Source organism: Pinus tabuliformis, chromosome Q (genome assembly GCF_031772625.1).
Source record: "Pinus tabuliformis cultivar Carrire ecotype Pingquan chromosome Q, CPIR1, whole genome shotgun sequence".
Lineage (NCBI taxonomy): Eukaryota > Viridiplantae > Streptophyta > Pinopsida > Pinales > Pinaceae > Pinus > Pinus tabuliformis.
Window position 1 is genome coordinate 1023348253 of NC_142296.1, and position 72089 is coordinate 1023420341.

Below are 72089 nucleotides of genomic sequence, written 5' to 3' on the forward strand. Positions count from 1 at the left end.
AGAGGCTACCTGGCCCGATTACAGACTCTGCCTAAAGAAATAAAATGTAAACACTTTCTGAATAATGGATCTGATGATCAATCCTCGCTTGATATCCTGTAAAAATCTCTTCTACAAATCAAGCAGCTCCGATACCATGTAGAAATTTTGAATAATATTACACATATTCACAGAGATTATCCTGATTATACACTTATAAGTGGAACATGCATAATACATAACCTCCTCTACATTGATCATCAATTTACAGAAACAGAAACATTCACAGGCGCACATAGAAGCATCAATCAAACTCATTAACACAGTATGTATCCCGGGGAAAGCATCTCGCTAAAAACCCCAACTATCTGTATATTATATTGATTGAATCATGTAACATTACAAAGTACAATGATTATCACAAGAAATCTAGTACCAACTCCACCTGTTACACACAATACAGCTCAGATCTGACCTCCAAATCTCCCCCGCTGCTTGTCTGCCTCCACAGCTCAATACCTGCTCAAGAATTGATGAGAATGGTTTACCAAACTCGTATTTGACCTACAAATAATCACTCACACTATGTTGGACGTGAGCACAGGCTATAATTCATGGTATTAGCCAATTCATTGGCATACTCAATCCCTCTGATTGTGCAAATCATCATGCACAGCTATAGTCACAACTGATAGCAATCTGATCCTCTAACCCCTGTCCCTGCTGAACGGAACATGCACTGACATGCAACTGAGTTAACTGATGTATTCTATAGTTGCATTATGAGTTAATAACTTGTGAATTAATTAATAACTAATTCACCCAACTCATCTTTAGTCTATTGATCAGTTAGACTAAATACAACTAGTTTAACAAAGCTAAACTGAACGTAACTCCATCAACTGCACCTCCAGTCCACTAAACTCAACTCACTTGAGTTCTAACTGAAGTCCTACATGCAAATATTAGTCATCCCATAGGTAACCACGTATTTCCTTCTGGGATCTACATGTACCACATCTGTAGCTCATCCTGAAGTGCTCCAAGAGAATAAGACAAAGTTTATAGTCTAAATATTATTATGAGACAATAATATTTGACTTTTCTATTTTTGACAGCTAGTCTAAAAATAGACTTTGATCACTCATACTGTGATCACCCATACTGTGATCACCCATACTGTGATCACCCATACTGTGATCACCCATACTGTGATCATCCCTGCTGGGATCAAAAAAATAGAACTTGCGCCATAATTTTCCTGCGGGCCCACTTAGTGAAGGCGACTCTTTTCACTAAGCTCCATCATCTTGTTGCATTCTCAACAAGCATTTCTTGTTGCACACTTTTCAACAATGAACACATTATCCAGTACCTTATTCGTAATCTCCTTGACACCAAAGCGTGTTATGCCCATGTCATTAAGTTGGTTTTGGTTGTAGTAGAGGTTGTTCAACGCTTTCGGCACTACATCGTCTTACGCACTACTAATATGATTTCTGAAGGCAACCCCATGACCTACATATTGACTCGTCAATTACTAGGGGGCAAGTATCTTAAATGGATCATCATCCTACAAGAATTCGATTTGGTGTTTACCACTGCCAAATCTAAGAGGTCACTAGTTTTTGCTGAGTTGATTTGTTCCCTTCCTTCTATGTCTCTCCCCACTGGTGAAAATGAATAGTTTCCGGATGAGACTCTTTTCCTTATCAGCACCCTTGACCCGTGGTACGGTCATATCATCGTGTATCTCCAAAGGTCCACATTCTAGTCCGCATTGACTAAGGATGATCACCGATGGATTGGGCATTACTCCCAACCCTACCGTATTATTGGTGATACTTTATATCGTGTTGGTGTCGATTCAGTTCTTCGTTGATGCCTTACTATCGAGGAGGCTGAGAGAGTTCTCAATGACTACCATTTTTGGGCATGTGGCGGTCATATGTCTGGCTATGCTACTGCTCAAAAAATCCTTCCGCTGGCTATTTCTAGCCGTCCATATTCAAGGACTGCATCCTTGTTGTTCACAAGTGCCATGAATGCCAAATTTACCAATGCAAGATGCGTGCCCCACTCACCTACACCTTGTTATTATCGTTGGTCCTTTTTCCAAATGGAGCATTGACTATATGACATGTAACCCTCGTTTAACCGGGGGGTACGGTTATATTATCATTGCTATGGATTATTTCATTAAATGGGCCGAAGCGATGCCTACATTCTCTGTAGACAGTAAAACGGTGGCTCAATTTCTTTTCAATCATGTTATTTCTAGGTTTGGAGTACCTCAAGCCATTGTCACAGACCATGGCTCCCATTTCCAAGATTACATGATGGTTGAGCTAACCTCTAAGTTGGGTTTGTGCCATGATGGCTCAACCCTGTATTAACCTCAGGCCAATGGTCAAGTTAAAGTTGTGAACAAGGTTTTGGTTACAATGCTTTAGTGCACTATTGGGATGCATAAGTCAAATTGGCATCTCATTCCCTTCTCGACTTTGTGGGCTTACCAAACCTCGACCAATGACGCAATTGGTTTCACACCATTCCAGCTTGTCTACGGTCTGGAAGCAATGTTACTGATTGAATGCAAAATTCCTTCACTCAAGCTAGTTGTCGAACTTCTCCACTAAACATCACCTCAAGAAGAGCGCCTCTTATATTTAGAATAGCTAGATGAGACTCATCATCTTGCTGCTTTGGTCATTGAAGCACAAAAGAAGGGATTCAAGTCCCATTTTGATCGGTCAGTCTCCCCCCACGTGTTCTATGAGGGTGATTTGGTTTTACTATACAATAAAGATAATGATAAGCTGGGGGTAGGCGAGTTCGAGCCCATGTGGCATGGACCCTACATTGTAAAATGCATTTTGAAAAAAGGGCCTATGAGCTTATTGATTATGAAGGAAACCCTTTGGATAAGCCCCGAAATGGGCTTTATCTCAAGAAGTACTATGCTTAGGTCATCCTTCATGGTTACTTGTGTACATTAGTGTGTCATTCATTTTTGTGCAATGTGGTTTGGTGTGTTAGTTTTCAAACAACTTTCATGTTTACTATGTTTTCCCTACTTGGAAGATGTTTGTGACTCCTCACATCGGTTTCGCTGATGGTGCTTGTCATAGCACCCAAAATCTATCCTCCGCGGCATGGGCTATTTATGACCCTCACAGTTATTTGATTGATTTTCAAGGTATTTGTTTAGGTAACACAACTAATAACATTGCTAAATACCACACAGTCATCGAATTATTGTCAGAAGCCATTGCTCTTGACATTCGGGAGTTGGTTGTCAAATTAGATTCACAACTTGTTGTCCTTCAACTTAACGGACAATATTCCGTCAGAAACCCTCAGATATTGAACCCGTATTCATCTACTAGAAAGGCATTTTGATTACATTACGTATCGTCATATTCCTAGATGCATGAATACATTGATAGATGCATTAGCTAATTATGTGTTGGATAGGCATTTACGAAACATGTGAAAATACAAAACAAATCATTTGTACCATAGTAAGCAAGAAAATACAGCACACACACACACACACACACACACACACACACACACACACACACACACATATATATATCTGGTGATAATTTTTGATACATCAAAAACCAAAAAAATAATATGTGTGTTCATATAACAATGGCGGCTCGCAAGCCTCATATATCCGTGGCACGCCGGCCTCAAAAATGTAAAATGTTGGACCTAGTAACCAATCAGCATGGTGATCGTGGTAGCATGAAACTACTTGTGCAACACGAGTTAGCAATCGGTGGATCTGATCCGATACTCCCACCATGTGTCTGGTACTGCCGAGGAATGTCTCCCACCCGAGCATACTTTGGGATACCACGAGTCAACCCCTCAAGGTTCCTTGCGATCTCCTCCTCATTGTCACTCCCCTCCTAATAAGGAGCGACATCAAACTGGTGGATGACTCGCCTAGCTATTAGGGACATCTCGGCATGATGCTCTAGTCATCTGCATTGACAAAACGAAATGTTATAAACACATATATATAAAAAACAACTAAAAAATCACAAGATTAAAAAATTGGTTTTTTACCTTTGTTGTCGAAATCCTCTCCATCTGGCAGCGGCATGTCTGGATCTCCACGGAAGTCGATCCTACAGTATGGCCAGTCCTCCATGATGATCAATTGTCATCATAGCCATGAAAAGGAGGTGGGCCTCTAAGACATATGTTGGCCCCCAGTGATCATAGGCATCAAACTACTCTAGTAGGCCATCCGTGGGTCTCGTGGCATCAGAGGATATACCTCAGTCAACTGGTACTAGAACAGTGACACTTGATCCAAGAAAAATGTCACTAGTATGGATCCAAAACAAAATTGCTTCAAATTCCCCGCCTTAGCTTTTGTTAGCTGATGTTTTATGTTGATCTTCATGGCTTCTGCCCAATTGAAGATCGTCGACATTGTACAACTGATGGCATATAGAAATTTCAACTTGTTAGTCTCTTGCACTGCTTGGGACCTTGCCACTTTGTTGATAGTTATTAGTAGAACTCTCAGTGTCAGATCTCGCACGGTGGCAATCTCAATATTTCCGCTCTTGGATTTGAGGTATTCAAGGCAATGTTCGGAAATCAGCATGGATATGCTTGCCCCAATTGGTCGTGACCCATATAGGTTGACTAGTTCCCCTCTTTGGGATAGTCCAGTGATAAAATATATGTCTGAAGTTTCTAACTCCAGCTCCTGGTCACCAATCATGAATATTTCTAGATTTATGTCCCAGAGACTAATCAGGTATCGAAGTAGCTCAGGTTGAGCCCGCAACCCTAGTGTAAGAAATAACTAGAGGAGCCCAGAGTTCCTCAAAGCGTTCAGCCAATTTGGATCATTCAGTGCCTAGGTGTCCACATCTTCGTGCTTACATTCTTTCCAGTCTACCATTTTCGATGATTCTTTCCTGCAAAAACCATGTATTCAAGTCAATAATCATTTTTGGCCAGTAAAATAAGGATTCCAATGGTGGTTTTGAAGGGAAACTGATTTTTTCCTTATTCATTGTGCCGATGTGCCTGTTTTAAAAATAGTTGCACTGACAACGTGATATGACATTTTAATCACCCTCGGTTGGCATGATTCCGTGCCCAAAAATCGCACCGACCAGGGGCAAATTTTTTTGACAAAACCTCCCTCAAAAATCTAGAAATGCATGCATGAATAAATGGTATGGAAATGGAACTTAGGGTTTTGGCTCTTACCTACAACTGGAGGCTTGGCGAATGACCTCCCGAATCTCCCGCAATCTGCTCTGGAATGATTAGGGAAAAAGTGGGTGAAATTTTTTTCACAAAAAGGTAAAATGGTAAATGGTAAAAAATATTTACTATTCCTCCCTTTTATTCAATTTTTCATGAAATATTAGGTTTTGTAAATGTTTTGACTAATTTTTCCTCAAGAATTGGATAATTCACTTTACCTTTTTGTGCAGTGACAGGTGATGGATGTTCAATGACGATGCCGAGTAACATTTCAACTCTTTCCTCGACTCGTAAAACTCATATGAAAATATTACTGAGTATTTTTTCCCTTTTGACTCATAAAAGAGAATAAAATGCGAGGTTTGATTTCAAGCTCTTTTCCAACCCTTTAAACATGAAAAGATAACCAAGCCCTTGTCGTTTCGAACTCATTAATGGATGTGAAGTGTCATGCACCCAATATACGTTTACCCCTTTTTCAGGTTTGGCTGCACTATTTACGAAAAAGGTACTCCTTGACTGAAATGGTCAAGCGATTCTCTCAAGTATTTCTTTCCACATTTTCGGGCTCGAGAGACACAAATGTACAAAAATGGACCATGTGGAGTTTTCTTTTCCGTGTCTTTTTCAAGCTCTCTAAACATGAAAAAGATACCAATTTTCACTTTTGTCAATCTCGTTGAAATATTAAACGACATCAGATTCATCACCATGATGAACTCATTAAAATATTAAACGCCATTGGATTTGTCACCATGACGGACATGAGCTTCTCCTTCCTAGGGCTCGTTAAACTTACTAGGTCGAATTCATCCAAAGGATGAACTTACAATGCAAGCATATGCTATCCCCTTCAGGCTTGCAATTAAAAAATAACTGGGGTACCTTCCAAAAATGGTGGGGGGGAAATTTGGAAATCTAATCAGTTGCGTCAGTAGCTCACTCTTGAACATGACACTTTCTACTTTGTGTCAGGATGGGATATCCTCATTTGTATCATTGACCTCCCTATTTTGGGCCGTTCATTTCTACCTTCCATTTTATCTCCGCCACGTCATCATGACCATCGATCCTATGGATCCAAAAGCTGTCAAACCTCTAGTTGTGTTGCCGATATGTTCAAGAGTTTTCCTTCTACAGTTACAATTACCTCTGATTCTCTGTATCATCCAAAATCATTTTGCATTCCTTTGTCTCATGTCGTCGATGTGGGATACATTATGGCCCTCCTTTGACATGGTCGCTTCCTATCAACTTCAGCGCATTATCCAACAATTTGATCAAGAGACTCCCTTCCAGTACCTTAGAGCTTGCATGCCCTAATGGAAAGTTCTTCGCACTCGAAGACAAGTTTACATCATTGGCTTTCGATCAGGTGATCTAACAGGTGTTCGACTTCAGTTCCTCTATTCACATTCTGTGAATTGTGTTGATAGCACACTGAGGACCATTTTCATTATTGCTGGTTTCTCTCGCACTTGTTAACATTTTACATCATTGACTAGTAATCAAGCAATTTTCTAGCATATTCAACGTCAATACATCTATTCACATGTTAGAATCATGTTGGAGTGAAAGACCCTATGCTCAAATTACAAAACTCCGGGTTGCAAGGTGATGTGACATGATTATGCTAATTTTCATGTCTCTCTCAAGTGGATGGCTATGACCATACCATTAGTTATCATACATGATCCTTCTCATTATTGGATGGCTGCGACCATACCTTGATTTCGATATGATCCTTTCTATCGGATGGCTATGCCCATGCCTAGATCCATTTACATTATCATTATTTGGATGGTTGCGTCCATGCCATGATGCATGTATCATTTGACAGAGTTTTCAGTTATGTATATGTATATGTACTTTCTTGTAGGTTTTCTGACGACAGACTCAGACAGTGACTGCTGAAGGGATTTGTGGAAGGATCAGAAGGTGAGGCACTGGCCTCACAGTTCAAGTTGGATTTCACACTTTTTGCATGCATGGTTTCATCCATGGTGGGAAGTGGTTGGTTTCTTGACAGTGGAGCTTCTTTCCACATGACCGACGATAAGAGTTTGTTTAGTACCTTGGAGGAGAAGGATCTCTAGATGCAGATCGTGATGGGTAATGATGAAAAGTATAGTGTCTCAGGTGTAGGCACAGTTGTTTTTCAGAGGGAGCATGGAGCTCGCATTACCTTGACCGATGTCAAGTATGTACCAAGATTGAAGAAAAACTTGGTGTCAATCGCGATGCTGGAAGACAGAGGCTATGATGTAGTCTTCAGTAAGGGAAAGGTTTTCCTTAAACACATCATCACTAGACAGGTGAAGTGAATCGGTTCAGGAGTCAAGAACCTGTATGCTCTTGAAGTTCAAGATGCATGCAAAGCCTTGAGGAGCAAGGCAACTGATGGAGACTTGGTGGTTGAGAGGGAGAGTACATTACCTCTCAACATGCAATGCCAGAAGAAGTCTCAGAGAATTGTGGAGGAGCCACAATTGGTGAAGCAGCTTCAGGAGGTTGTGGAGCAACCGCAACTAGAGAAGCCGAGAGGAGATCGAGTAGAGACCTCCAGTAGGAGTAAATTTCGAGCCAGGTGGGCAGAGGGATCACATGCATCCATACCTCCAGGTAGGAGGTGGGGCGATGTGGAGTGATTGTTCCAAGAAGGTTGGAATAGGGGCAGATCCTTGTGGTACCCAACCTCTTTAATTCGACTTTGCTACAGGAGCCCCGACGAGGAGTAGCAGGACTGGCTGATTGGGTAGAGACAAATGCGAATGGAGCGATAGAGAGAGCTACAGTGTAGGAGTCCCAGGACTGTGTAGAGCTAGCAAGATGCAACAATGCGAGAGGCACAGGAGTGTTGAGAGAGGTGCAACGGTGCGAGATGTATGGAGTGTTGTACCAGCTCAGAGGTCAGCAGAGGGAGCACTTGTCAATAGCAGGTAGAGCTTCAACATTAGAGTATGTTTCTAGCCCAACAGAGAGGTCAGTGGGGAGTTTTTTTTATTTCTAGAGTTACTGGAGCAACCACACCTGGGAGAAGTGTTGCATGCAGAACATTCCAAATGTACAGGATCAGATTTGAGTTGAATGCTTTTCTTGTTGAGAGGGAGTGTTGAAAATAGCAACAAGAAATGCTAAAAATAGAAGTGCTAAAAATAGCACTAGTATAAATGGCAGTTTGGGTATCAGCGCTGGATTGAGCAACAGGGAATGAAAAATGGAAGTGTTAAAAATAACATTGCTATTTTTAGCAGTTCGGGATGGATTCCAATTTTAGTTAGTCCCTGGACTAAAATAGGAAGTAAAATTCGAATTTGAACTTAACAACTGTTTGAAAATAAATTAATTAATTCACCAAGAGTTAATTAGTTGTGAAAAAATCAAACATGAAGTGTATGTGAGGACATGCAACAATTTCTCCATTAATTGAGGAATTTATCCATCAGTTAAAGAGATAAGGGTGAGTTCTAATTTGAGTTGTAATTAGTCGGTTCAGTTAACTGAGTCAAGTCCAGTTAGATTGATTTAAACAGTTTGTTTAAATTAATGTGAGTTCAGTTAGTTAATGCATGCTTGCATATAACTGCTGCACTTCAGATAACTGAATATTCTCTCATGAATAACTCATGCATTTCAGTGCAGACAGAGACCCAGTTGAGATCAGAGGAGGGATAGTGTACTATCAGTTGGATGGATTTTTCCTATAAAGGAAGCTCATCCATGGAGAAGGATTTATCTCCTTCAGGATTGTGCAACTAGATCAGAGGTTAGTGAGTGTGTGAAGGGGCCAATTCACACATGTGGCTTCACTAGACCCCAAGAAAAATTACACAAAGAAATAGGAGGCTCGGAGGGTAGAGGAGAAGGTTTGAGAGAGGCCTTTGACTGTCTATGAGCAGCATAGGGATTGCAGAGACAGCAGGATAGCTTGTGAGCTGATTATTTTTGTAATCCGGACTATATTTCCACTTGTATGATAATACAAATTTGGGGTTTTAGGCTGAGGCTTTCCTCGGGTTATTTCTTCTGTGTTATGTGTGATTGATTTCTCATTCTTAGTTATATGTGTTCTCTTGATCTTGCTCAATTCGATTAAGCTTTTGCAGTGTTGTAGAAGTAGATCTTGTATTATGTTTTAGTATATTGCATAATCTATTGATCTACATTGGGAATTTCTACACTATGTGCCTAGTGAAAGAGATGTTGAAGTAAGCCATGATATCACCTTCGATGAAGATATTGCCCTTGGGAAAGCGAGAGATATCCCCATTCCAAGGAAGGACAATGATGATGTTGCGGAAAAACAGGATGAACCTCCAACATATGAGCCTATGCCTGATGTTAATGGTCCGATGGATCCTATTGATCCAGCTCTTGGTGATTCCTCTGCCTCAAGGAATCAACCCCTATGGCTCAAAGATACTCTTGAAGATGCTAAAAGACATATTGCTCCAAGAGGGACATTTAGTGAAAGTAAGAAGCCAGACATGTATCAAGTTTATTTGGCTAATATGAGTACTATTGTTCAAGCTGAACCATGAACGTTCAAGGAAGCCATAAAACATAAAGTATGGAAGGATGCGATGAATGAGGAATATGAATCAATCATGAAGAATGATGTCTGGGAAGTGGTGCCTAGAACTAAAGACAAGTCGGTGGTCACCTCAAAATGGCTTTACAAAATTAAACATGGAGCTGATGGGAGTGCTGAAAAATATAAGGCCGGGTTTGTTGCTCGTGGCTTCTCTCAAAAGGAGGGAGTGGACTATGACGAGATATTTGCACCGGTTTCCCGATATACCACTATTTGATTTATTATTGCTCTTGCTACCTCTCAAGGATGGAGCCTACATCAAATGGGAATTTGCCATTAAGACTGCTTTCTTGCATGGCTTTCTTAAGGAGGAAGTCTACTTGGAACAACCTTAGGGGTTTGAAGTTCAAGATCAAAGGACATATGTATGGAAATTAAATAAGGCCCTCTATGGGTTGAAGCAAGCCCCTAGGGCTTGTTATGAGAGGATTGATAGCTATCTTATGAAGCTAGGATTTACATGGAGCGATGTTGATCCTAACCTATACTCCAAGTTTGAAAAGGGCATGCCTCTCATTTTGGTTCTTTATGTAGATGATCTCTTTCTGACAGGTGCAAACCCTCTCATTTATCAATGCAAGAGGGAGTTGGCTTCCGAGTTCGAGATGAAGGACCTAGTCTGATGCACTACTTCCTAGGCCTAGAGGTCTGGCAAAAGCTAGGTGAGATTTTCCTTCTCAAAGAAAATACATTGTGACGCTGCTAGAGAGATGTGGGATGGTGGATTGTAAGTCTGTATCTACTTTGATGGAACTCAACTTCAAGAAGCTATGTGTAAGTGCTGCTGGGCTTGAACTGACAAACCCTTCTGAGTATCGACAACTTGCTGGAGCCCTGATGTTCTTTGTATAATCCCATCCAGATATATGCTTCACTACAAATACTTTGAGTCAATTTATGGCTGACCCTCATCACATACATTGGATAGCTGCTAAGAATCTCTTGAGATATTTTCGTGCTACATGGATATTTTGATGCTGACTACGTTGGCAATGTGGTAGATAGTGTTAGTGTCGGTCTTGAAGCCCTCCATCAGTGATCAAAGCTCTTTGCATTTTCATAGGTAGGTGTCTCATCAGTGTTAAGTTTTGCATCCCGTTAGGCATGCCATAACCCTCATGGAGGAGATGGTTTATTTATACCCCTCTTGGTTTTGCTGGATCAGGTCATATCAGTCATTAAGCTCTTTCAAGCTTGTATTGTTTTGTCTTAAGGTCAAAGGTCCTAGGTCTAGGGTTTTGGTCATTTATCTCTGCAAGGTCATGTCTTTGAAAGTCCTTGAGTGCCCAGCAAGCCAGAGGGAGGTTTGTAAACATGTTTCTTTGATATTTTCATCATGTACAGTTCATTTTTAACCTTGGATTTAAAAACTCTGTTTTTAAAGCCAAGGTCATGTTAAATTTTTGTAAAAAGAATGAAATTCCAAAAAGTCTTCAAAAGGGCATCAGTAACCCTGGCCCCCTTGCCAAAGTCCCTCAGATGATCTACCTACAAAAAGAATCAAGTCAAAGCACTCAATGAGTCAAATTCAGGATAAAGGAAACCAAAAATCAGTGTTATAAAGTGTCAAAAGAAAAAACATTAGAAAGTGGGTTTGTAAATGAAATTTTTTCAAATGAGACTTATAAAAGCCCAAATTCCCTCCTTTCACTCTCATTGTGCATTCTAATGCTTGCAAGAGAGATTGAGAGAGTGATTGAGAGAAAGGAGTGAAAGAGGAGCAATTTCGGGCAGCAGAGAGGGGCGCGACCCGTCGAACCAGGTGCGCGACCCATTGGGTGGTGCGCGACCCGTTGAGAGCTCTTCCGCAGTTCAAAAAAGAAACGTGCGCGACCCGTTGGGAGGGGCGCGACCCGTTGGGCGGCCTGCGCGACCCGTTGAACTGTTTTGCTGCAAACTTCAAACAAAATTACCCAATCTTTCTCCAAGCCACAAATTTGTTGGAGGTAGGTGGTCTAATCTTAAAAAGCTTGTTGGTTATGAATGGTGGATGTCTTGAAACATGTTTGAATGATCAAATCATGCAAGTGAAAAGGCATTATATGGCTGCAATGTTAATAAGCAAACTATGCTAGGGTTTATGTTGTTTCAAGCTATTTTTCCCTTTGGTTTGTTTCCCTCCTTTCCCTTTCACTCACACTTATATGTCCATCTCCTTTCCCATATTATTTTACAAATGAAATGCAAATCTTTCCCCATCCCTAATGACTAAAAATGTAAACCCTACCCCTTTCCCAAAGCATACAAAACCCTAATTTCCCTCTACCATATACATGTGAAAACAAAGGAAAAATTCATGTGAAAACAAAAGAAAATGTTGATGAATATATCAGCAGGTTTTGTGTATGGTTTCCGTATTTCCCCTATTAATACATGTATGCATATTCCCATGTTCACTTTCATACATATTTTTTCCCATATGTAATGATCTTTGCAAATGATTTCCCAATTACAAATATGTGTTCCTATATGCATAATGATTTGCAAAATTTCCCTTAAAAATTCCCTGTAATATTTATATATTCCCATTGCTTGTTAAAAGATCCCTCCCCTAACGTTTCCCTCATGTCTTTTTCCCCTTGAAACAGCATAGAGTTCAGCACTTTTTGCAGGCAGAGACAGCAGTTCAGTTTGTCCACTTTGCTCCTAAACCATGTCAGAAACTGAAACTTATGAGCAAAGTGATGACCATTCATCATCTACAGAGGCTGAGGTACAGAGGAGGCCTCGTAAGGGTGGTAAGGGTGGACATCATAAGCGAGAGGAGCCCACCTCTTTGGCAGAATTACAGGCCTGTCCTATGGCAGTCACTTGTTTTCGATACATGTCTTGTTATGAGTTCTGTGAGAGGATTTCTCGGATTCAGCACCATAGAGAGTTGGCCCGCTTGTTTGTTTTACACCTCTATGATGGACATTTCACTCTGGCAGGGGTGAACTTTACATTGACACCCGAGGTGATCTCACAGGCTACAGGGATACCGAATGTGGGTGAGGTGTGGCCTAAGCGCAGGTTGCTAGATTTTGTTCACTTTGAGCCCTATGTCCGGCCACCATTCGTGAGACATTTGGCGGGTGTTTTTCCATTCAGATTTCTCCGAAGCGAGTATGCTCCCGTCATGAGGCTTATTATGCATTATTTTACCTGTGAGGGTAGATTTTCACAGGTGTACTCATATCACATTCGCCTTTTGATGCATTTCACCCGAGTGAGGATGATGAACATCCCGGTCTTCTTCTTTCATAACATTCAGAGGATGGTGCCCATGTTGCAGAAGAAGACCCCGGCCCAGCAGTACAGGATCTTATGTCATTATGGTTTGATTCAGCTCATAGTCTCACATCAGTTGACTCAGCAGGGCATCTCATGGGAGGAGTTCATTTCCCGTGAGTTTTTCACAGCACCACCCCAGCGACATCCCGAGGTCATTCATGAGGAGGGTGGACCGTCTCAGCAGCTTGATATTCCGGTCACTAGACATGTTGTTTCTTCACCTCAGCTCACATATCAGAAAGGCCCGAGAGCCTTATTTGCAGCAGCTAGGCGAGTACTATCTCCACATCAGGTGGAAGGGGTCTCACCTTCATCTTCAACTCAGCGAGTGTTATCTCCACATCAGGTGGAAGGGGCCTCGCTTTCTTCACCAGCACAGGTACTACAGAGGGGCAAAGAGCCCATGATTCATGAGGGTCCGGTGATTGATCTTGAGGCCAGTTCTCCTAGCCAAGAGGCGAAGGAGATCATTCAGCATCTCAGGGCTGAAAATGATGTTTTGCAGAGGAGATTTGAGGGTGCCCAATGGACTATCACTTACCTGGAGCAGCGGAACAAACAATTGGAGGAGGAGAAAGCACTTGATGAGCTATGGAGGATTCGTAGCGACCGAGTCTTGAACCGTAGAAGACCCGGTGATCCATTGCCTACTGACCGAGAGTCTATGCTCATTCAAGAGAATGCCCGCTTGGAGAGGCTGTTGGCTAAGGCCAACCAAGAGAAAAAGCTACTGAGAAACATGAAAAATCACTATTGGGCAAGGATGCATGTATGCAAGGCCAAAATGAAAATGTTCCAAAGGAGGTTGTCCGAGGCTCTTAGGCGGAGGAAGAAGACCAATCCACTCTGTATCTTGGCTGAGGCATCCTTCAAAGATCATGGCACTCACTAGCTCAGCCACAGCACAAATCCCAAAATTTTTTGAGAATTTTGGGTAATTTCGGCATTTTTTGGAAATTTATAGGTTTTGGCTCCTCAACGGGTCTCACCCCCGGTGAGACCCTTTGTCATGGCAACTCCTTTTCACAAAAACTCAGCATTTCCTGATTTTTTATGCAAAGTTACATATTCCCATGGATGGACTTGAGTTTTTACGGGGTTTTGGGCCTCCAGAAGGTCAAAATACATGCAAAATTTGACTTTTTGCCCCTTTTTTGAGTTGCAGAAAGCAGTCTTGGGAGAATTGATTTTTGACTAGGCAAATGAACTCCAAATTCAAAAATTCTAGTTGGGTTGGAAAGTAGACTCAAAGACCTTTCAAACGAGCTATCCGACACCCAATTTTGACACCTGGAAGTGCCCCAAACAGAGCTCCGAAGGGGCGCGACCTGTTGAGCAGGGGGGCGCGACCCGTTGAGCAGACTTTGCCAGACTTCACTGTACAGCTCAGAAAAGCACAGTTTGACTTGGTTTGACTTTTTGGGGTTGAATATGATTATCTTTGATGTAATTATTGTAACTCTAAGACACTTTTACTCTTGTTTAACACTTCTAGAAGATTCATTCATGTCAAGGGTAAATATTTAATGAATGGATTAGTTTCCTAGCTTATAGAGGCAAGTTGTTTTGACTGCCTAGATTTTAGTGCTCAATTTAGAATTAGTTGAAACAGCTCCTAGAAGGATGAGCTCGACCCCTAGAGGCAAGGGAAGAGGTTGGCTTGCCTATATTATGTATTTTCTTAATCATTTTCATGGGTTGGAAGGTTGGACTCTTGAGGGAGAAGCTATCATTGTATATTTTCATTGTATCTCTGCAATTTTTGGCTGAGGAAGACCAGGGTTTTGCAGTCATCTTTGGGATTCTTGTGGACTCATTTGTTTATGGTGTGTTTCTCAATGTTCTTGTAAGCTTTTTTATGTGATTCATTTCCTTTCTTTGCTTCTGCATATTGAATAAATGAAGTGTTAAAGTATGAATTCATGCTAGCCATGCTCTGCTTTTAAATTTGTTTAATTTCGATGTTTTTTACTGTCTAAAGAGAATTCAAAGTCATTGTTTGCTCTCTTTAGCTCCTCGTCTTTCATTCCTGATCATCCATCTCAAGTTAAGGCATCAATACTGTTTCCTACCTCGCCCCAAGGAACCCCCTGCAGAAACTGTGTCCAATCCCCGCACCCGAAATTGCAATTCCTCAATTTGCCACCAAAAACCCAAAAAACCCCAAATCAACCTTTTTAATCAGTTTACTAGCCTAATATCAGTGTTACCTTGTTGGTCATCTCATCCCATTGAAGATCTGCCGAGATTGACCGGAGAGAGCCTTCTCCTGCCCTGTAGGGCTAGCTACGAGACTAAATGGTTTGATGTAGCCTTGAGGTTTACCTTTCTCAGCCTGAGGTGAAATTTCAAGCGCTAACATACTGGCGACCATACTGGGGAGAACATCTAATCCTTTGCTCATTGACGTGTTATTTCATAAGTCTTAGACGGAGCCTGAAGTTACGCCAGGTAGCCTTCGAAAACGCTCTTGTTTTACATCAGCGTTAGTAGATAAACGCTGCTTCAGTCAATCTCCGTGAGCTTGTGAATACAACACTTCCTTTGTGTTTTACCCCAGTACATGTATCAAGTTCAGATCTGATTGTTGATGGTGAACAACGATCAAACACTGACAAGGCTGAAATCATTCACTGGCGACTCCTTCACTGAAAACTCCAGAGATCAATGCTTCATGTTGACTTCACTGCGGAGAGATCAGTAGCTTTGAGATTTTCAAGATGGATCGGATTGCAAGAAGATATGCTCCCTTGAGCTGAGATCACATCCCTGGTTTTCCAAATAAAATTTCGAAGGTAGATTGGTCAAGGAATTTGCCTACATTTAATGATGATGGTAAGAAGGATGTTGCTTTACATCTAGTTAGATTTCATATGCATATTCGCAAGTTGAAGGTGGACTTTCCTGAAGATTGCTTGATGAAGATATTCCTGGCCACTCTGGAAGGTGAAGCCCAATCATGGTATGAAAGTTTGCCGCCTGCTTGTATTTACTATTTAAAGGATTTTCATGCTATGTTCATTGAAAGATATAAGGACTCTTATCCATCATTGAATTTAGTTCAAGACTGTTGCAAGCATGCCTATAGTTTTATTGAAAGCCTTGAGAAGTTTTATGAAGATGATAATTTTATGGATGTTGAGATCATGGAGGCTCTGTATGAAAATCCGTTTCAGCAGCACACAGAAATCTTAGAGGATACTTGTCAAGATCAGCAGGCTGAAGATTTCCATATGGCTGAAAATGAGGAAAGAGAAAATGTTGTTTCAGATCTGCCCACAGAAGACAGCAGCATGCAAGTAAGTCCAGTGCTGATTGTAGAGTGTGATAATGTCCAGTCAGCTACTTCAGAACTACATTCAGATTGTGATAACCAAGCATACCTTGTGCCGAATCCTGAAAAGGAGAGTTTTGTTGTTGAGATCATAGACAAAGTTCTTGATCCAAATGTCCTTATGCCATCAGAACAGAGCCTGCATGAGGAGGTAATTCAGCCAGCTCATGAACAGCAAGATGAGATCTTTGTTCAAGTAAGTGAAAACTCTTCTTTCAATCATAATTTGGATAGTTTGATTGCCATGTCATATGAAGATGATCAACAATGTTTCCAAGTTTCAGAAGATCAGGATTGTCATTCAGATTTTTCATGTTTTGAAATGTTATTCCAAGAAGACAAGACTTGTTTGAGCAAAGGGAAATAGAAAGTCTTATCTCCTTTGTCTGAAGAGGAGATAGATCAGCTTTTGAAAGGTCATGCTACAACCCAAGCTAAAGCAAATCGACAGTGTGCACATGGTCATGAAAGTGTTGGTGAAACTTCTTCCTCTTTTGAAACTGATGACAGTCTTGTAATTAGTTTTATAGATCAGCAAACAAATAATATTTTCTTTCATGAAGATGATGAGGCTGTCATGTTTGATGATCTTGAGGATTGATTTCTGTTTAAGAATGACCTAGACCATGAAATTGAGGAATATAAGCTTGAGAGAGACAATATGTCAAAATTTCTCACGGTCAAGGAATTTACAGCCAACACTCATATGGCAGAAGCTTATACTTCTCTGTGCCTTCCTATCAATCAGCAACCCACTATTCTTTCAGATCAGAATGAAGCGAGTACTTATATTTTTGCAGCTGGATCTCCAAACAAGGTAGTGCTTCAGGATTATCAAGATCCCTTTGGCATTCTTCTGCAAGCATTAGAAAAGATAAATGTTGCCTGGTTCATTATCATAAGCTTTGGTTTCAGTGGTTATTTTGAGTTGCCTACAGGTTCATCGTTTCGCCTGCTCGAGATAAGCGAGAGCAGAAATTTGGTATGTAGCCATCTGCTGGATTGGTTACATTGGAAAGCTCATTATACATGATTGTACATATTTCATTAGTATGCAGGTGGTTGTCATCATGATTCCAAATCTTGATGGATTGCTGCCGTTTTTCCAAAAGCTTTGTAAAGTTTTGTTTTGAGTCGGTCATGAGTCATTTGTGTTTGGTCTGTTGAGTGAGTTTTTCAAGTTATTTCAGTTTGCCATCGAGTCGGTTTGAGTCAAGTTTCAGTTAAGTTTCAGTCAGTTTTCAGTCAAGTTTTCATTCAATAAATGAGTCAAAGTCTTGTGTCGTTTGCCGAAATAATGACTCCATTGCCCAATGATTGAAAGGCACTAGTCTGCTCTCCCAGAGGTCTAAGGTTCTTGGCACCTCCAAGGAGCTACCATCCCCATTGGAGCCAATGTTAGTGTCGGTCTTGAAGCCCTCCATCAGTGATCAAAGCTCTTTGCATTTGCATAGGTAGGTGTCTCATCAGTGTTACGTTTTGCATCCCGTTAGGCATTCCATAACCCTGATGGAGGAGCTGGTTTATTTATACCCCTCTTGGTTTTGCTGGATCAGGTCATATCAGTCATTAAGCTCTTTCAAGCTTGTCTTGTTTTGTCTTAAGGTCAAAGGTCCTAGGTCTAGGGTTTTGGTCATTTATCTCTACAAGGTCATTTCTTTGAAATTCCTTGAGTGCCCAACAAGCCAGAGGGAGGTTTGTAAACATGTTTCTTTGATATTTTCATCATGTACAGTTCATTTTTAACCTTGGATTTAAAAACTCTGTTTTTAAAGCCAAGGCCATGTTAAATTTTTGTAAAAAGAATGAAATTCCAAAAAGTCTTCAAAAGGGCAGCAGTAACCCTGGTCCCCTTGCCAAAGTCCCTCAAATGATCTACATGCAAAAAGAATCAAGTCAAAGCACTCAATGAGTCAAATTCAGGATAAAGGAAACCAAAAATCAGTGTTATAAAGTGCCAAAAGAAAAAACATTAGAAAGTGGGTTTGTAAATGAAATTTTTTCAAATGAGACTTATAAAAGCCCAAATTCCCTCCTTTCACTCTCATTGTGCATTCTAACGCTTGCAAGAGAGATTGAGAGAAAGGAGCGAAAGAGGAGCAATTTCGGGCAGCAGAGAGGGGCGCGACCCGTCGAACCAGGTGCGCAATCCGTTGGGTGGTGCGCGACCCGTTGAGAGCTCGTCCGCAGTTCAGAAAAGCAACGTGCGCAACCCGTTGGGAGGGGCGCGACCCGTTGGGCGGCCTGCGCGACCCGTTGAACTGTTTTGCTGCAAACTTCAAACAAAATTACCCAATCTTTCTCCAAGCCACAAATTTGTTCGAGGTAGGTGGTCTAATCTTAAAAAGCTTGTTGGTTATGAATGGTGGATGTCTTGAAACATGTTTGAATGATCAAATCATGCAAGTGAAAAGACATTATATGGCTGCAATGTTAATAAGCAAACTGTGCTAGGGTTTATGTTGTTTCAAGCTATTTTTCCCTTTGGTTTGTTTCCCTCCTTTCCCTTTCACTCACACTTATATGTCCATCTCCTTTCCCATATTATTTTACAAATGAAATGCAAATCTTTCCCCATCCCTAATGACTAAAAATGTAAACCCTACCCCTTTCCCAAAGCATACAAAACCCTAATTTCCCTCTACCATATACATGTGAAAACAAAGGAAAAATTCATGTGAAAACAAAAGAAAATGTTGATGAATATATCAGTAGGTTTTGTGTATGGTTTCCCTATTTCCCCTATTAATACATGTATGCATATTCCCATGTTCACTTTCATACATATTTTTTCCCATATGTAATGATCTTTGCAAATGATTTCCCAATTACAAATATGTGTTCCTATATGCATAATGATTTGCAAAATTTCCCTTAAAAATTCCCTGTAATATTTATATATTCCCATTGCTTGTTAAAAGATCCCTCCCCTAACGTTTCCCTCATGTCTTTTTCCCCTTGAAACAGCATAGAGTTCAACACTTTTTGCAGGCAGAGACAACAGTTCAGTTTGTCCACTTTGCTCCTAAACCATGTCAGAAACTGAAACTTATGAGCAAAGTGATGACCATTCATCATCTACAGAGGCTGAGGTACAGAGGAGGCCTCGTAAGGGTGGTAAGGGTGGACATCATAAGCGAGAGGAGCCCACCTCTTTGGCAGAATTACAGGCCTGTCCTATGGCAGTCACTTGTTTTCGGTACATGTCTTGTTATAAGTTCTGTGAGAGGATTTCTCGGATTCAGCACCATAGAGAGTTGGCCCGCTTGTTTGTTTTACACCTCCATGATGGACATGTCACTCTGGCAGGGGTGAACTTTACATTGACACCCGAGGTGATCTCACAGGCTACAGGGATACCGAATGTGGGTGAGGTGTGGCCTAAGCGCAGGTTGCTAGATTTTGTTCACTTTGAGCCCTATGTCCGGCCACCATTCGTGAGACATTTGGCGGGTGTTTTTCCATTCAGATTTCTCCGAAGCGAGTATGCTCACGTCATGAGGCTTATTATGCATTATTTTACCTGTGAGGGCAGATTTTCACAGGTGTACTCATATCACATTCGCCTTTTGATGCATTTCACCCAAGTGAGGATGATGAACATCCCGGTCTTCTTCTTTCATAACATTCAGAGGATGGTGCCCATGTTGCAGAAGAAGACCCCGGCACAGCAGTACAAGAGCTTATGTCATTATGGTTTGATTCAGCTCATAGTCTCACATCAGTTGACTCAGCAGGGCATCTCATGGGAGGAGTTCATTTCCCGTGAGTTTTTCACAGCACCACCCCAGTCACATCCCGAGGTCATTCATGAGGAGGGTGGACCGTCTCAGCAGCCTGATATTCCGGTCACTAGAAATGTTGTTTCTTGACCTCAGCTCACATATCAGAAAGGCCTGAGAGCCTTATTTGCAGCAGCTAGGCGAGTACTATCTCCACAGCAGGTGGAAGGGGTCTCGCCTTCATCTTCAGCTCAACGAGTGTTATCTCCACATCAGGTGGAAGGGGCCTCGCTTTCTTCACCAGCACAGGTACTACAGAGGGGCAAAGAGCCCATGATTCATGAGGGTCTGGTGATTGATCTTGAGGCCAGTTCTCCTAGCCAAGAGGCGAAGGAGATCATTCAGCATCTCAGGGCTGAAAATGATGTTTTGCAGAGGAGACTTGTGGGTGCCCAATGGACTATCACTTACCTGGAGCAGCGGAACAAACAATTGGAGGAGGAGAAAGCACTTGATGAGCTATGGAGGATTCGTAGTGACCGAGTCTTGAACCGTAGAAGACCCGGTGATCCATTGCCTGCTGACCGAGAGTCTATGCTCATTCAGGAGAATGCCCGCTTGGAGAGGCTATTGGCTAAGGCCAACCAAGAGAAAAAGCTGCTGAGAAACATGAAAAATCACAATTGGGCAAGGATGCATGTATGCAAGGCCAAAATGAAAATGTTCCAAAGGAGGTTGTCTGAGGCTCTTAGGCGAAGGAAGAAGACCAATCCACTTCGTATCTTGGCTGAGGCATCCCTCAAAGATCATGGCACTCACTAGCTCAGCCACAGCACAAATCCCAAAAAAATTTGAGAATTTTGCGTAATTTCGGCATTTTTTGGAAATTTACAGGTTTTGGCTCCTCAACGGGTCTCACCCCCGGTGAGACCCTTTGTCCTGGCAACTCCTTTTCACAAAAACTCAGCATTTCCTGATTTTTTATGCAAAGCTACATATGCCCATGGATGGACTTGAGTTTTTACGGGGTTTTGGGCCTCCAGAAGGTCAAAATACATGCAACATTTGACTTTCTACCCCTTTTTTGAGTTGCAGAAAGAATTCTTGGGAGAATTTAGTTTTGACTAGTCAAATTAACTCCAAATTCAACAATTCTAGTTGGGTTGGAAAGTAGACTCAAAGACCTTTCCAACGAGCTATCCTGCACTGAATTCTGACACCTAGAAGTGCCCCAAACAGAGCTCCAAAGGGGCGCGACCCGTTGAGCAGGGGGGCGCGACCCGTTGAGCAGACTTTGCCAGACTTCACTGTACAGCTCGGAAAAGCACAGTTTGACTTGGTTTGACTTTTTTGGGTTGAAGATGATTATCTTTGATGTAATTATTGTAACTCTAAGACACTTTTACTCTTGTTTAGCACTTCTAGAAGATTCATTCATGTCAAGGGTAAATATTTAATGAATGGATTGGTTTCCTAGCTTATAGAGGCAAGTTGTTTTGACTGCCTAGATTTTAGTGCTCAGTTTAGAATTAGTTGAAACAGCTCCTAAAAGGATGAGCTCGACCCCTAGAGGCAAGGGAAGAGGTTGTCTTGCCTATATTATGTATTTTCTTAATCATTTTCAGGGGTTGGAAGGTTGGACTCTTGAGGGAGAAGCTATCATTGTATATTTTCATTGTATCTCTGCAATTTTTGGCTGAGGAAGACCAGGGTTTTGCAGTCATCTTTGGGATTCTTGTGGACTCATGTGTTGATGGTGTGTTTCTTAATGTTCTTGTAAGCTTTGTTATGTGATTCATTTCCTTTCTTTGCTTCTGCATATTGAACAAATGAAGTGTTAAAGTATGAATTCATGCTAGCCATGCTCTGCTTTTAAAATTTGTTTAATTTCGATGTTTTCTACTGTCTAAAGAGAATTCAAAGTCATTGTTTGCTCTCTTTAGCTCCTCGTCTTTCATTCCTGATCATCCATCTCAAGTTAAGGCATCAATACTGTTTCCTACCTCGCCCCAAGGAACCCCCTGCAGAAACTGTGTCCAATCCCCGCGCCCGAAATTGCAATTCCTCAATTTGCCACCAAAAACCCAAAAAACCCCAAATCAACCTTTTTAATCAGTTTACTAGCCTAATATCAGTGTTACCTTGTTGGTCATCTCATCCCATTGAAGATCTTCCGAGATTGACCAGAGAGAGCCTTCTCCTGCCCCGTAGGGCTAGCTACGAGGCTAAATGGTTTGATGTAGCCTTGAGGTTTACCTTTCTCAGCCTGAGGTGAAATTTCAAGCGCTAACAGATAGAAAGAGCACGTCACGATGCTGCTTCTCATTGGGGTCTACCTGAATTTCATGGGTGAGCAAGAAGCATAAATCAGTTGCTTTAAGCACCATCAAGGTCGAATATATTGCTGCTAGTATGGCTTGTTGTGAAGCTATTTGGTTGAGGAAGCTCTTCAGTGAACTCTTTGAGCACGTGCCAAATACCACTGTGATCTATTGCGATAACCAGTGGGATTTGCATTTCAGAGAATCTCGTTTTCCACGATCGCTCCAAGCACATTGATATCAGGTACCACTTTATCCGGGATATGGCACCACGGGGAGCAATAAGGCTCCAACACATTAGGATTGATAAGCAGATTTCTGACATTCTCACGAATCCCTGAGAAAGGTCAAATTCTTAGCCTTCCAAAAGAGACTTGGAGTCATGGAAGGACCGTCCCATAAGGGTCCCGCTTGAGTTGGACATTAAGCTCTAGGAGCTCCGGGGGGCTTGGGGTACTTCTTGGAGCTATCTGCGACCATAGGGTGAGTGGTTCACCTTCCCCTATAGGTTCGTTGTGTACAGGGTGAGTGGTTCACCTTCCCCTATAGTTGGTGATATATGCATAGGATGAGTGGTTCACCTTCTCCTATGGCATATGAGCAGGATGAGTGGTTCACCTTCTCCTGCAGATGCCCTAGGGGCCAGTATACATCCTACCCATTCAATCTGGGACTCATGGGAAGTATCTCTCATATGACCAATGAGTCGGGAACAGTGTTGCGGGGGAGTGCCCCCCTCGATCCCTCTCTCAATCCGCACTCCGGGCGGGAGCGGGTCAGGAGCGCACTCCCTAAAAAAAATTTCGCTCCCTATCTTTTCGGGAGCAATTTCGGGAGCGTTTTGCCTTTTTTGCAATTTTTTTTTTTTTTTGTAGTAATGTTTGAATATTTTTTAAAGAAACAAATAATTTTTGAGTGGGGAAACTTAATGATCAAGTCTAGGCCCTAGTATTGATATGCTATTCATGGTAATGTTAAATTCTTAAAGTAAAAGGATGAAAATGAATATTAAGGAGAATGTCGTCCTTTTACTTAAATTTTTAACATTACCTGAAATGACTCGGGATGTTTGGGAGTGGTTCTGGCTTCATTGGATTTCATATGGAGAAAGTAGAATTTTAGCTTTCATTCAAAATCCAGCAGACTTATCAGTTTTTCAGGATTTCACGATTGGGGGATTGCAATGTTTCCATTGAATTTTTTCATGTATTAGGGTGTGGAACTCATATTTAATCAAGAGCACCAATCCCTCTATGTACCTTGATGTTAATGACATTGGTTGTCGAACTCCTCTATCATGACCCTCCTAAAAATGTATGCATCACTCAAAAAAAATATTGACTTGACATGCGATGCTTGTTCTATCTTATGTTAATGCTTAGAGGGTGATATTAATGACAAAGATCCCTATACAGATACAGAGGTAATGACAAAGATACCTCTAGATATTAATGCTTAGAGGGTGATATTAATGAAAAAGATCCCTATATAGATACAAAGGTAATGACAAAGATACCTCTGGATATTAATGCTTAGAGGGTGATATTAACAACAAAGATCCTGATTTTCCATCAAGACTAAAAAATTAGACATTCTCGTGGTGGCAAGAGGCCCAAGCATAAGAAATAGATAATAGATTTACTTCTCTTTTCTAGTTTCTAGTAGCTTTTATAACCATTGACTCTTTCATATTTATTATGATATTTTTTAAACAATATATGACAATTTAAGTTTGAATTATAACTCATTAGTAATGAATTATGAATATGATGCTTCATGAAAGTTGAAAGTTGTTTCATTTCATTTCATTTTATACCATTTCATTTCATGTTAGATATTATTTGTTGTAATGGTTACACTTAGCTTACAAGTACAACTTTGGTGATCAATGATGATAAATGTTATATATTGAATTTTGAAAGCTTGAAACTTTAAGATTGATGAATCATGAGACTCAATATGTTGTATGTTACTATGTTACTAACTTGTGGACGTGGTTGATGAAGATTATAACTTCTAGATGATTGTTGTTGTATGGTTCAATCTATGTTTTTTTTTTTTAATATTTTTTATATCTAAATCATTATTCTACATGTCTTTGTCGACATATATGTATCAAAATATAAAATTTTTATATATTATATAAAAAACACTCCGGGATTTGCTCCCAAACCGGGAGCTTCTGAAAATGTTGCTCCCACTCTTGTTTTTGCTCCCGCTCCCAAGTAACATTGGTCCGGAAAAGTGGATAGGGACCATAACATTATAGATGGACGCATCGTATATTGCCGTACTCCCTATGTATAGGATGCATGGTGTTCAAAAACTTGATTTGGGATCAAATCTGATTAGGGTTCTACCCCTGGACTAACTTTTGTCAGTGGAATGTGGCAAAGTCTTTTGACTCACTCTCGATTGATTCTTCTTCATTATTACATCAGTGTTCAACAGACTTGAGATGAGATGCAAATATGGTACATGATGACAGGATGACATGATAATGGATCAATTGGTAGGTGGAATTCTCCCTAGTTGAGAGGGAGTGTTAAAATTGACAACTAGGGCCAAATTCCACTTTGGACAACTCAATTGATGGAGATGATTATCACATTTAATTCCTCTTTTCGAGAGGACCAAAATTGACAAAGATCATCAAATTTGGATAAGAAAAAATATGCTTTTGAGGTGAAGCCCACACATGTGCAAATTGTCAAGGTTGGCCACATCATCATATAGGCTCATGAAGCCCAATGGACATGTCCTTTGACTCTCAACGACTTGTACAAATAAGAGAGACCTCAAACCTCATTTAGCATCAGCACAATTCATCAATTCTCTCTCCTCATCTAATTGGGTCGTACAAATTGCACGAGCAACTCTTCTTCTCTCACACGTGTGGCTGAATTTTAGGATCTCTTGCAAGGTTTGAAAAACATTGACTAGGGATATTTTGACCTCCCTTGACTGTGTTTTTTGTGCCAAAATTTCTGTTTTGGAGGGTTGCATTAAATGGCATAGAAATAAAGGTTTTTTGGGCTTGTTGACCAGGCTGACCGCAGGGTTGACTGTAGGATGGGAGTGCAGACTTTGACCAAGTTTAACTGACTGTTTTGAAACTATTTTTGGCTGACTTTGACCAACAAAGAAGATCGAGTTTGACTGGGTTTGAGCGATTTACATTGTGGACTGTTTGTTGTTGCGTTGACCAACGTTGACTTTCTGGTTAGGGCTATTGACTGCTGCTATCTGGAAGCAAAAAAATCACAGATTGATTGGGCTGTTTTGGACAGTGGTTTTGATCATCTATTGTCAAGTCAATATTGACTTTATTGTACTCTCTCTCTTGGCTGAACATTTGATATAATAAAAAGAAGAATTGATCAAAGGGTTTTCCCAATCTTGGGGTTTTTCCCTGACATTCGCCAAATTTTGGTGTTCTTTTGTCTTGGCTTGTCTTCTGCTTTTATTATTCATGTTCTATCCATAGTTTCTGTCAATGTGATGATTAATGTGATTGCTATTGGAAATTAAATTGGAAATTCTCATTGGGCTAACAAAAGGACATTGAAGAAATTGTTGCAAGCATAGAACATACTATTGTTAACCATAATTAACACAAGTGGACCCAAAATAGGTCAAGGGTATGGAGTTGATCAACCAAGGAGGGGATTGATCTAATTAGGGAGGAGAATAGGACCAAAGGACTAATTTTATTTTGACATTTGAATGCAATGATCCAAGTGAGGACACTAACTCAAGTCATCCTAGGGAAAGGGGTGGTCTTATGGCTAGCGCTTGCTCGAGATTCCACCGTTAGATTTTCCTAAAACTTGGAGGACCTCTTGAGCAATCTCCAATGCAGTGGTGGACCAAAATTCAAGGGGTTTGTATGTTAGAATTAATTTCGCTTGATGCCCTAGGTGACCTTCTAGAGTTAGAATTTGGGAAAAGTGAAGAAAAGAAATGAAAATTTGACCACCAAAAGGATACGAGGATCAGTTCCTTATTGCTTGGGCTTAATGAAGTCAAGATGCACATAGATTGAGAATTTTTGTGTGCTAAGGAGCCCTAATTGATCTTTGCTAGCCTCTTCGAGGGCAACAACTAGGTCAATAGGGATTTATACTTCAAATTTGCAAAGGAGACAAAGTTTCAAGGTATTTCAACCTAAGAGGTGCCTCTAGCAACATTCAACCAATCTCGCAAAGATCAATGCATGAATTGAATCACTTATTCAAGGCCCCAAAAGAATTTCGCATTACATTAACCCATACAAGTATAATGATAACAATATACCTACATTTGACAAGAAAGATAACAAGAATAACATCAAAAGTTCGACTTACATGAGAGAGAGTATATCCATTTATCAACTTTGCATTAGAAAGAAGCTCCAAAAACAATAGCGAAGATACAAACATCATAGTGCGTCAAGAAAGCTCCAAAAATTGATCCCAACAAAAAGTGCAAAAATCTTTCAAGAGATACTAATTCAATCCAAGTGATGATGAGAGTTTACAATGAGCCTCTTTCATATTTATACAACTCTAAAGGGGATTCAATTTGCCTAATTGGCCTAAATTTAGCCCCAAAAAATAAAATAATACATAATAATGACATGACTTTGTGACAAGCCCACCAAGAAAACTCAATAATACAAAGAATAGCCTCTCAAGAGGGCAAAATAATGAATATAATGAGTCATTGCACCATCAAGAAGGCCTAATGAAGTCCAGAGTGTGCCATGGTGAGAGATTGGACTCCAATCATAGTGGAAAAGGGGTTGGCCTCTTGTTTCCCTTACCCTCCAATACAACAAATCATTAGAATAATCAAGTAAAAGACCTTACAAATGATGGAATCAATGGGGCACTTCATGTTAGCATGCCCTTCCATAGTGGGCTTTGGCATGTACAAGTGTCTCCAAACTTAATAAGGGGAGTAACCAAGGACCCTATTCGGTGGTTTGAACATTTCAAGGGTGTTACATGTCCATGGTATATCCATCAAGTGGTACGTGGTGAGTGATATAGTGATGGAACGAAGTGGGGATCAGGGGAAGGATCCAGGCCACATGTCATGGTACAAGGGTAGCTATAAAGAGGGAAGCCCACACTTGGGTATATGAGTGTAGGAGGGTGCAAATTGTGGTACATGAGTTAGCTTGGCCTTTGTTTTCCCTCCCTTCTTCATATACCTTTTGCCTTTGATTGGTTTTTCTTCATAACTGCTCGAGGCTCCATGGGATGAGAGCATGATGTGTAGGGTATAACAGTAGTTACTGCGTTTTAAGGTGGGGCATTTCATTTCCCACCAGGGGTTGGGACAATCATGGGTTCCTTAATGTGGAGGGGGCTCATAGGAACCACGGTGATGGACATAAATAAGGGGTAGAGCTCATGTTTTGCTTTTGCCCATGTGCCAAATTTGTATGTCCCGACCATCTTTTGCATTTTGTGGTACATTTACTGATGAGAGTGGCCAAATTATCCTTTTTCTTTTCTTTTTATTTGCATCAACGACTGGGGCATTGTTCCAGGCCCGACCCTAGGTGTGGACAAGGGGAGGGGAAGGCTAATCATATGTGGACCTGGTGGATGCATGTGGACCTACATGAGAAAAGAGATGAATGGTGTTAAGATGAGCGGAGGGGAGTGATGTATATGGTGTCGGGAAGCGGGACCATGCAACCAAAATCGGGATTTCCCATGTAGTGCCAACCCTAAAGCTAGTGGCCAGTGAAGGAGATCCCACAGGACTGAGATACAAGGCTAACCACCAATTCAGGCACATGAGACAAGAGTACATAGCTAGTCCACTCTTTCCACTTAATCCCCCACCAATCCATGCCCAAATGTGTCCAATGAAAAGTCATACCTTTGGAGTTAGTAGGCCCACCTTCAAACATGCAACCATAACAGATGGGCTAGGGACCACAACGCTGACTCGTTTGGCAGAGATAGTGGTACATCGAGCTATCTGGTGGCTGCAAGGGTTGTTGGCTACCGATTGAGGACCATCTAGGAGAAAAGCTTTCTCCTATGCACACTACCCACAAGGGGTGGGTAACATCTGTCTCCAATTGTGACATTATCTCTCAGAGGAGTGCACGGATGTACTTGAACGATGAGGTCATGAGAACACCAACACTCTCCTGGGACCACAGACCGTTCACCTATGCATATCACAAATAGAGCTCATGGGGCAGCATGATTTCGAGGCGTCTCATGATCGCACATGCTTATATTAGGCCACTAAAAATAGATAAATAAAATTTACTCTAAATGCAACTAATCTAGCATGAGAATATCATATGATGTTAGGTCTAATGTGGAAATTTTAGTGCAATGCATCCTACCCTAGCATGCCTATGATACAAAGCTAATCCTAAGTGTAATCATAAAGGCAGTGCAAGCAACGGATCATTAGAGCAATATAAACATGCTTGCCTATATGATTACTCATGTAGTAAATCCGAAAGCGAATGTGGACAAAATCACATTGAGGATGATGCGAGAAAATATGATATCCATTCAATGTAATAGGAAGTCCTAAAAGGAGGCAAATAAGTCACTCTAGAAGTGCGGAGCTTCTCTTCTAGGTATAGGATGAAAGAGTGAATGATCAAACTCAAGAACTCCCTATCAAAACCCTTTTTTGTAATGTTATGCCCCATTGATGCCACAGGGTTATGATGGGAAGGAAAAGGGGACTCGGGACACTGAAGAGGACAACAAATTGGTTGCTAATTGGAATAATTATATTGAAAGTCCCAAGGGTATGAGGGCAAAGGAGGGATGCTTCTAGTGGATAGTTCTTCCTCAACGCCATACCTAGGAGGGGAAGAGGGATCATCAATGATGGTGATAATGTGAGAATGGGCAAGGTGCAGGATCATGGATAATGTAGATAGGCTATTGGGATCTTGGAGAAGGCATGGGAAAACAAGACCTTTATCAGTGTCATCATTGGTGTCATAAATGGGGCCCACTATTTCAAGTAAACCTTCCTCATGTGTGGGAAAACAATGATCCTCCCTTTCGATGGTATGAATAGGCATATCACTATGAGTAATGTCCTGGAGAAAAGAAGAATCAATTTCAACCTCATTTTCCATGTCAGTATCATAAATAGGGTAACAGTCAAAATGATGGTCGCCTACATCCCATTTTCCCTCTTTAATGCATAAGAAATCATAAGTGTCATCATCATAGGGAGCCAAAATGCTCATGTCTTCGAACACCCTTTCCTAAATGAAAGTCCCTGATTCATTATGTCGATCCTCATGGACTTCAATGGGACACTCACTCATGCCATGCATATTCTTAATCCTTAAATTTGCATCTTGAAGGTCCTCTACATTATTACGGCCATCCCGATCTTCTTTAGTTGGATTCTATTCTTCCATGTATTCCTCACTTCCATGATCGTCTTCCACATTTGAATTCTCTTCATGGTCACCCTAATCATCCAACTGATTACATTCTACGGGGCTTTGTGATTGACTATAATATTTTTGATTGACTAGATCAATCAGGATATCGAAAGTATAAGTGTGATGGGCTAGTTCAAGGACACGACTAGGATCTCTTTCATAAGCACATTGTACATGTAACATAGTAGAGATCATTACTCTTCAGAGTACAATACTCACGTATAAAATCCTCGTTCCTCTGAAGGCCCTCTACGGTATTATGGTCATCCCGATCTTCTTTAGATGGATTCTATTCTTCCATATATTCCTCACTTCCATGATCGTCTTCCACATTTGAATTATCTTCAAGGTCACCTTGATCATCCACTTGATTACACTCTATGGGGCTTTGTGATTGACTATAATATTTTTGATTGACTAGATCAATCAGGGTATAGAAAGTATAAGTGTGATGGGCTAGTTCAAGGATGTTGAAATTTCTAAGTATTACCCTTTAGAAATTTTATCTATATTCCCTGGTTTATTTCTCCTACTTGTTAATACGAACAAGTTATTTAAGCATAACTGAAATAAACACAATACAGTCTCAACCATCTACAGATCAATAGCTGAAAGAAATAGCAAACACACAAGTGACACCGTTATTTTTGGACAACTTGTTCCCGACTTGGGAAAATTGGTGCAACAATTCGGAGGGTTATTTTATTATGCAGTCTTTTTGAGTACAACTAGGTGCCAAATTGGTTCACCCGACAAAGAAAAATAATCCGGCAATAATACCTCTCTATTCGTAAGCAGATATTCAGAAAGTCTGCCCCACGAAACCCTCTCCAGCACAATCTGAAGCTCAGCGTCAGTCCACCTGGCCTTTGCGTCAACCCGAAACTCACTGCGTTAGCCCTTTGAGGCTCTGTGCAGCCTCTACGATCCTCTTCGTCACTCCTGCAACCTCTGCGTGGATGACTTAGGCCCTTCCTTATGCCTTTGCGTGGCTCCCTCTTTCTCAACGTCTGCCTCTTTTTGCTTTTGCGTTGGTCTCTCGGCTCTATCTCTGCCTCTATGTCTCGTACTCACTGCCCCTCGCTGCAATTGATCACTGATTCGACTTCTCTTAGCAAACCTCGCTCTAGAGAATCAAATCACTGATCACTCTGGTGTGTTTTCCAACTGACCCTCAAGCCTCCTCTTATACTTCTCCTATTGGTCCTTCAACGACTGAGATTAAATCTCTAATCAACGGCTAAGGTTAAATCTCTAATCAACGGGTAAGATTAGATTTGGCTTGATCACTCTGGTGTATTTTCCAACTGACCCTCAAGCCTCCTCTTATACTTTTCCTGTTGGTCCTTCAATGACTCAGATTAAATCTCTAATCAATGGCTAAGATTAGATTTGGCTTGATCCATGCCCTTTAGAACCTTCTAACCGAGTTTTATATTAATACCCATTAATATTTTATTTTTCCTAAGTTTAGACTTAGGAACTCCATTAAAAATATTAATTATTTTAATATCTCCTAAACTAGGTAAAATCTGCCCAAACCATTTTTGGGTCTTGGAGATCTCATTCGCTTTAGCCTCTGCATCAATTTTCATGGCTAGAGCACATCTGATGCTACCCCAAATCAACACTCCCTCTTTGCGAGGACTGTGCTCTAGTAATACTCCACACTGAGCATCACCCTGATTAGATGACACCGGTTCCTGTGCTGATGTTAGAACTCCCCGCCCAAAATCCTATGCCCTACTGCATCCTATACTACTACCCATGGCTTTGCCATTGCCGTTGATGCATCTGTATGGTAGCTCCCTCTGCATCCGTGCTGCTGTTGGTCCTTTCTCCCAACATTGCATCTGCATTGCAACCTCCTCTCATCATGTTGCATCGTGCTGCTGCTAACTGCTACTGCACTGTAACTCAGTTACTGAGAATTAACTGATCCACCCAACTATTAACATCCCTGTCAGGCTAGAAACACTCCCGATGCTGAAGCTCCCTCTGCAATCTCTGCACTGCTGCAACAACTCCTTGCCTCTCGCACCACTGCAAACCTCTCTGTGCCATCCTGCACTATTGCAACATCCTTTGTGCCTTTGGAATTACTACAAGCCTCTTTGCTCTGCCAGGGACTACTGCATTGTAGCACTCCTGCCCCTTCATCCACATCTGTCTCTACTGCCATCCGCCATCTTGCTACTCCCAATTTGGGGCTGTTGTAGCCAGGTATGATCCAAGAGTTTGGGTACCTCAAGGATCTCGCCCCTCATCGCCTGTAGTCCTCTTGACTACAGCTCGATGTCTCCCCACCTCTTCTCTAGAGGTACATGAGCACTCATGGCACAATCGTCATCCTCCTCTACCTCCTTTTCCGCCTTCGTTGGCTCTACCTTGGAGTCAGACGCCTCTCCCTTATTCTTCTTCCTCGGACACTAGTTTGCATAATGCCCCAATTCCCCACAGTTGAAGCATTTTATCTTGGAGAGGTCCTTTTTCTTCCTCTTCCCATGATCTCTCGCAGATGCCAGAGCTGCACCCTCTGCCTCCTCTTTCTTGACCAGGGCCCCTTTATTGTTGCTTCCCGTCTTGGTCTGTCGCCTAATCTCTTCTTGGCGAAGAGTTGTCCACAATTCTTCCCATCCTGGAAGATTCTCTCTGCCCAAAAGACTCTGGATGAATGTCTCCCACTCCTCGGATATTGCGTTTAGGGCGGTTCTCACCATCAACTCTTGATCCGGCATGGCCCCTATAGAAGTTAGCTGGTCATGGATCTCTTGCAACCTGCTGAGGAAGTGATCTATTTGCTCCCCCTTCTACATCTGGTACGACCGCAACTGATTCTCCAGTAGCATCTTCCTCTGCACGAAAGTGCCTTGATACAATGTCTTCAAGGTATCGCACATTTCCTTTTCCGTCTCCTTCTCGGCAATATGTTGGACCACATGATCCCTGATCCCATCAAACATTATGCATTTCGCCTTGGCCATTGCATCCTCATACCTTTCATTGTCAGCTGGGTCGACTGGGATAGCCACGGTTCTTAGGGCGTGAAGGCCTTGATGCGATGTCTATCTAGAATGGACAGGATCCTAGCCTACCAGATCACAAAGTTGGATGCCTTGTCTAGCCTGTCCTAATCCCTTAGTCCATTCATGGTCATCTCTCTCCTCTTCCTTTCGACTCCTCCGAGTCTCTACTTCCCTCCAGAAGTTATCTCTTCGACTCCCTCTCAGTCGCTACTTCCCTCCTAGAAGTTCTCTGCTAGACTGCCTTTGAGTCTTGATTTCCCTCCTAGAAACCCACCTGCCAATTGTAGAGTCGCACCTCTCCGATTTCCTATGCACCTGCAACACTGATCTGGATTTCTTGGCTAGAAATCTGCCTAGGTAGCGACTCCCTCTACCTTGGTTTTGCCGCGTTAGGTATTGTTTTGTCTCGGTAGCAACAATACCCCACCAGCTTCACTCCTTACAATTTTCCCACAACTTCCTATGCCCCAGCAACTAAAGGACTGCGCCTCTAGGCTCTGCGCAATCCCGACACTCGCTGAAATGCTCCCCTAGCCAACTATGTCAACCCTCTTGGTCTCTGCGTGGTTCTCCGTGAGCCTTTTTTGCCCTCCTCAGGCTCTGTGCTGGCCTCTCTCTAGCTCAAAGTAATGACGCAGTCCCTCTGCGTCAACCCTTCTTCGTCGCTTTTTGCTAGGAACAAATTTTTTCACTCAGGACAACTATTTCTGCTGCAAATGCTCTGATTCAACTCGTGCCTTCAGCTCCCCTGTGATCTACAACCACCCTCTGATACCATGTTGAAATTTCTAAGTATTACCCGTTAGAAATTTTATCTGTATTCTTTGGTTTATTTCTCCTACTTTTTAATTATGAACAAGTTATTTAATCATATAAATATTGAAATAAACACAATATAGTCTCAACCATCTATAGATCAGCAGTTGAAAGAAATAGCAAACACATAAATGACATCGTTATTTTTGGACATCTCGTCCCTGGAAAAACCCAACCTGGGAAAACGATGCAACAATTCTGAGGATTATTTTACTATGCAGTCTTTCTGAGTACATCTGGGTGCTAAACTAGCTCACTCGACAGATAAAATAATCCGGCAGTAATACCTCTCTATTCGGAAGCAGATATTTGGAATGTTTGCCCCACGAAACCCTCTCCAGCACAATCTAAAGCTCAGCGTCAACCCACCTGGCCTCTGCGTCAGCGCGAAACTCATTGCGTTAGCCCTCTTAGGCTCTGCGTAGCTTCTATGACCCTTTGCGTCACTCCTGCAGCCTCTGCGTGCATGATGCAGGCCCTTCTGGCCTTTGCGCAGTCCCTTCTAGCCTCTGCACAGTCCCTTCTGCCTCTGTGTGGCTCCATCTGGCCTCTGCGTAGTCCCTTCTTCCTCTGCGTGGCTCCCTCTGGCTCAACGTCTGCCTCTCTCTACTTCTGTGCTAGTCTCTTGACTCTATCTCTGCCTCTCTGTCTCGTACTCACTGCCCCTTGCAGCAACTGATCACTGATTCAACTTCTCTTAGCAAACCTCGCTCTAGAGAATCAAATGACTGATCACTCTGGTGTGTTCTCCAACTAACCCTCAAGCCTCCTCTTATACTTTTCTTGTTGGTCCTTCAACAACTGAGATTAAATCTCTAATCAATGGCTAAGATTAGATTTGGTGTGATCCATGCCCTTTAGAACCTTCTAACCAAGTTTTATATTAATACCCATTAATATTTTATTTTTCCTAAGTTTAGACTTAGGAACTCCATTAAAAATATTGATTATTTTAATATCTCCTAAACTAGGTAGAATCTGCCCAAACCATTTTTGTGTCTCGGAGATCTCATGTGCTTTAGCCTCTCCACCAATTTTCATGGCTAGAGCACATCCGATGCTACCCCAAATCAACGAAGGACACAACTAGGATCTCTTTCATAAGCACATTGTACATAGTAGAGCTCATTACTCTTCAGAGTACAATACTCACGTATAAAATCCTCGTTCCTGTGATCTATCAAATGCTCATAAAACTTAGTTAGCTCATCCACACATTCTTGCAGTTCTTGAAGCTCTTCATGATTAAGCTTATTGAAAGGAGAGTGAAGAACATTTTCTCTCTCAAGATTCGCCATTTTTCATGATTTTGCATATAATACCAAAATGAAGTCACCATGGTGAATTAAAATGCCTTGATAGATGCTTGCTTCATTCACCCTACAAGCATTAAGTTTGAATTTCAATGAAGAATTAGGGCTTCGTTTTTCCAATGGAGTCGCCAATGATATATTAATAATGTCGTATAGGGAAAAAGAGACACTTCTCGTGTCCCTGACAACAATGCCAAAAATGTTACCGCTCAAAGTAGCAGGGGTCCTAGGAGGGGATCCTATAGAGAAACTACTAGGTCAAGGGGCAACAATGGGGCGATAACCCACTGTCACCTCAGCTAAGGCTCCCTGATCTTTACGGACTTTCACCGATGGGAGGAGTCCTGGTATAAGAGGAATCATAGGAATGGATGGATCAATCATAAGATATGAGGAGATTCCTAAAGCCTATTCTCAAGAGAGGCTCAAATAATTGGCCCCCTTTCTTTGAAAGTAATGTGATAGGCTCTCTAGGAATGGCTAAGAGGACACTTGAGCTTAGGTTTGGGGAATATACTTTGACAAGGGGCCTCCTAGACTTAAGGGTCCTTGTGAAGAAATAGGTTCTACGTAATCTTTGTTGAATTTGAGTTATGAAGTTGTGGGACCACAACAAACCCAAGTGGACCCAAACTAGGTCAAGGGTATGGAGTTGATCAACCATGGAGGGGATTGACCTAATTAGGGAGGAGAATAGGATCAAAGGAATAATTTTATTTTGAGATTTGAATGCAATGATCCAAGTGAGGACACTAACTCAAGTCAACCTAGGGAAAGGGATGGTCTTATGGCTAGGGCTTGCTCTATCTTGAGATTCCATGCTCAGATTTTCCTCAAACTTGGAGGACCTCGTGAGCAATATCTAGCGCAGTGGTGGACCAAAATTCAAGGGGTTTGGATGGCTAGAATGAATTTCGCTTGATACCCATGGTGACATTCTAGAGTTAGGCCTAGAATTTGGGAAAAGAGAAGAAAAGGGAGGTAAATTTGACCACCAAAGGGATACGAGGATCAGTGCCTTATTGCTTGGGCTTAATGGAGTTAAGATGCACATAGATCGAGAATTTTCGTGAGCTAAGGGGCCCTAATTGATCTTCGCTAGCCTCTTCAAGGGAAACAACTAGGTCAATAGGGATTTATACTTCAAATTTGCAAAGGAGACAGTTTCGAGGTATTTCAACCTAAGAGGTGCCTCTAGGAACATTCGCCCAATCCATCAAAGATCAACGGATGCATTTAATGACATATTCAAGGTTCCAAAAGATATTCACATTACATTAACCCATACAAGAATAATGATAACAATATATATGCATTTGACAAGTAAGATAACAAGAATAACAACAAAATTTCGACTTACATGAGAGAGATAGTATATCCATTTATCAATTATGCATTAGAAAGAAGCTCCAAAGATAATAACGAAGATCCAAACTTCATAGTGCATCAAGAAATCTCCAAAAATTGATCCCAGCAAAAAGTGTGAAAATCTCTCAAGAGATACTAATCCAATCCAAGTGACGATGAGAGTTTAGAATGAACCTCTCTCATATTTATACAACTCTAAAGGGGATTCAATTTGCTTAATTGGCCTAATTTAGCCCAAAATAACAAAATAATACATAATAATGACATGACTTGGTGACAAACCCACCAAGATATCTCAATAATACAAAGAATAACATCTCAAGAGGGCTAAATAATGAATTTAATGAGTCGTTGGGCCATCAAGAAGGCCTAATGAAGTCCAAAGTGTGCCATCGTGAGAGAACGTACTCCAATCATAGTGGACAAGGGGTTGGTTTCTTGTTTCCCAAGTAAGTCACATGTCGGGCTCCCAAGTGGGTGTGGGGGCATAAGGACATCCTCATGGGTCTCCAAGTGGATCGTTGATGCCTGTAAACCATCTCTAAAGGCTAGGATGATGATATAAGCCCTCCCTTTATCTCATGCAGTGAAATGTGACCTCATCTGGACCTTGGAACATCTCCCAAGTGTATGGTACAAGTGTGGAGCCAGCTGGGCATGGTGAACCAGGTGCATCATCCTCATCCAAAAGGTGGAACACGAGCAATCACTAAGTGGAGTTGGGGATCCATGAAATACACTTTGCAATGGTGGAGGCCCATGGCTCTCAATGCTCACCCTACAAGTGCCAATGTGGCCCTTTGGAGGTCTTGTACCCCCATATAGGGAGACCAAATCCCAAATGGAGACCCATCTGCAATCTTGCATAAGATCCAATGCGTCCCCTTGCCCTCCTATATGACAAATCATTAGAATAACCAAGTAAAAGAGCTTACAAATAATGGAATCAATGGGGCACTTCATGGTGGCATGCCATTGCGTAGTGGGCTTTGGCATGTACATGTGTCTCCAAGCTTAATAAGGGGAGTAACCAAGGACCCTATCAAGTGCTTTCAGCCTTTAAATGGGGTGACATGGTCATGGTACATTCATGAAGTGGTAGGTGGTGAGTGATATAGTGATGAAATGAAGTGGAGATCAAGGGAGGGATTTAGGCCGCATGTCATGGTACAAAGGTAACTATAATGAGGGAAGCCCACACTTGGGTATATGAGTGTAGGAGGGAGAAAATCGTGGTACATGAGTTACCTCGACTTTTGTTTTTCCACCCTTCTTCATATGCCTTTTGCCTTTGATTGATTTTTCATCATAAGTGCTCAGGGCTCCAGGGGATGAGAGAATGATGTATATGGTATAATAGTAGGTATCCCCTTTTAAGGTGGCGCATTTCATTGCCCACTAGGGGTTGGGACAATCATGGGTTCCTTAATGTGGAGGGGGCTCATCTAAGGCCCATAGGAATCGGGATGATGGGCATAAATAAGGGGTAGAGCTCATGTTTGGCTTTTGCCCACATGCTAAATTTGTATGTCCCGACCATCTTTTGCATTTTGTGTTACATTTCTTGTTGAGAGTGGCCAAATATGCTTTTTCTTTTCTTTTTATTTGCATCAACCTCCGGGGCATCGTTCCAGGCCTGACCCAAGGTGTGGACAAGGGGAGGGGAAGGCTAACCGTATGTGGACCCATTGGACGCATATGGACTCAAATGGGAAAAGAAATGAATGGAGTTAAGATGAGCGGAGGGGAGTGATGCATATGGTGTCTAGAAACGGGACTATGCAACCAAAATCAAGATTTCCCATGTAGTGCTAACCCTAAAGATAATGGCCAGTGAAGGAGATCCCATAGGACTAGGATATAAGGCTAACCACCAAATCTAGCACAGGAGACAAGAGTATAGAATTAGCTCACTTTTTCCGCCGAATCCTGCCACTAATCCCTACAGCAGTCACTGCCTGCTGAAGCTACATTGATCTACCTCTCAGTGACTACAAGAAAAGGTAACATGTTAAGATCAACCCCAAGGATTCAAGGAAAAGTACCAAGAGAATAAGTGATGGTAAAGGTCAGGACCTCATGAAAACTCCCTTGGATGCATGATCATCTTGAAGGTAAGTATGGTAAGTAAATAAAACCTTTCTAAGTACATCTCTTAGTTGAATTTGTAAGACTGCTTGTCATTTTCATATCATCATGTCTTCAGTGACATGCTTCTGTGAAAACACCAAAAAATCATTTCATGTGTTTCATATACATGTCTTGCTTCCATTTTGCTTGTTTGACCAGTTGTCGTCCTTAGCATGTTGATTTTTATGTCATGCTTGTGACCTTGTTCTGGTGATGTTGAAGGTTTGTGTATGAGTTGTGTTTGCTATGTGAAAATCTCACACTCACACACAATGTTGTAAGCACTATCGCGCAAATGTCAACATGGTCATCCAAAGGACTATTCAAATTGTCGCACTTGTCGCTCTCACCATTAGACAGTCCCGTAGTCAGTCACACTGAGACATGTTGTCTTGTTGGTTAGAGGTTTCTTGTCATCGAATCATGTTGATTGTGTGTTCGCAACGTCATTTATTCATGAGTTCACTCACTCACACACTTAGCCATTTTTTTTCTGAAATTCTGTCGACCGGACCACCCTCCATTAGTCGGACCTCTACCGAGTAGCATTGCGTAGTATCAACCCTCAGTGACTTAGTATTGTTGCCCAAAATTGCACAGATATTGAGGCTTCCTCCCAGGCAGTATGCACTGCGCAATCCTAGAGTCAACCTGGATGACTGTCACCCAAAATAGTGCATAAGTTGCCCTAGAGTCTATCTCATTCTATGATGCTCGCAAGCTTGTCCATCAAGCCTCCTACTAGTCAACCGGAGAGTTTTACTGGGCAGTGACCCCGGGCTTCAATCCTCCAAAAAATTACACAGAAGCTATCATGATGCCCGGCTCTGCTGACTGAATAAATTGCACAGACATGAGGGATAGGAACCCACTACCTTTTACTACATTTGTTAGAAAATTATATATTACGGAGCAATGGAACACATAAAATATTGCAGAAATATAAACATAGAAAATGCACAAAACAAGAGAGACACATATATATGCGGTTCACCCAATTTGGGCTACGTCCACCCTGAACAGCCAGTCCTTCCTTTCTATTATCCAGCAAAATGAAGAGATACAACCTATAGCAAATCCGTTGTAATATCCTTTGTTTTCTCTCACAGTCTCAACTCTCTGTTTCTCGCTCACAGAATACACATCTATCACATAGCCTCAAATACAATGCCCTCATACAGAGAGAGGGGTTGCCTTCTAGGGCAAAAAACCCTAAACTAAACATAAGTTCTACCGTCAGATCATCCGCCTAATGAATGGCCCAGATTGACTAGAAATTACTATACTTTTACAAGGCAATTTTACATTTATTTTTGGCTTCGAGGGCACTGCCCCCGAGCCCCCGCCGGGGGACCGCTGGCCCCCAAACCCCCGCATCCCCGCGGGGGGGGGACGAGTCCCCCCCGCGTGGAGGGGTGTACAAAACTTCCTGGGGTATACATCTGACTGAAACAAAGACCTCTGAACAATCATGCTCCACACACAACAATCTCCCACTTGGAGAATGATTGTAGCAACTCCACCGCTGCTTCATTTGCTGGACAATGACTCCTCTTTGGACTTGGCTGTTTCTCATCTTCATTGTCATCTGTTATGAAACCAGCTCAAGAAAAGATAGAGAAGAGAGATCAACGCCTTAGAATTCAACCTCTTAGAGGGGGCAACCTCCTTTACATTACATAAATAAACAATTATTGGATGATACAAATGACAAAACCTCCTTTCTATATATAGGAGTCTAAGGAGTCACAATATAATCCAGCCGACCTAACAATAATAATATAAAGCCACAAAAATAACAATAGAGGGATTCTATGGGGCACAGAAATAACAATATGGGGGTAATAGGGGCAGAACAATATAAATAAGGGGTATAACTACAATAGTAATGGGGTAATCACTAGTATTATAGGGACCCAACATGCCCCTATCCTTCAAAAAAGTGTTGTCCTCAACGCTTGAGTAGTTCTGGATACTTCTGCATAAAATTCTCATCCTCCCATGTGGAATCTTCAGCGGATAAGTTCTTCCACTTGATTAGATACTCTGAAATTGATCGATTTCGTAGCTGTCGAGTTCTTGTTTCTGTGACTGCTTCCGATTCCAATATAATTTTTTCTTCCTCGTCAATTTCTGGCAATATTGTTTGAATTGGGAGCTTTTCGCCTATAACCTTCTTTAAACATGAAACATGGAAAACTGGGTGCAATCGAGAAGCTGCAGGAAGCTCCAATTTGTATGCCATAGTACCAATCTTTTGCAACACCTTGTACGGACCATAATACTTTGGTGATAATTTATTATTCTTCTTAGCTTGCTTTAGGGACATTTGCTTATATGGCTGTAGCCGTAGGAATACCCAATCACCTACATCAAAACATCTTTCACTGCGATGTTGATCTGCCTGTTGTTTCATTCTATTTTGTGCCAACACGAGGTTATCCTTTAAGAGTTGGAGAACTTGTTGTTGATGCTCGATGTGATCTTTCTCTGCTTGAACCTTTTTCTTCTTGATATGTCCTTCTATCTTTTGAGGAGTGGTAATTTCTTCCAGTCCTTTACAAGATATGGTCGGATTCATTTCTTGATGCTCGATGTGATCTTTCACTTCTTGAACATTTTTCTTCTTGATGTGTCCTTCTATCTTGATAGTTTGAGGAGTGGTAATTTCGTCCATTGAATTACAAGATATGGTTGGGTTCATTTCTTCTTTCTCGATGTGATCTTTCACTTCTTGCACCTTTTTCTTCTTGATATGTCCTTCTATCTTGAGAGTTTGAGGAGTGGTAATTCTTGCCAATGCTTTACAAGATATCGTCCGATTCATTTCTTCTTTCTCTGGGGTGGTGTCCTGGTGTATATCCTCTTCTTTTGATGTTTCTTGACCCTTTTCTTCCTCCTCTTCATATTCTATGTAAAATAATTTCTTCTCAGCACACCTATGACCTTTAGTGCATTTGCTATCACAATTGTCACAAAGCCCTTTTTCTCTTTTTTCTTCCAATTGTTGTGGTGTAACCCTTGTAGGTTGTGGAAGGCTAGGAGAAACAACACTTCCATCTTTATAGTTGTGAGGGGTATGCTTCCTGGTTTCCATAATTTTTCTTTCCATTATGTCACAAAGCCCTTGTACTCTTTCCAATTTTTGTGGTGTTGCTCTAAATAAGGTGTTGCTCTTTGTATCCTCATAATGTGCTATCATTTCCTCCGTGAAAATTGACCACGTAACAAGTTTTTTACGATAACAAAGCCCTTCATACCATAAAAATTGATCTGGTTCTAAATATGAAGATGCAATACATACCTTTTGTAACAGTTTTACACCATGTAGATCAAAATATTGCTCCATCTGAAGTATCCAATTTACCGAATCCTTGCCATCAAACTTCCTCATCTTGCTTTTTCTTGATTTTAGGAGCTCGACCTTGAAATGACTGTAACTCTGTACTTTCAGATCTTTAAGTTCTGAAATTGTGAACTATAGTAGCCCTCTATGTCCTCTTTCCAATGCCACCAGTCTGATCCAAATTGGATTCTCTAAGAAAGAGTTATGCACAATCTCCCAAGATGACCTGATTATATACCTTTCCAGAAGAGCGAAATTGTATGAAGTGCCACGTGTCACTGTTTCAACCTTTGGATCTGAAAAATGAAAACAAGAAACTACAGTCTGTCCTCTTTCTGTAACTTCTTACGAAATTTCAATCCGATCCCCAGAGAGAACGTTATGACGATTTTCCCCAGGTCACCTGTTTTGAATGTAATTTAGGAGTCTGCAAAAAGACCAACTTCCTCAGATCATATCTCCGCAAATAACGCGTGAAAAGCTCTAAAATTCGGACCCAAGGTTCAACGTGATTTCTTCTCAAATGGGTTTTTTTTGCGACTTCTAAAACATCACAGAAAAAAAGTTATAGCGAAAATGCCACGATGACCTATTTGGAGCAGCGAAACCCTAGAATCCAAAGCTCTGATACCAAATGTTATGAAACCAGCTCAAGAAAAGATAGAGAAGAGAGATCAACGCCTTAGAATTCAGCCTCTTAGAGGGGGCAACCTCCTTTACATTACATAAATAAACAATTCTTGGATGATACAAATGAAAAAACCTCGTTTCTATATATAGGAGTCTAAGGAGTCAGAATATAATCCAGCCGACCTAACAATAATAATATAAAGCCACAAAAATAACAATAGAGGGATTCTATGGGGCACAGAAATAACAATATGGGGGTAATAGGGGCAGAACAATATAAATAAGGGGTATAACTACAATAGTAATGGGGTAATCACTAGTATTATAGGGACCCAACATCATCCTTGAAGACCAATTGAAACTGAGCATGTTCTCAGTTTCTCCCTGGTTACAACTTTTGTTAGTATATCTGCAGGATTCTGGCTAGTGTGTATCTTTTCCAGCTTCAACTCTCCATCTTCCAACATTGATCGTATGAAATGGTACTTGAGATGTATGTGTTTAGTCCTGGAATGAAATGTTGAGTTCTTTGCAAGATGAATGGCACTTTGGCTATCACTGTATAACGTGCTCATATCATGCTCCTTACCCAATTCACCCATAAACCTTTGTAACCAAATCATTTCTTTACTAGCCTCTGTAGCAGCAACATACTCTGCTTCTGTTGTTGAAAGTGCAACAACACTTTGGATTTTTGAAACCCAACTGATAGCTGTTCCTCCAACAGTAAATACATATCCTGTAGTGCTCCTCCTGTTATCTCTGTCACCTGCCATATCTGCATCAACATATCCTTGTAGGCAGATGTTTGAACCACCAAAGCATAATGCTTGATTTGTGGTACCTTTCAAATATCTGAGAATCCATTTCACTGCCATCCAATGTTCCTTTCCTGGATTGTTCATGTACCTGCTTACAACTCCCACTGCATGTGCAATATCAGGCCTTGTGCAGACCATTGCATACATTAAGCTTCCAACTGCTGATGCATATGGAACTTTAGACATATAATCCATGTCTTCTTGGGTCTTTGGGCACATTTCCTTGCTAAGTTTGAAATGGCTAGCAAAAGGTGTACTAACTGGTTTTGCATTGTGCATGTTAAATCTTTTCAACACCTTTTGTATGTACTCATTCTGAGACAATGTTAATTTATGATTTTTCCTGTCTCTAGTTATTCTCATACCAAGGATTTGTTTTGCAGCTCGCAAATCATTCATTGCAAATGAATTTGCCAATTTTCTTTTGAGCACATTTATTTCCTGCATGTTAGATCCTGCAACAAGCATGTCATCTACATACAATAACAATATAATATAGCTGCCATCATTTTGCTTTTTCAAATAAACACAATGATCAGAGTGACATCAAGTATAACCTTGTTCAGACATAAACTTGTCAAATTTTAGATACCACTGCCTTGGAGCCTGTTTTAAGCCATACAAGCTCTTCTTCAGCCTGCACACTAGTTTCTCCTTCCCTTTCACCTCATATCCTTGTGGCTGCTGCATATATATCTCTTCCTCCAAATCCCCATGGAGAAAGGCTGTCTTTACATCTAACTGCTCAAGATGCAAATATTCAGCTACTACAAGACTTAAAATAGTTCTGATTGAAGTCATTTTAACAACAGGAGAAAATATTTCATCAAAATCAATACCTTTCTTCTGTGCAAACCCCTTCACCACAAGTCTAGCGTTATACCTCTGTTTTCCTCCATCTTCTTCCTTCAGCCTGTAAACCCATTTATTCTGCAATGTTGTTTTACCTGCAGGCAACCTGACTAAGTCCCAAGTCTGGTTATGTGCTAAGGAGTCCATCTCTTCTTTCATGGCTTGCTCCCACTTCTTCTTGGTTTCTACCTGCACTGCTTCTTCATAACATTCGGGTTCACCAGAATCAGTCAACAATAGATAATATAATGAAGGAGAGTAACGTTCAAGGGGTCTACTTATCGTGGTAGATCTTTTAACACCACTTTCGGGTGTTTGGGGTGCCTGTTGCTGTTGTGGTGGTTGCTGTTTTTGTGGTTGTTGATTATTATTATTTTCAGGCACCTTTACTTTTTCAGTGATTTCGTCAAGAACTGCGTATTCCTTGTTTTCTTTTTCTTGCTTCTTTTCCTGCAACTGATTCTTATAAAATACCTTTTCATTGAATATTACATCTCTGCTCCTAATGATTTTGTGATTTTCATAATCATATAAGCGATAACCAAAATCATTAACACCATATCCAATAAAGGTACATTTCTTTGACTTAGCCTCAAGCTTTGTTCTATTTTCTTTATCAATATGGACAAAGGCCTCACAACCAAAAGGCTTTAAAAAAGAGTAGTTTACCTTTTTACCTATCCATGCTTCCTCTGGAACACCACCATCCAAGGAACTTGAAGGCCCTCTATTTATTAGATAAAGAGTAGTATCTACAGCATCTGCCCAAAACTGTAAAGGAAATCCTACATGCAATCTCATGAACCTTGCACGCTCCATGATTGTTCTGTTCATCCTTTCTGACACAACATTTTCTTATGGTGTTCTTGGAACTGTCTTCTCTCTGCGAATTCCATGCTCTGAACAGTACCTATCAAACTCTTTGCTGCAATATTCACCTCCATTGTCTGATCTAAGACACTTCAATTTCTTTCCTGTCTCAATCTCAACCAAAGCTTTCCATTTCTTGAAAGTATCAAATACATCAGATTTATTCTTGATACAATAAATCCAAGTTTTTCTAGTTGCATCATCAATAAAAGTAACATAATAACAAGAGCCACCGAGAGATGATACCTGAGCAGGTCCCCATACGTCTGTATGCACAAGCTCTAATTTTTCGTTCTTCTTTTCTTTCCCAACTCTGAGAAATCTGACTCTCTTTTGTTTTCCATAAATGCAGTTCTCACAGAAGTCCAAATCAACATTCTTCAAACTCGGCAACAAATTCCTTGAGTGAAGAATCTTCATCCCCTTTTCACTCATGTGTCCGAGCCTATGATGCCATAATGCTGCATCTGCTCCTTTGGAAGTTAAAGCATTAACAGAGTTAGAAATACCATTGCATAAATACAATGTACCAACCTTTTCGCCTTTTGCTATTACCAGGGCTCCTTTAGTGACCTTCCAAGCTTTATCTATGAAAGTTGTCACACAACCTTCACCGCCTAACTGCCCTGTTGAAATCAGATTTTTCTTTAGATCTGGAACATGCCTTACCTCCTTTAATAGCCATTGGTTTCCATTTTGCTGTTTTACAAGAACCTTACCCATTCCAACGATTTTACAGGGTTTATCATCACCCAGACGAACTTGTCCAAAATCTCCTTGAACATAGTCATGAAAGTATTTATTATCAGATGTGGCATGGAATGAAGCCCCTGAATCTACCACCCAAGAATCAGTAATATTTTCGAAAGAAAGAATCAAAGCATCTTGTAACACCTCACCTGTCACATTTGCTTCATGATTGTTTTCTTGTTGTGCATTTCCTTCTTTTCCCTTCCAAGATCTACAGTCTTTCTTTAGGTGTCCTTTCTTTCCACATTTCCAGTACACTATCCCTGATCTGGACTTGGATCTGCCTTTCGTTGATTTAATGTGATATCCTGAGCTCTTTCCTCTTTACATTTTTCTTCCTCTAGGCTCTGCACTCAAAGCATTTCCCGATGTCTCACCAGAGCTTTTCCGTCGCATTTCCTCGCTAAGGATAGCACCGACAACATCATCAAACTTTAAAGTACTAGATCCAGAAACAGAGTTACTAATGGCCATTACCAAACCATTCCAACTTTTTGGTAATGAGCACAAGAATAACAGAGCTCTAACTTCATCATCAAAGTTTACCCCTACAGAACTTAATTGACTTGTAACTGTATTAAAATCATTTAAATGGTTTGCAACAGATCCACCTTCCGACATATTCATATTAAATAACCGTTTCATAAGAAATACCTTGTTTGAGGCCAAGGGTTTTTCATATAGTTTCGACAACGTCTTCATCAAACCCTCTGTCGTGGTTTCCTTCGAAATGTTGAAGGCGACTGACGCAACAAGGCACAACCGTATTGTTCCGAGTGCCTTTCTATCAAGAAGGTTCCATTCTTCGTCTTTCATACCCGTCGACATCTTTGTTTTTCCACCCAATGGTAGGTATAGATCTTTCTGATACAGATAATATTCCATCTGCATCTTCCACAGCGATAAGTTTTGGCCGTTAAATTTCTCGACCCTAAACTTACCATCTTCCGCCATTGCTCCCACTCGAACCAGGAACCCTTCTTTCCTGTGCGTTTATCAGCCAAATATACCTTCGGCTCTGATACCAGTTGTTAGAAAATTATATATTACGGAGCAATGGAACACATAAAATATTGCAGAAATATAAACACAGAAAATGCACAAAACAAGAGAGACACAGATATACATGGTTCACCCAGTTTGGGCTACGTCCACCCCGAACAGCCAGTCCTTCCTTTCTATTATCCAGCAAAATGAAGAGATACAACCTACAGCAAATCCGATGTAATATCCTCTGTTTTCTCTCATAGTCTCAGCTCTCTGTTTCTCGCTCACAGAATACACATCTATCACACAGCCTCAAATACAATGCCCTCATACAAAGAGAGGGGTTGCCTTCTAGGGAAAAAAACCCTAAACTAAACATAAGTTCTACCGTCAGATCATATGCCTAATGAATGGCCCAGATTGACTAGAAATTACTATACTTTTACAAGGAAATTTTACATTTATTTTTGGCTTCGGGGGCACTGCCCCCGAGCCCCTGCTAGGGGACTGCTGGCCCCCGGACCCCCCAGCCGGGGGGGATGGGCCCCCACGGACCCCCGAGGGGGGGACAAGTCCCTCCCGCACCCCCCCGCGTGGAGGGGTGTACAAAACTTCCTGGGGTATACATCCGACTGAACCAAAGACCTCTGAACAATCATGCTCCACACATAACAACATTGTCTCTAAAAATTGTGCAGTTTTGTCAGTCAGGCCCCGCATCAGCTGGCCTATGGCTCCTCCTGAAAATTTTGCAGTTTTCTTAGATTATCCACCAACAGCCCAACACCCTGCTCAGCCCGGAAACTACACAGATATGTCCTGCATGATTGTCTCCTAGTTCTGCACAGTTTTGGCCAACAAGCTCTTGGAGCTCGCTCCCAGCCTCCTATGAAAATCTATGCAGTTTTTACTGCCAGTCCTCCCTACTGCCCGCACTGCCTTTTCAAGAAAATTTGCACAGCTCTACCTCCCAATTGAGATAGATCCCACAAAGTGTCATTGTTTCTCTAGACTTCTCAACCTATCCTCCCAATGACATCTTCACAATTTTTCTTGACAATGCCTAGGAGCCCCGCATCCTCGCCTGAAATGTGCTATGCGTTGTTTTAGAGCCTTGTCCTCTCTCCTGGTCACCTGCACCTGGAAACGAAAGATAATGCATCATGGTATATTTTTGGATTTGATGTCATCTTGTCGTGAGTGATTTCAAAAATAAGTACATGGATGAGACATGGTGTGACAACGAATGAGATCAACAAGGATCACATGCTAGAATACTTGCTCGCGATTGGACGAAAACACGAAGCATACCAAGTAGCAAGAGAAGGAGACACGTGCACATGCATGAACCATCAAGAAAACACCAAGAACATTAAAGACTCCATGCACTCTGCCATGTGGAAGTGGAGCCATGATACACCACGAGCACACTCATCACTCAATAGCACAGAAGCTCGACATGAACATCACAACTAGCATGTGCATACCAGCATTGTCATGTCGAGTTGTGTCATGAGTCGCCTCAGCAACATCACTACTTTGGGTCATTCTTATGTAATCAATGTAGTGTAACGTGGAATTCAAAGAGACCCATAGTTGAATTTAAAGAGTCATGTAAGTTGAACAATCATGAGGGAAGTCGAAGAGTCACAAGGGTCAGTTTCACCATTGGCTATATATACCCCTCATTTGTACATGCAAGTCACTTTTCACCTTGGCTCCTCCAACGTAGCCTTGAGAGTCTATATTCTTTTCTTTGAGGAGTGAGAAGTGGCTCCAACACCCTGATATCAGAGTTAGTGTTGTATGGAGTACAAATGTTCCTTGGAACTTTTACTTAATTTAGAAGCCTATTAATAGGCTAGTGCATTTTCACACATGTATTGTATTCGTTTGTATGACTATTCTTTGGACCTGTATAATGCATTTTTCTTTAACCTGTACTAATATAGTTGAACTATTTTGGTTTTTTCAGTGCATATGTTGTTGGAAATATGTTGTATTAGTTTTTCACTTTGTCTCGCCCGTGTGGACTACTCCACCAGACACTCGATAGATTCATTCCTGTAAACTTGTTATAATGACCATCGCACTCGTGTGGACTAATCCTCTAGGTGTTGTATGTGTTATCTGTTCACTTTTTGTTAGTGGCTATCGCATCCATGTGCACTACTCCACCTGAAGTTGCACATGTCCTGATTTGTTGTGTGTCTCTAATAGAGTTGGCACTAGTCCCTTTCGACTTGAGACTCACTCCCACACTCTCCCTCTGTAGTGAAAGAAATTTGACACGAGACATTAAGAACTCACTAGGCACACAAACCTCGTTGTTTAAAGACTAAGTATACCACTCTCATGTGCTGACAAGAAAGAGCTAAGGCATATCTATAAGATAATGGTAACTGGGCCATCATATCAAATGGGACTCCTACACCAAATGGTGTGAGGTATAGTTGGGACTTCATACTAGGGAGATCCCCTGAATTTTGGCAGGTCCATCATCATCAACAGAATGATAATCATGATTTTAGAGACTCTAACTTTGGATTGAAGACCAACCACATTCCAAATATCGATATGAGGAAGTTTGATGTCAAGAATCTAGTAACATGGATACTACAGATGGAGCAATATTTTGATCTACATGACGTGCAACACACATAAAAGGTGTGCATTACATCTTTATATTTAGAACCCAATCAGTTTGTATGGTTTCGATCGATTTTTCTTTCTAAACCACTTGTCACTTGGTCAATTTTTATGGAGGAAACGATAGCACATTATGAGGATACGAAGAGAAACACCTTCTTTGGCTAATTAATAAATCTCAAACAAAAGGGTTCTATGGTGGAGTAGATTGAGGACTTTTGAAAATTGAATATCAGGGTAACTGATATTCTAGAGGAACATATAATTGATGTCTTCGTAGGGACTTTGAAGGATAACATCCAACATGAGGTTCGCATCTGGGAACCTGATTCATTGGAGAAGGCATTCAGGGTGGAAAGGAAAGTTGAAAGTAAAATTATGGCAATAGGGAATTCTACCACTCACAACTATAAAGGTGGAAGTGTTGTTGCTCCTAGCCTTCCACAACTTACAAGGTTTACACCACAACAATTGGAGGAAAAATTATCAAAAGGGCTTTGTTACAATTCTGATAGAAAATACACTAAATGTCATAAGTGTTCTGAGAACTAATTATTTTACATAGAATGTGAAGAGGAGGAAGAAAAGGAACAAGAAACATCAAAAGAAGACGATATACACTAGGAATCAACCACGGAGAAAGAAGAAATGAATATGACCATATCTTGTAATGGATTGGCGGGAATTACCACTCCTCAAACTCTCAATATAGAAGGATATATCAAGAAGAAAAAGGTAATAGTGTCGATTGATTCAGGGAGTACCCATAATTTTATTCATTGTAAAATAGCCAAGAAATTGAATTTCTTTCGATATCCAGCACTAGAGTTTCAAGTGATGGGTGAAAATGGAGGAAGTATAAATTTATTTGGAAAGTTCCATAATATCAAGCTAACGATGGGGGAATATGTATTGAATATTCCAATGCTTTCCATTCCAATGGGTGGTGTTGATGTTGTACTAGGAGTCCAATTGTTACAATCATTGGGGACGATAGTTTTTAATTTTTAAGAACTCTTCTTGAATTTCTTTTGGGAAGGAAAGAAAATTGAATTAAGGGGTAGCAGGGAAACTAGGGAAGATAATCAGCTCTAATGGCATGCCAAGGATTTTGTAGAAAGAACAATGGGGTATAATTTCACAATTATGTTCATTAGTTATTCAAACATCGAAATCATATATTTCTCCATATCTCCGAAAAGCATTGGACAATCATTCCAAGGTATTTAAGACTCTCAATGTCCTCCCGCCTATTCTTGAATATGATAGCTCCATTCAATTGATTCCAATATGTGTTCCTCTAAACATGAGGTGTTACATATATCCCTATGCCCAAAAGAGTGAAATTGAATGTATGGTTACATAAATTCTAGAGGTTGGTATAATTCAATCTAGTCGAAGTTCTTTCTCTACTCCAGTAGTATTGGTGCACAAGAAAGATGGATCATGGCGTATGTGTCTAGATTATAGGGAGGTCAACAAGCTAACTAAAAAAGATAAATTTCCTATTCCTCTCATTGATGAATTGTTTGATGAATTACATGGAGAAATTTACTTAACCAAGTTGGATCTTTGTTTAGGATGTCATCAAATTAGAATGAAGACAAAAGACATTCCAAAAAAATCATCCAGAACTCATGAAGGTCATTATGAATTTTTGGTCATGCATTTTGGCCTTACTAATGTACCTTCCACATTTCAAAGTTTGATGAATTAAATTTTCAAACCCTTCCTTAAAAAATAAGTGTTAGTATTTTCTGATGATATACTAATCTACAACAAGTCTTGGAAGGATCATGTTCAACATGTTGATAGGGTACTTAGACTATTGAAGGAGAAACAATTATATTTAAAAGCCTCCAAATTTGTCTTTGGAGTACAAGAGGTGGAATATTTAGGTCATATTGTATCACATGAGGGTGTTAAGGTAGACCCTAACAAAATTAAATCGATTAAGGAATGGAAAATCCCCACAACCCTAAAGAATATTCGAGGATTTATGGGTTGACATGGTATTATTGCAAGTTTGTTAAGAATTGTGGGAGAATAGCAGTGCCTCTAACAACATTATTGAAGAAATATGAATTCTCTTGGACTCTAAAAGAAACTAAGGCCTTTGAACATATTAAGGAGGAAATGTGCTAAGCATCAGTCTTTGCTACACCATACTTCACAAAAACCTTTATTGTGGAATGGCATACTTCAGGAAATGGAATTGGTGTTGTTTTAATACAAGAAGGAAGACCCATTGCTTTTGAGAGTCATCCAATCAAGGGAAGGTATTTACATAAACCTATTTATTAGAATGAAATGTTGGCAATACTAAACGCTCTAAAGAAATGACGACCTTACCTAATAGGAAGACACTTCAAGGTAAAAAACGATCATGATAGTCTTAAATAATTTTTGGAACAAAGATTATCCTTATATGAGCAACAAAAAAGGGTCACAAAGACGTTGTATTATGACTTTGAAATCATCTAAAAAAAGGAAAGAAAAATGTGGTTGTAGATGCACTCTCAAGAAAGGATGAGGATGCAGAAGCATTTCTCTATGTCATTTCTGTTATCCAAACTAATTAGATAATTGAAGCATGGGATAAATGGAAGAATGACAGGTGTGTACACTCATTCAAAAGTTGCAACAAGATCCCAGTACATCTCATACATTTATATATAAAAATTATTCATTATGGTACAAAGATCGCTTATATCTTTGTAAGAATTCCCAACTCAAACAAATCATTCTTTTGGAATTTCACACCTCCCCCTAAGGAGGGCACTCAACATTTTTTAAAAATTACCATAGGGTCAAGAAGGAATTTTTTTGAATGGCCTTAAATTTGATATTCAAAAGTTTGTCGTAGAATGTTTGGTTTGTCAACAAAATAAAGTTGAGACAAATAAGACCCCAGGTTTGTTACAACCTTTATCCATTCCAAGTCAGCATTAGGAGGAGGTCTCAATGGATTTTATCATAGGTTTACCCAAGTATGAAGGAAAGAGTGTCATCATGGTGGTAATTGATAGAATTACCAAGTATGCACACTTTTGTGCATTATCTAATAATTTTAAAGCCAATACAGTTGCTACCACATTTATAGAAACAATATAAAAGCTACATGGAAACCCAAATATTATTGTAAGTGAAAAAGATCCCATTTTCACTAGAAATTTTTGGACGAAAATTATTATCTTGTCTTGGTACTCAATTAGCTCATAGCTCATCTTATCATCCTCAATCTAACGGGAAAGCTGAGATAGTGAACAAATGTTTGGAAGGATATCTTTGTTACTTTGTATTTGATAAATAAACACAATGGGTCAAGTGGTTACCTCTGGCTAAATGGTGGTATAACACTTCCTTCCATACTACAGCAAAAATGACCACATTTATGGCACTTTATGGATATCACCATCGTCCATCACATCATCTTTAAGAGAAAACTCTAAGGTTCAAGGAGTGGAAGATCACATCGAGAATCAATAACGATTTTTCCAACTCTTAAAGGATAACCTCACTTTAGCACAAAATTGAATGAAACAACAAGCAGATCAACATCGTAGTGAAATAAGCTTTGATGTAGGTGGTTGGGTATTTTTAAGGCTACAACAATACAAAAAAATATTCCTCAAGCAAGCTAAGAAGGATAACAAATTATCACCCATGCATTATGGTCCTTACAAACTATTGCAAATGATCAGTACTATGGAATATGAATTAGAGTTGCATGCATTTGCTCGAGTACACCCATTTTTCCATGTTTCATGCTTAAAGAAGGTTATAGGTGACAAGCTCCCAATTCAAACAGTATTGCGAGAACTTGAAGAAAAAAGAAAATTCATATTGGAGCTTGAAGTAGTCACGGAAACAAGAACCTAAAAACTAAGGAATCAATCAATTTCAAAGTATATCATTAAGTTGAAGAACTTACCCACTGAAGATTCTATGTGGGAGGATGAGAATTTTATAGAGAAGCATCCAAAACTACTCAAGCATTGAGTACAACACCTTTCTGAAGGAAAGGGGCATGTTAGGTTCCTATAAGACCTTTGTATCCCCCTTATTATTATTGTTGTGCCCCACAGAAGCCCATTATTGTTATTATTGTTCCCTTAAATTATTATTGTTATGTAGGCTTTGATTATATTTTGACCCCTTAGACTCCTATATATACCAAGGAGGTCTTGTCACTTGTATTATCCAATAATTGTTCATCTATGCGATGTAAAGGAGGTTTCCCCTCAAAGAGGCTAATTTTCAAGTTGTTGATCTATATTATCTTCTATTTTGTGTTGAGAAGTGGCATTAAGAAATTCCAGTTTAATTTTCCCTTGAATTAAACTTCACTTAAAATTGAATTCTATTCTCATAGCAACTTGTAAATAGTTAATTGACTTTAATTAACTTAATTAGCTTAGGAATTTCAAGTTGGAATTCTTTATAAAGTCATGTATATGTTCTCCCTATTTTATAGGGGTCCAGGATGAGTTAAGTATGAATTGTAATTAGTTAACTCAGTTTACTGAATTAAGTCCAGTTAAATTAGTTCCAATCTATTTGAGGAACTAATAGTGAGTTAACAGTGAGTTGGTGCACTAATTCATTAACTCGTGCTACTCCAGTTAATTGAATATTCCCTCATCAGAAACTTAGGCATTGTTATAGCTCCAAATCTCACTCTTATGGTTTGTGATGTTGTACTCATGGCCTAGGGAAACCCCTCCTTCCAGCCTCAAGCCTCTAACAAACTCCTTCCATGACTCTCTCCATGATGTCATAAATGGTGGATGAACATCAACACACAAGGAAACAAAGGTTTCTTGTACAAAATGGGGGAAGTGCAGAAGGCACAAGGGACTTCAGACCTAGTCAAGGGAAAAATCTCAGCATAACAAGCTTTCTCTCTCTTCTCTCCTCTCTTAGGCCTTCCCTTTGAGGTCTTTTTATACCATCTCCAAAGTAGTTTTTTAGTTAGGAGTTGGTTGGGAACAGTTGGGCCACGGGCACTAACAGGTGATCAACAGGTAAAACCCGTGATCTCCGCCCGAAAATAAGAAGTTTTATATTTTTTTAAGTGTTTTAATACATACACGCGGGTTGGATATACACAGACCCACGTATACACGCGTTTAACTCAGGGCAATGTCACGTATAAGGGATAAAACACTGTTTTTTAAATTTTAGGACCAGGTCTGGAAGGGACAGTGTACTATTTGTTGTATAATTTTCTGAGTTGTACACATGGTGCATGCAATCAGGAACTAAACCTAGAAGGGATTGTGCAGTTTTTGATACACTGATTTCCCTTTAAGATGGGCTATTCAACCATAGGAATTGCGCAAGGAAATAGGGACTTGGAGAGCAGGATAATTGGCTAAGTGTTGGCCAAGAGTTTGCTTGTGAGTTGGAGATTGATTTTACTGAGTGTTGGGATTGTTCTTGTGAGAACAAGCATTGTAATATCATCTTGATCTTTTGATATATGCAATACACATAGTGGGGTTTTGAATTGTGACTTTCCCTAAATATTTATTATGTTATGTGTATTTGATTCTCTTCCTGTTGTCGATTATTGTTTTGCTCGATCTTTATGAGCTTCCGTTGTAAAGAGTATAAGTAGATTCTTGTCTCTTGCTTTAGTACATTGCATGATCGTGTGAATCTATAGGAAAATCTACATGGTACCGAAGCTGAGAACAATATACTAGAGGATATTTCAAAGTTTTTGAGTTTAGGGTTATAGGTGAAATTCGAATTTTCATTTCATACTTCAGGATTGGCAGATGGCGTTCTACAGTTTGCAGCTCAAGTATGCCTTGGAAGGCAGCTTGAATTTTATAGCCTGGAGGGACAGGATGGAGGTTGTACTAGAAGATAATGGCTTAAAGTAATTCATTGATCAAGAAGTCCTCAAGCTATCAGCATCGGATGCATAAACTTGGCCGAATGGAAGAAGCGTGTGGCGAAGGCAAGGCAGATAATCCTTGAGGGAGTTTGAGACCACATTGTCTTGAGTCTCCATGGAAAGGAAGCTCCACATGCTATGTGGAAAACGTTGATGGATTTGTATCAAAATAGTAGTGACCAAAAGGAATTGGTGCCGAAGGACAAACTTCAAAAAATTAAAATGGAGAAAGGCAAGACTGTTTCCAAATACTTGACCAAGTTCACTCAATGTCATGATGAATTTGGAAGTGTTGGAATTATGGTTCCCGAGGAGGATATGGTGAGTCTTTCTCTTCCAGGACTCCCAAAGAGTTGGCATAGTGATCAGGCCTTTGTCAATAGTCAGGAGAAACTGCAAGATTGGGAACGACTGCGGTCAAATTTTATGCAGGAGGAGATCAGGATGAACACCAGGGTGGCTCTTCATCAAAGACTGATGATGAAGAGAATTATGCCATAGCTATTAATACGAGGAAGGGGAAAGGGAAAGCTTCACATTCCAAATCGGATTCTTATCATGGAGGTAAGAAGAAAGATATGACGAAAGTTAAATTCTTTCACTGTCATAAGATGGGACATTTCGCTACAAATTTTCCACTTAAGAAGTCCTAGGAGAAGTCCTCAGGAGGAGCGATGGGTGCGGCTTTAGCCTCTCAATTCAAATAGAACTTTTCCCTCATTGCATGCATGGTTTCATCAATGTTTGGAAGTGTATGGTACTTAGATAGTGGAGCTTCATTCCACATGACCGGCGACAAAGAGTTATTTAGTGACCTAGAGTAGAAAGATCTCCAGATGCATATCGAGATGGGTGACAACAGGAATTATAGTGTTATTGGATTGGGAAATATTTCTTTTCAGATGGAGAATGGGGCTCCACTCACCTTGAAGAATGTTATGTATGTACCTAGGCTAAAGAAGAACTTGGTATTCATTTCCGTGCTTGAGGATAGAGGCTATGGTGTGATATTCTCGAAAGGAAAGGCGTTCCATCGACACATATCCAAAAATAAAGTAAAGAACATAGGGATTCATGTGAAGAATCTCTATAAGCTGGAGGTAGAGGAGTGTGCTGCTTTGAGTTCAAAACTAGAAAAGATGCAGAGTCGAGACGTTGGTGAGTTGTGCCACTTGCATCATGGGGCTTGGAAGATATTGCACCAAACCTCGTTTGGTCTTCCCAAAGGTACGCTTGTGAATGTTGATACATGCAAGGGGTGCACTTTGGGAAAATACACCAAGTCTTCCTTTAGAGACAAAGATAGTCAAGCAGAGTCTATTCTAGAGAGATTCCATTCAGATGTGTGTGGACCATTCTTGACAACATCCACGACCAAACACAGGTATTATGTTATATTTGTTGATGACTATTCTCATAAATGTTGGATATTTTTCATGCAAAAAAAGGATCAAACTTTCAAAAAGTTTTGTGATTTTAAAGCATTGGTTGAGAAAGAGTCGAGAAAGAAGGTTAAATCTCTATGAAGTGATAACGGTGGTGAGTATGTCTCAAATGAGCTTAAGAACTTCTGTGTAGCGAAAGGGATTAAATGAGAGTTGATGGCACCCCATAACCCTCAACAGAATGGGGTGGCTGAGGGGAAGAATAGAAGCATAGTAGGGGAAGTGAGGAAAATGTTGCATGATCAAGGCCTACCACTACACTTGTGGGCTAAGGCATGCAACACAGTGGTTTATTTTCAAAACCCTAGCCCACATCGGATACTTGAGATGAAGATACCAGAGGAATCTTATTCCGATAGGAGGCCAGATGTTGGTCACTTCAGGATTTTTGGGTCATCGGTATATTTCCATGTGACCAAATATGCACGAAAGAAGCTTGACTCGACAGAAGAGTTGGGGATATTTTTGGGGTACACTGATACACCTCACAACTATTGGGTGTACATTCCAACCAGTCGGATGATAGTGGTTTGTAGGGATATCAGATTCGATGAGGATAAGGCCATGCTAGTTTCCCTTGAAATGGAGCTTAAGCTACATGCATATGAGGAGCTCTTAGCTCCTAAGGTTAAGGAGCCTCAAATTTATTTGTAGCAGCCAAATGCAAAGGTTTCAAGAGTGGATACATCCACTCAGGTAGAGTCTTCTAGAGAGGGAAGAAAACACACTAGAGAGTCTAACATATTGTTGGATGATGCAAAGGAGAATGTGGGAGCACGCACTTCTCAGCGCATGAAGAGGAGGTCGCCTGAGAGGTACAATGGATACATGGCTCTTATGGGTGCATGTGTTGTGACAGAGCCATATTCCTTTCAGGAAGCAGTGCAATAGTCAGTTTGGGATGATGCGATGGTGGAGGAGTATGACTCCATAGTTAGAAACAATGTTTGGGATATGGTACCAAGACCGGAGGACAAGTCAGTAGTGAGCTCCCATTGGCTTTACAAGGTAAAGCAGGCTACATACGGTAGTGTGGAGAAACATAAGGCTCTAAGGCCTATTTATTGTTGAGAAACAATGGAAAACCCTAAACATCCAAAAACCTAACCCTAGAAGATGAAATGCTAAACTGTGGGCCCCGTTTGGGTAAATTGGTACATCAACCTCCCAGGGTTGTAACTTTGGCATACGATCTACATTTGACGCGCACAATATCTCATTAGAAAGATCTATCTGAGAACTACAATTTTGGGAAGAGCAACATCAATCCATGGACCCATGTTTCTCCCATTTTTCCTAAAAAAAGTCATTTAGGACCTCAAAACGGCTCCGGAAGTTCAGGACCTGAAGAACTGCTAAAAATAGTAAATTGTGCTACAATTAAGGAAACTGAAAAGCTAAAAGAAACAATGGTGCGGGTCCAAGTGGAATTGGCGGGTGGCCAAAATTATCCACCTCAATAAGCCTTACTTGGATGACCTTCCCACTCATTCTCGTAAGCGCTAAGATTACCCTCACCATCTTCGATAGATTTTTCTTCACTGTAGACACTACAACATTCCATTAAACCCACATAAATGTGTTTTCTGTGTATAATCCAGACTACTCCTCGGATTTGTTGTTTCCAAGGATGGTATTCACTTTGATCCGCTTAAACTCGAGGCCATTGTAAATTTACCCCCTCCATCTTCATTGCACCAACTCCAGATCCTACAAGGAAAGGAAAATTTCTTCCGTCATTTCATACCCAATAATGTTGGGCTAGCTTCAAGATTTACCTGGTTGCTCAAAAAAGGAACACTCTTTTTCTCGGATGAGGTTGACCAAAATTCTTTCGATGACCTCAAGGTATCCTCACAAATGCTCCTTTGCTGCATCCCTCAGATTATCATCTAAATTACTTCCTTCACTTGGTTGCAGCCCCTAGCACCATTGCTATGGTATTGGTCCAACACGACGATGAAGGAAATGAACATGTTATCTAGTACCTTAGTCTTAATCTCCTTGACACCGAAACAAGTTATGCCCTTTTCATGAATTTGTCTTCGGTTGTCATAGAGGTTGTTCAACGCTTTCGGCACTACATCCTCTTACGCACTACTACTATGATTTCTAAATGCAACCCGATGACCTACATATTGACTCGTTAGTTACTGGGGGGCAAGTATCCTAAATGGATAATCATCCTACAAGAATTTGATTTGATGTTTACCACTGCCAAATCTAAGAGGTCACTAGTTTTTGCCGAGTTGATTTGTTCCCTTCCTTCTATGTCTCTCCCCACTGGTGTAGATGAACAGTTTCTGAATGAGACTCTTTTCCTTATCAGCACCCTTGACCCATGGTACGGTGATATCATTGTGTATCTCCAAACATCCACATTCTAGTCCGCATTGACTAAGGATGATCGTTGACGGATTGGGCATTACTCCCAACCCTAATGTATTATTGGTGATACTTTATACCGTGTTGGTGTTGATTCAGTTCTTTGTTGATGCCTTACTATCGAGGAGGCTGAGAGAGTTCTCAATGACTGCCATTTTGGGGCAAGTGGTGGTCATATGTCTAGCTATGCTACCGCTCAAAAAATACTTTGCACTGGCTATTTCTGGCCGTCCATTTTCAAGGACTGCATCCTTGTTGTTCACAAGTGCCATGAATTCCAAATTTACCAAAGCAAGATACGCACCCCACGCGCTCACCTACACCCTGTTATAACCGTTGGTCATTTTTCCAAATGTAGCATTGACTATATGACATGTAACCCTCATTCGGATGAGGGGTATGGTTATATTATCATTGCTATGGATTATTTCATTACATGGGCCGAAGCGATGCCTACATTCTCTGTAGACAGTAAAATGGTGGCTCAATTTCTTTTCAATCATGTTATTTCTAGGTTTGGCGTACCTCAAGCCATTGTCACAGACCATGGAACCCATTTCCAAGATTACATGACGGTTGAGCTGACCTCTAAGTTGGGTTTGTGCCACAATGGCTCAACCCCATATTAACCTCAGGCCAATGGTCAAGTTGAAGTTGTGAACAAGGTTTTGGTTACAATGCTTCAGTGCACTATTGAGATGCACAAATCAAATTGGCATCTCATTCTCTTCTCAACTTTGTGGGCTTACCAAACCTCGACCAAAGACGCAACTGGTTTCACACCATTCCAGCTTGTCTACGGTCTGGAAGCAACGTTACCGTTGAATGCGAAATTCCTTCACTCAAGCTGGTTGTCGAACTTCTCCCCTAAACATCACCTCAAGAAGAGCACCTCTTATATATTGAATAGCTAGATGAGGCTCATCATCTTGCTACTTTGGTCATCGAAGCACAAAAGAAGCGAGTCAAGTCCCATTTTGATCGGTCGGTCTCCCCACACGCGTTCTCTAAGGGTGATTTGGTTTTACTATACAATAAAGCTAATGATAAGCTTGGGGTAGGCAATTTCGAGCCCATGTGGACCCTACATTGTAAAATGCATTTTGAAAAAAGGGCCTATGAGCTTATTGATTATGAAGGAAATCCTTTGGATAAGCCCCGAAACGAGCTTTATCTCAAGAAGTACTATGCTTAGGTCATCCTTCATGGTTACTTGTGTACATTAGTGTGAGATTCATTTTTGTGCAGTGTGGTTTGGTTTGTTAGTTTTCAAACAACTTTCATGTTTACTATGTTTTCCCTGCTTTAAAGATGTTTGTGACTCCTCACATCAGTTTCGCTTATGGTGCTTGTTGTATCACCTAGAATCTATCCTCCACGGCATGGGCTATTTATGACCCTCACAGTGATTTGATTTATTTTCAAGGTATTTGTTTAGGTTGCACAACTAATAACATTGCTAAATACAACACAATCATCGAACTATTGTCAGAAGCCATTTCTCTTGACATTTAGGAGTTGGTTGTCAAATTAGATTCACAACTTGTTGTCCTTCAACTTAATGTGTAATATTCCGTTAGAAACCCTCAGATATTGACAATGTATCTTTGTATTCATCTGCTGGAAAGGCATTTTGATTACATTACATATCGTCATATTCCTAGATGCATGAATACATTGATAGATGCATTAGCTAATTATGTGTTGGATAGGAATTTATGAAACATGTGAAAAGAAAAAACAAATCATTTGTACCATAGTAAGCAAGAAAATACAACATATATATATGGTGATAATGTTTGATAAATCAAAACCCCAAAAAATAATATGTGTGTTCATATAACAATGGCGGCTCGCAGGCCTCATATATTCATGGCACGCAGGCCTAAAAAATGTAAAATGTTGGACCTAGGAACTAATCAGCATGGTGATCGTTGTAGCATGAAACTACTTGTGCAACACAAGTTAGCAATTGGTGGATCCAATCCGATACTCCCACCGTGTGTCTCTGGTACTGCCGAGGAATGTCTCCCACCCGAGCATACTTTGGGATACCACGAGTCAACCCCTCAAGGTTCCTTGTGATCTCCTCCTCATTGTCACTCCCCTCCTAATAAGGAGTGACATCAAACTGGCGGGCGACTTGCCTAGCTATTAAGGACATCCCGGCAGGACGCTTTGGTCCAACATCTGCATTGACAAAATGAAATGCTATAAACACATATATATCAAAAATAACTAAAAAATCACAAGATTAAAAAATTGGTTTTTGACCTTTGTTGTCGAAATCCTCTCCATCTAGCAACGACATGTCTAGATATCCACAAAAGTCGGTGCCATAGTATGGCTAGTCCTCCACGATGATCAACTATCATCGTAGCCATGAAAAGAAGGCGGGCCTGTAAGACATATGTTGTCCCCCAGTGATCCTAGGCATCAAACAACTCTAGCAGGCCATCCTTTGGTATCGTGGCATCGGAGGATCTACCTCAGTCAATTGGTACTGGAAAAATGACACCTGATCCAAGAAAAAGGTCACTATTACGGATCCAAAGAAAAATTGCTTCAAATTCCCTGCCTTAGCTTTTGTTAGCTGACATTTTATGTTGATCTTCATGGCTTTCGCCCAATTGAAGATCATCGATGCTATACAACCAATGGCATATATAGATTTCAACTTGTTAGTCTCGTGCACTGCTTGGGACCCCGCGACTTTGTTGATAGTCAACAGTAGAACTCTCAATGTCAGATCTCGCACGGTGGCAATCTCAATATTTCCGCTCTTGGATTTGAGGTATTCAGGGCAATGTTCGGAAATCAGCATGGATATGCTTTCCCCAATTGGTCGTGACCTATATAGGTTGACTAGTTCCCCTCTCCGGGACAGTCCACTGATGAAATATATGTCTGAAGTTTCTAACTCCATCTCCTGGTCACCAATGATGAATATTTCCTAATTTATGTCCCAGAGACTAATCAGGTATCGAAGCAGCTCAGGTTGAGCCCACATCCCTCCTATAATAAAGAACTTGAGGAGCCGATAGTTCCTCAAAGCATTCAGCCAATTTGGATCATTTAGTGCCTGGGTGTCCACATCTTCGTGCTCACATTCTTTCTAGTCTACCATTTTCGATGATTCTTTCCCGTAAAAACCATGTATTCAAGTCAGTAATCATTTTTGGCGAGTAAAATTTGGATTTCAACAGTGGTTTTGAAGGGAAACTGATTTTTTCCTTATTCATGGTGCCAATGTGCCTGTTTTAAAAATAGTTGCACCGACAACGCGATATGACATTTTAATCACCCTCGGTTGGTGCGATTCCATGCCTGAAAATCGTGCCGATCGGGGGCAATTTTGTTTTTGACAAAACCTCCCTCAAAAAATCCAAAAATGGATGAAAACATGAATAAATGGTATGGAAATGGAACTTAGGGAATTGGCTCTTACCTACGGCTGGAGGCTTGGCGAATGACCTCCAAAATCTCCCGCAATCTGCTCTGGAACAATTAGGGAAAAAGTGGGTGAAAAATTTTTCACAGCAAGGTAAAATGGTAGATGGTAAAAAATATTTACTTTTCCTCCCTTTTATTTAGTTTTTCATGAAATATTAGGTTTTGTAAATTTTTTGACCAATCTTGCCTCAATAATTGGATAATTCACTTTACCTTTTTGTGCAGCAACAGGTGATGGATGCTTGACGATGATGCCGAGTCACATTTCAACTCTTTCCTCGACTCATAAAACTCATATGAAAATATTACCGAGTATTTTTTCCATTGTTACTCTTAAAAGGGAATAAAATGCGGGGTCTGCTTTCAAGCTCTTTTCCAACCCTTTAAACATGAAAAGATAGTCGAGCCCTTGTCGTTTCAAACCACTTAATGGATGCGAAGTGTCATGCACCCATTATACATTTACCCCTTTTTCAGGTTTCGATGCACTATTTACGAAAAAGGTACTCCTTGACTGAAATGGTCAAGCGATTCTCTCAAGTATTTTTTTCCACCTTTTCAAGCTCGAGAGACACAAATGTATGAAAAGGGACCATGTGGAGTTTTCTTTTTTGTGTCTTTTTCAAACTCTCTAAACATGAAAAAAATACCAATTTGCACCTTTGTCAATCATGTTAAAATATTAAATGACATTGAATTCATCACCATGACAGACTCATTAAAATATTAAACGACATCAGATTTGTCAACATGACGGACATGAGCTTCTCCTTCCTAGGGCTTGTTAAACTTACTAGGTCGGATTCGTCCAAAGGATGAACTTACAGTGCAAGCATATGCTATCCCCTTCAGGTTTGCAATTAAAAAATAATTGGGGTACCTTCCAGAAATGGTGGGGGGGAAATTTGGAAATCTAATCAGTTGTGTCAGCAGCTCACTCTTGAACATGACAATTTCTACTTTTTTTCGGGATGGGATATCCTCCTTTGTATGGTTGACCTCCCTATTTTGGGCTGTTCATTTTTTCCTTCCATTTTATCTTTGCCACGTCATCATGACCACCGATCCTATGGATCCAAAAGCTGTCAAACTTCCGGTCGTGTTGCCAATATGTTAAAGAGTTGTCCTTCTACAGTTAAAATTACCTATGAGTCTCTGTATCATCCAAAATCATTTTGCATTCCTTTGTCTCGTGTCAATGATGTGGGATAAATTATGGCCCTCCTTCGACATGGTTGCTTCCTGTCAACTTCAGCTCATTATCCAGGAAGTTGATCGAGAGACTCCCTTCCAGTACCTTAGAGCTTGCATGCCCTAATGGAAAGTTCTTCGCACTCGACGACAAGTTCACATCATTGGCTTTCAATCAGGTGATTTCACGGGTGTTCGACTTCGGTTCTTCTATTCACATTCCGTGAATTGTGTTGATAGTACACTGAGGACAATTTTCATTATTTGTGGTTTCTCTCGCGCTTGTTAACAGTTTACATCATTGACTGGTAATCAAGCAATTTTCTAGCATGTTGAACGTCAATACATCTATTCACATGTTAGAATCATGTTGAAGTGCAAAACCCTAGGCTCAGATTACAAAACTCCAGGTTGCAAGGTGATGTGACATGATTATGCTTATTTTCATGTCTCTCTCAAGTGGATGGCTATGACCATACCATGAGTTATCATATATGATCCTTTTCATTATTGGATGGCTGCGACCATACCTTGATTTCAATATGATCCTTTTTATCGGATGGTTGCGCCCATGCCTGGATCCATTTACATTATCATTATTTGGATGGTTGTTTCCATGCCACAATTCATGTATCATTTGACAGAGTTTTCAGTTATGTATATGTATATGTACTTTATTATAGGTTTTCTAATGACAGACTCTGGTTCCCCGCACTAATTCATAAAGTGTTTCATCCCTCACTCTAGTTCGACCTTCACGCTTTAGGGGGCATCTGTTACAAAACATTTTGTCACTGTCCCTGTACTCCTAGTTCCTTGATCCTAGAGGACCTCTACAGTGAACCTACATTCTTTCCCTTCATGAATAAACTCCCATTGTGTCCCTCTTCATGAACAAAAAAATTCCATTTTGCACCATTTTCCCAAATTCTTTTGTTTTTCCCAGTTTACAAGATTGATGCTAATGACCCTTGTCCTCCTCACGCCAATATGCAGGGATTAAAACTGTCCCTAGCACCAACCAGAGTGACTGAGCTTTGTTCCAGTCACACCGATCCTCTTTTGGAAAGTTTTTTAAATAAGGAGATGAACCTTCCAACTCTAGAAGCTTCATAACAGAAGTCTGGAAAATGGTTGAGCCAGATGGAGTCGAGGATGTCAGTTTGGGCTCCTTTCCCCTATAAGGATGGAACTACCTCAAGAGATAAGACCTTCTCCCATGATAAGAGGAACCATCTCTCATCCATTCATGCTATATAAACCTCCATTTTTCCGAAGCACAAGCTAGTGTTAATGTTTGTGTGCTAGTGCTAAGTAAGTTTGGAGTAAGTGGCAAGCTATTCATATTTGTAGCTTTGTAGTGGTGTGTGAGGGATAAGTGTGAATTTGGTTTAGTATGAAGCCTAAAGGGAAGAGCCTTAAAAATATCATTGTTGAGGCCATTGTGGGATGCTAATGGAAGTGTGTGGGAACTTGGTTTTGTTAGAGGAGAAAAACAACGTCAAGACAATGGTTGTAACCTCTTCTTGATTCAATATATATGCAACTATCGATTGATTTCCTACATAATGTGTCATCTCTCATGTTTATGGCTTAATGTTTCTTGACTTCTTAAGTAGGTTTAATTAAAATTTGTCTATTATCATGGTCGTTGTTTTTTGTTGTTTACTTGTTTCAGGTGTTCGAAGAAGGAAACAGGAGATAGCTAGAGTGAGAAAGAAAGGTCATCACCAAATGCAATAAGCCTACTAAGAGGTAGGCCTTCTTAATTGGTTCTAACCTAAGGAAATATTCCATAGAATGTGTCGATTCTGGCTAGACCCATTACTGGGCAAGAGGAATTGTTTGTGTCTGCACTCGTAATTTTACTTCACCACAACTAAGCACTCAATAGGCACATAAACCTCAATGTTTGAAGACTAACTATACCACTCTCATGCATTGACAAGCAAGTGCTGAGGCATATCTTTAAGATAATGGCAATCAGGCCATCATACCGGATGGGATTCCTACACCAAACGGAGTGAGGTCTTGTTGGGACTTCATATTGGAGAGATCCCCTGAATTGTGGTGGGTCTAGCACCATCAAAATTTCTGGAGCTAGAAGGAGGGCCAGATGACAAGCTGAGTCCTCATAATTTGTTTTGAACATTCGCATTCTTATCATGATTACCCACATAATTCTTCCTTTGAAGTGTATGTCTTATGGAAACAACTTTGAAATCTCGGAGGAGCTCTGAGGTTCCTTGTCACAACACACATATGAAGGTGAAGGAAGAATGGCTTGGCTTGAACATAGAATGGCCTTAACAGTTATATGTCACAAGTATAAAATCCACAAAGATTACATGACCTGCTTGTTGTTCGCATATACGCTTTGAGGGCACCCATTGCTATGGTCTGCCACACTGCCTGATAACTCTATTCACTCTCACACTCAGTTGATCATAGAGATAGATGATGATTTCCTTCATTTTGACCATTAAGAACTCAATAAGGAAATTATGAAATTAGGGAAAGCACCTAATGAATCCGTTGAAAAATTTAACACACACTTTTTTAATCTTGAATAATTATTTCCTGAGATGAAATTGATTGGGAATTTCTCGATGGAAGATTTAACTATCTTTTGTACATATCCAAAAATACGCAATTCTTTGAATCATTTGAATATGTCCTACAAGACCTCACTATTAGAGCTACTAAATCTAAGACGGACAAGGTCGTTGTCAAAAGTGATTTTCTGTCCTCTTCTCATCAAACATCTCTAGCTCTGCAGTGTGAGGTGGGATAAGGTGCACGCACATCTGTTGAACTGTCACATCCTCCCACTTGACCTGCTCTCAATGTCTGCACAGATTTTTATTGCAAGCTTGTTGGTTGTCATGTGGACTTGTTACCTCAACCTCTGTCCCCACGTTTTGTTGAGCCTTCGAATTATATTGTCTTGTGTTCTTCCGTTCCAAACTCCACACTTATTATGAACGGGGATCAATTTTTTGACGAAGTTGGTGTTGTACAACCAACCTGCACTATCATTCATGATGAATGTGTGCGGGAATCTGAAGAATAACCCACAGTGAAGGATGACTCCCTTCCATCTCCACCTCATCCTCTCTATCCTTACATCTCTTGTGATTATGCCACTTTTGATTTTCCCTGTGAAAAATCATCTCCGGATGTTTCTACCTCTGATCATTCACGGGACCCACCAAATATCAGCTTGTCATTACATTGGGGAGAGGGAAGATCTTCCTCTAAAAATCTACCCCATCTGTCATCTGTCATTTTTGAAAACACAAAGGGTCAACTTCCTTGTTTCTCATCAACCCCTCTACATGATTCATCAAGTCATGAGGATGCCGACGAACATCTTGAATTTTCTGATCATGGTTGTCATGATCTATGTACTTCTTCATTTTATCATGATGTTGATTCATTCGTTGTTAATATTTCTAAGCAACTGGTCTCTGATGATCTATCTATTGACGAAGTGGAAAACCCGCAGGCTCTCGAGGCACTTCAGCCTGAATTAATGGTTATGTCAGGCCCTCATTTTCCTGAGGTTAGCTCCACTTCTGATCAGAAAATTTTCAGAACACCCAAGGCTCCTCATCCCTCATCTATATGCATTGAAGATCAATCCTATACACAGATTTTACTTCCTCCAACTGAATCACATGATCCCATCTCTCATGCATTGGAGGAATCATACATAGCAAGCACACTTGCAAGGCGTAATTTGTCTCTCTTTCTCATGTTTGATTGTTTGTCACAGTCAAGAGAGTGTGTATGCTTATCATTTTCACCCAATGTGTCATAGCACCAAGTTAAGTCCACAGAATGTATTTCTTGCACATTCACTCTTTTCTTTTATGTGGATGTTTTAGAAATCAGAGCTTGTTGGTATTCACTGATCAATATTTCTTGTTCATTGGTCTACATGCATATTTTTCGTGCCTTCACCAACATTGGCTAGCCAATGCGACGATGGGTGCATTGGAAATATCACTTCATATGAGTAAGCCTATGCATTGTTTAGCTTAGGAGTAGGAGTAGTCTTTGCTTCTTTCTTTTCTTTGCTTTCTGGTTTGCATGTATGTTTTTTTATTTACTTGGTTTGGTTTTATTTCTTTCTTTCTTTTCTTACTTGTTTCGCTTTCGCTTTAATTCTGCTTATTACTTTTTTTCTTTCTTTTCTTGCTTGTACCTGTAGGTTGGCCTCTCATGAAACTATGTTTGGCTCTCAAGACAAGCTGGGAAAATCCAAGAGGATTTGTACATCTATCAACATCTAGTTCTATGTCAACCTCTCTCTTTATGAAGAACTTGTTGTCTTTAGTCAATGATGTTGTGATGGAAAATATGTTATGTTCATAGTGAGTCTTGGTGAAAGAAAAACACTTGCACTATTAACTAGTACTGCCTACTGTATTTTCCCTTTGGGTTAACCCTTTTCAACTCAGTCAAGCAGAGTAAGGTGAGGGGGAAAACCTTAACAAGTATGTTAGAGGTATATATAGAATACTTCTCTGAAGGAACAACCTCTTCTTCTCTCAATAAGTCAGGATCCCTATTCCGCCTCTAAAATAAATAAGTGTCGATGCATAGTTCTTTGAAACATGAAAAAAATGAAAAATGAATAAGGCAAAAGAAGATAAATTCTTCCCGTGTAGAGAAGTGATGCAAGTAACTTCTCTGAGGTATTGACCAGGCTCGTTGGTAGCGAATCGATGCTTGTGTTCCTACGTGATTTCGTTGGGGTACTGTCTAGGCCTACTGGCAATGGAGCAACAATAGAGATGAAACTTAAACTCTGATAGTTATATTACTTGTGCATCAATATACCTTTCATTCCCAATCGAAAGAACTAGATAGACTTGGCTTGGAATGTGTGCCAACCGATCAAGAGAATGGCAGGGACTACATCTTTCACACAAGCTAGTGCAAAAGCCATCAAGATCAAGGAATCACACAATACTTCCAAAAGGTTTAGAATCACTTTTCACGAAACAAGGTCCATACAGAGCATTGGAGTTCTACTAATGTGTTGCCAATGTTGTAGCGGCTACAACCATCCTTCAAAATTTTGGCTCGTATGCAACTTTTGGAGACTACCTTGGATCCTACGATCGATCACCCTTGGTCACTTGTTGGTAAGCAGGTGCTCTCAAGCTTCCCCTCCTTGATCTTAAGAGTTTGTCATGTTATCATCTTTATGTAGCATGTGTCATCTTTGGGCATAATGGTTGTTGTTTTTCATGTAAAGGGAATGTTGTTTAGCTTCAAGGGAAAGCATGCGCACATGAGTTGATATCATCACGTAGACATGTTTCACACTCAATTCATGCACTCTTTTCATGAAGGTTGTTGCATCGAGAAAAGTATGTTTTATACATTATGGATGGTCTATGTTGCATCACTAACTGTTCTTGTGCAATCACAGTCAAGTCTTCTCAATGTTTACATATGTTTCATTGATCTCACACTTAGCCAATTTCCCAAGAATCTTAGCCTCATCCAGCCTCCCGGAACTGTGCACTTTGCTTTTGCAACCATCAATCTTCCTCACTTTCCTGTTGCCAAAGACCCATCTAGAAATTCTCTCCATAAATGTGCAGAGCATTCTGGCTACCCTACACTCAGAAACTACACAGAGGTGTCCTACCAAGACGCACATCCCACAGCAGTGCCTTGTGCCCCAAGACTGCATAGTGTTGCCAAAGTTTTCGTGTCGGTTTTGCATGCAAAAAATGTATAGATGGGCCTCCCAGGGCCTCATCCCTACAGCAGTCACTGCCTGCTGAAGCTACATTGATCTACCTCTCAGTGACTACAAGAAAAGGTTACATGTTAAGATCAACCCCAAGGATTCAAGGAAAAGTACCAAGAGAGTAAGTGATGGTAAAGGTCAGGACCTCATGAAAACTCCCTTGGATGCATGATCATCTTGAGGGTAAGTATGGTAAGTAAATAAAACCTTTCTAAGTACATCTCTTAGTTGAATTTGTAAGACTGCTTGTCATTTTCATATCATCATGTCTTCAGTAACATGCTTGTGTGAAAACACCAAAAAATCATTTCATGTGTTTCATATACATGTCTTGCTTCCTTTTCGCTTGTTTGACCAGCTGTCGTCTTTAGCATGTTGATTTTTATGTCATGCTTGTGACCTTGTTCTGGTGATGTTGAAGGTTTGTGTATGAGTTGTGTTTGCTATGTGAAAATCTCACACTCACACACAATGTTGTAAGCACTATCGCGCAAATGTCAACACGGTCATCCAAAGGACTATCCAAATTGTCGCACTTGTCGCTCTCACCATTAGACAGTCCCGTAGTCAGTCACACTGAGACATGTTGTCTTGTTGGTTCGAGGTGTCTTGTCATCGAATCATGTTGATTGTGTGTTCGCAACGTCATTTATTCACGAGTTCACTCACTCACACACTTAGCCATTTTTTTCTGAAATTCTGTCGACTGGACCACCCTCCATCAGTTGGACATCTCCCGAGCAGCACTACGCAGTATTGACCCTCAGTGACGTAGTATTGTTTCCCAAAATTGCATAGATCTTGAGGCTTCCTCCCAAGCAGTATGCACTGCGCAATCCTAGAATCAACCTGGATGACTATCACGTAGAATAGCACATACGTTTCCCTAGAATCTATCTCGTTCTATGATGCCCACAAGCCTATCCATCAAGCCTCCTGCTATTCAACCGAAGATTTTGACTAGGAAGTGACCCTGGGCTTCACTCCTCCAGAAAATTACATAAACGTTATCAGGATGCCCGCCTCTACTGAATGAAGAAATTGTGTAGACATGAGGGATAGGACCCCACTGCCTTTTACTACACTGTCTCTAAAAATTGTGCAGTTTTTTCAGTCAGACGCCGCGTTAGCTGGCCTACGGCTCCTCCTGAAAATTTTGCAGTTTTTTTGGATTCTCCACTAGTTGCCGGACACCTCACTCAGCCTAGAAACTATGCAGATATGTCCTACATGACTATATCCTAGTTCTATGCAGTTTTGGCCAACAAGCTCTTGCAGCTCGCTCCCAGCCTCCTATCAAAATCTACGTAATTTTTACTGCCAGTCCTCCATACCGCCCGCACTGCCTTTTTGGGAAAATTTGTGCAGTTCTACCTCCCAACTAAGCTAGATCCCATAGAATGTCATTGTTTCTATAGACTTATCAACCTAGCATCCCAGTGACATCTGCGCAATTTTTCTTGACAGTGCCTGGGAGCCCCGCATCCTTGCCTGAAATGTGCTATGCATTGTTTCAGAGCCTTTTCCTCTCCCCTGGTCACCTGCACCCAGAAATGAAAGACAATGCATCATGGTAGATTTTTGGATTTGATGTTGTCTCGTCATGAGTGATTGCAAAAATAGGTACATGGATGAGACATGGCACAACAATGAATGAGATGAACAAGGATCACATGCCAGAAGACTTGCTTGCGATTGGACGAAAACACGAAGCATACCAAGTAGCAAGCGAAGGACACATGTGCACATGCATGAACCATCAAGAAAACACCAAGACCATTGAAGACTCCGCAAACTCTGCCATGTGGAAGTGAAGCTATGATACACCACGAGCACACTCATCACTCAGTAGCATAGCAGCTCAACACAAACATCACAACTAGCATGTGCATACCAGCACTGTCATGTCAAGTTGTGTCATGAGTCACCTCAGCAACATCACTACTTTGGGTCATTCTTGTGTAATCAATATAATGTAACGTGGAATTTAAAGAGACCCATAGATGAATTTAAAGAGTCATGTAAGTTGAAAAATCATGAGGGAAGTCGAAGAGTCACAAGGGTCAGTTGCACCCTTGGCTATATATACCCCTCATTTGTACATGCAAGTCACTTTTCACCTTGGCTCCTCCAACATAGCCTTGAGAGTCTGTATTCTTTTCTTTGAGTGAGAAGTGGCTCCAATGCCCCGATATCGGAGTTAGTGATGTATGGTGTATTGATGTGTCTTGGAACTTTTGCTTAATTTAGAAGCCTATTAACAGGCCAGTGCGTTTTCACATGTGTATTTTATTCGTTTGTAAGACTATTCTTTGGACCCTTATAATGCATTTTTATTTAACCTGTACTAATATAGCTGAAATATTTTGGTTTTTTTAGTGCATATGTTGTTGGAAATATGTTGTATCAGTTGTTCACTTTGTCTCGCCCGTGTGGACTACTCCATCGGACACTCGATAGATTCATTC